This window comes from Lampetra planeri, chromosome 40 (genome assembly GCF_965212315.1).
Source record: "Lampetra planeri chromosome 40, kcLamPlan1.2.h2, whole genome shotgun sequence".
Taxonomy (NCBI): Eukaryota; Metazoa; Chordata; class Hyperoartia; order Petromyzontiformes; family Petromyzontidae; genus Lampetra; species Lampetra planeri.
The window spans coordinates 8,718,526-8,771,713 of record NC_136146.1 but is presented as its reverse complement, the minus strand read 5'-3'; the positions used below and the strand labels follow the sequence as shown (position 1 = coordinate 8,771,713).

The window sequence follows — 53,188 nt, the reverse complement described above, 5'->3', positions numbered from 1 at the left end:
GGCGAGGCCACATGGCTCTCTGACCTGCGCACACACAGAGACACGCACAGAGACACGCACAGAGACTCAGAGACACACACAGAGACACGCACAGAGACTCAGAGACACACACAGAGACACGCACAGAGACACGCACAGAGACACACAGAGACTCAGAGACATGCACAGAGACACACACAGCGACACGCACAGAGATACACACAGAGACTCATAGAGACACGCACAGAGACACGCACAGAGACACGCACAGAGACAGGCACAGACACATGCAGAGACTCATAGAGACACGCACAGAGACACACAGAGACTCATAGAGACACGCACAGAGACACGCACAGAGACACACAGAGACTCATAGAGACACGCACAGAGACACGCACAGAGACACGCACAGAGACTCATAGAGACACGCACAGAGACACACAGAGACTCATAGAGACACGCACAGAGACACGCACAGAGACTCATAGAGACACGCACAGAGACACACAGAGACACACAGAGACACGCACAGAGATATGCACAGAGACACGCACAGAGACATACACAGAGACTCATAGAGACACGCACAGAGACACGCACAGAGACACGCACAGAGACACACAGAGACACGCACAGAGACACGCACAGAGACACGCACAGAGACACGCACAGAGACACACAGAGACTCATAGAGACACGCACAGAGATACAAGCACAGAGACACGCACAGAGACACGCACAGAGACACGCACAAAGACACGCACAGAGACATGCACGGCACCACCACGGCCCATCCGCTGCTGGACGGAGACCCACGTGACGTCCCTACCCTGTGGGGTGCTCTCTGATCCACGTGCTCCGCTCTCTCTGCCGCTCAGTGTAAACCCATAGAGACTGATCCACAGAGACCCACAGAGACCCATACAGACTCACTGAGGTACACAGAGACTCGTGGAGATATAGAGACTCACAGAGATACACAGAGATGCATAGAGATACAGAAAGACTCAGAGATGTATATAGATGCATAGAGATACACAGACTCATAGATAACCACAGACTCATGGAGATAGAGATACTCGGAGAGATACACAGAGACGCACAGAGACCCACAGAGACACACATAGACACACATAGACGCACAGATACACACAGAGACTCATAGACACGCAAGAAACACACAGACACACAGAGACTCATAGAGACACACAGAGACACACGGAGACTCACAGAGACACATGAGAGACACACAGAGACACACGGATACTCATAGAGACATATGAGAGACAAGCCACAGCCGTGCGACTGGCCATGCCGGCCACACCGTGAACCCCCTGGGGTCGCCTGGGGTCGTTAGTCTATGGGCAGTGTTAGTCTATGGACAATGTTAGTCTATGGGCAGTGTTAGTCTATGGACAATGTGAGTCTATGGGCAGTGTTAGTCTATGGACAATGTTAGTCTATGGGCAGTGTTAGTCTATGGGCAGTGTTAGTCTATGGGCAGTGTTAGTCTATGGGCAGTGTTAGTCTATGGGCAGTGTTAGTCTATGGGGAGTGTTAGTCTATGGGGAGTGTTAGTCTATGGACAATGTGAGTCTATGGGCAGTGTTAGTCTATGGGCAGTGTTAGTCTATGGGCAGTGTTAGTCTATGGGCAGTGTTAGTCTATGGGGAGTGTTAGTCTATGGGGAGTGTTAGTCTATGGACAATGTGAGTCTATGGGCAGTGTTAGTCTATGGGCAGTGTTAGTCTATGGGCAGTGTTAGTCTATGGGCAGTGTTAGTCTATGGGCAGTGTTAGTCTATGGGCAGTGTTAGTCTATGGGCAGTGTTAGTCTATGGACAATGTGAGTCTATGGGCAATGTGAGTCTATGGGCAGTGTTAGTCTATGGGCAGTGTTAGTCTATGGACAATGTGAGTCTATGGGCAGTGTTAGTCTATGGACAATGTGAGTCTATGGGCAATGTGAGTCTATGGGCAGTGTTAGTCTATGGGCAAAGTTAGTCTACGGACAATGTTAGTCTATGGGCAGTGTTAGTCTATGGGTAGTGTTAGTCTATGGGTAGTGTTAGACTATGGGTAGTGTTAGTCTATGGGTAGTGTGAGTCTATGGGCAGTGTGAGTCTATGTGCAGTGTTAGTCTATGGGCAGTGTTAGTCTATGGGTAGTGTTAGTCTATGGGTAGTGTTAGTCTATGGGTTGTGTGAGTCTATGGGCAGCGTGAGTCTATGGGCAGTGTGAGTCTATGGGTAGTGTTAGTCTATGGGAAATGTGAGTCTATGGGCAGTGTGAGTCTATGGGCAGTGTGAGTCTATGGGTAGTGTTAGTCTATGGGAAATGTGAGTCTATGGGCAGTGTTAGTCTATGGGCAGTGTTAGTCTATGGGCAGTGTTAGTCTATGGGCAATGTGAGTCTATGGGCAGTGTTAGTCTATGGGCAAAGTTAGTCTACGGACAATGTTAGTCTATGGGCAGTGTTAGTCTATGGGCAGTGTTAGTCTATGGGTAGTGTTAGACTATGGGTAGTGTTAGTCTATGGGTAGTGTTAGTCTATGGGCAGTGTGAGTCTATGGGCAGTGTGAGTCTATGGGCAGGTGTGAGTCTATGGGCAGTGTTAGTACATGGGCAGTGTTAGTACATGGGCAGTGTTAGTACATGGGCAGTGTGAGTCTATGGGCAGTGTGAGTCTATGGGCAGTGTGAGTCTATGGGCAGTGTTAGTCTATGGGTAGTGTTAGTCTATGGGTAGTATTAGTCTATGGGTTGTGTGAGTCTATGGGCAGTGTAAGTCTATGGGTAGTGTTAGTCTATGGGTAGTGTTAGTCTATGGGCAGTGTGAGTCTATGGGCAGTGTGAGTCTATGGGTAGTGTTAGTCTATGGGCAATGTTAGTCTATGGGCAATGTTAGTCTATGGGTAGTGTTAGTATATGGGCAGTGTTAGTCTATGGGTAGTGTTAGTCTATGGGCAGTGTTAGTCTATGGGCAGTGTTAGTCTATGGGCAGTGTTAGTCTATGGGCAGTGTTAGTCTATGGGCAGTGTTAGTCTATGGGCAGTGTGAGTCTATGGGCAGTGTGAGTCTATGGGCAGTGTTAGTCTATGGGCAGTGTGAGTCTATGGGCAGTGTGAGTCTATGGGCAATGTTAGTCTATGGGCAGTGTTAGTCTATGGGCAGTGTTAGTCTATGGGCAGTGTTAGTCTATGGGCAGTGTTAGTCTATGGGCAGTGTTAGTCTATGGGCAGTGTTAGTCTGTGGGCAGTGTTAGTCTATGGGCAATGATAGTCTATGGGCAATGTTAGTCTATGGGCAGTGTTAGTCTATGGGTAGTGTTAGTCTATGGGAAATGTTAGTCTATGGGCAGTGTTAGTCTATGGGTAGTGTTAGTCTATGGACAGTGTTAGTCTATGGGCAGTGTTAGTCTATGGGCAGTGTGAGTCTATGGACAGTGTTAGTCTATGGGCAGTGATAGTCTATGGGTAGTGTTAGTCTATGGGTAGTGTTAGTCTATGGGCAGTGTTAGTCTATGGGCAGTGTGAGTCTATGGGCAGTGTGAGTCTATGGGCAGTGTTAGTCTATGGGCAGTGTTAGTCTATGGGCAGTGTTAGTCTATGGGCAGTGTTAGTCTATGGGCAGTGTTAGTCTATGGGCAGTGTTAGTCTATGGGCAGTGTTAGTCTATGGGCAGTGTTAGTCTATGGGCAGTGTTAGTCTATGGGCAGTGTTAGTCTATGGGCAGTGTTAGTCTGTGGGCAGTGTTAGTCTGTGGGTAGTGTTAGTCTATGGGCAGTGTTGTGGCTTGGCTCTCCAACACACGGTTAGCGCTGTCCGAGTGAGGAATTGGCCACGTTCTGTTCACGTGACAACCCTTACTAGTGGGCTGTGTCGGGTGGTGGCGGGTTTTAACGACACATTTATATATTTAAGAGATCTAACCCAACAAACCTCTATTATGGATGATAAAAATAAATGTACTAGTAAACGGCAGGTAGGATGGAAACAACCACAACCAGTTAAGGCTTTACCTGGTTAATAACATCCTTCCAATGATTGTTCGAAATTGTATCCATCTTCTCGGTTGAAGTTATGTCTGTTTATAGATCTGGATGGCTTCATGAACAAACCTTTGATAGTAGCCCGAAGGTTTGCAGAGTACCTTGGTCTCGGATAAAACAATATTACGCGAGCCCATAGCGTTATAGCAATGGCCAGCTACTACTACTACTACGGTGTTAAACTGGACGACAACAACATTGATGCTGCAGCTGCTACTGCCATCACCACAACCCCCGGGCCGACGGACGGCTGAGGCATCCGGCTGGATAAAATAGATACCTGCCAAACGATATTCGTTTTAGAGAGACACTCACGCATATATGTGGATGTGTGTGTGTGAAAGAATGGAGTGATGTGGTACAGGAGGATGTGGAGCTGAGTGGAATTGCCGATGACCGGTACCAGCGGGGTCAAGATCGGCCTCTGTGGAGGAGGCTCGTGAAGGACACTACTGGGCAGTTGGAAGCAGTCGCCCTCCAACAACAACGGAGGGCGGAGGAGCAACGCTCACAACAACGAGCGGAGCGCCGGATGGCTAAAGCGCAGCAAGTTGGCACAGTAGGGGGCACAGGTGGTGCATAAGCCAGTCATCTCGGTCATCTCAGTCAGTCGACCCGTGGCAACTGGGTCTGCCCCGTGACCTCCTGCCAGCGGGAGTTCGACACTTCACGTGGCCTCAAGGTGCACATGGCCTGGCACAAGCGCCGTGTTGACGTCACCGCCACTTAGTGGCGAATGGCGGTTGTTTTTGTGAAGCAGACGAAAGAGAAAAAAGACTCGCAATGACCCAAGTGGTGAAGTATGGTCAAATACCCCCCCCTCCTCCCTTTAAGGGCCTCATCCAGCAGTGGCTTGACGTGTTTACGAGACGCAGGGAGATTGCTTACCACCGAAGACCCCCCCCCCCCCAACCTCTCCCTCCCCACCGTTGCTAGGCACCCGGTCGCCATGACGACAGCATCCTCGGATACCCCCCCACCCGCCGCCCCCGCGGGGGTTGCCAGGTCACGTCGCCATGGCAACCAGCCGCCCACGTGCCTCTCTCTCCCATCCTTTTGGGTTTGCCCCCGCCCCCATCCACCACCTCACCCACCCCCCAGGACACAAACACACAACACACACATACAGACACACACATACAGATACACACACCACACACACACAGACACGCAACACGCACATACAGACACGCAACACACACACACAGACACACAACACACACACAAACACACACATACAGATACACACACCACACACACACACAGACACGCAACACGCACATACAGACACACAACACACACACACACTGTCATACACACAAACATACACATACAGATACACACACCACACACACACAGACAGACACGCAACACGCATATACAGACACGCAACACACACACACAGACACACAACACACACACAAACACACAGACACACACAGACACACACACATACAGATACACACACAGACACACAACACGCACATACAGACACACATAAACATACATACAGACAGACACACAGACACACAAAGATCCCCCATATAGCCTTAACAGAGTGTAGGGGCAAGTGCTGTTAGCGAGAACCTCTGAAGGCCGGCACGGCACACGAGGGGGTGGGTGGCCAGCACCACGCCCGACCGCCTTTGTCTCCCTAGTAGCAATGTTTACACACCGCACCAGGTACTCATTTGAGGCCGAGTCGACCTACACACACACAGACAGACACACAGGCACACACACAGACACACACACAGACACACACAGACACAAAGACACACACATACATACAGACAACACACACACGTACAGACACACACACACAAAAAGACAAAGATCCCCCATATAGCCTTAACAGACTGTAGGGGCAAGTGCTGTTAGCGAGCACCTATGAAGGCCGGCACGGCACACGAGGGGGTTGGTGGCCAGCACCACGCCCGGCCGCCTTTGTCTCCCTAGCGGCGATGTTTACACATCGCAGAAGGTACTCATTTTAGGCTGAGTCGACCTAGGGGAGGACCAGGACCGGTACAGATAATCGTCACTGGTGTTTGCCGTGAGCGGGAATCGAACTCGGGTCGCCAGGTTCATAGCGCAGCGCGCTAACCGCTACACTATCGCTCCCCACAGACACACACACACACACATATAGACACACACAGACACACACAACCACACACACACATATCCACATTGGGTGTAATTACTGTCATACAATCCTAAAATAGACACCGCAAGAGTGTGTACAACATCGTCGTCAGCAGCATCAGCAGCAACATCATCAGCAGCATCATCAGCAGCAGCAGCGGCATCAGCAGCATCATCAGCAGCAGCAGCATCAGCAGCAGCAGCATCATCAACAGCAACATCATCATCAGCAGCAATATCAGCAGCAGCATCAAAAACAGCATCATCATCATCAGCGTCATCAGCATCTTGACCATCGGCAGCAGTAATCACTATTAATAGAAGAATCATCATCAGCAGTAGCAGCAGCATTGTCATCAACATAAAAACAGCATCGCCATTGTTATTAGAAATAACAGCAGTATGATTACCAACATCATCATCAGTAGCAGTGACATCATTTTCACCATCGCCACCACCATCATTAATCAAACGATGTAGAATCCATTGTTGTTAACCTGACAATAACGTCAATTACTTACCCAGGGAATCATAACCGAGTCTCAAGACTCGCTCTCAAGAGGGTGCTGCCACGTTGAGATGGTTGGCCGTGAATTCCATTCGTGGGAGTTTGGCTGCGTGTGGGTCTATGGGTCTCTGTGCGAGTCGATGGGTCTCTGTGTGAGTCTATGAGTCTCTGTGCGAGTCGATGGGTCTCTGCGTGAGTCTATGGGTCTCTGTGTGAGTCTGTGGGTGTCTGTGTGAGTCTATGGGTATCTGTGTGAGTCTATGGGTCTCTGTGTGAGTCTATGAGTCTCTGTGCGAGTCGATGGGTCTCTGTGTGAGTCTATGGGTCTCTGTGCGAGTCGATGGGTCTCTGTGTGAGTCTATGGGTCTCTGCGTGAGTCTATGTGTCTCTGTGTGAGTCGATGGGTCTCTGTGTGAGTCTGTGGGTGTCTGTGTGAGTCTATGGGTGTCTGTGTGAGTCTATGGGTCTCTGTGCGAATCTATGGGTCTCTGCGTGAGTCTATGGGTCTCTTTGCGAGTCGATGGGTCTCTGTGTGAGTCTATGGGTCTCTGTGTGAGTCTATGGGTCTCTGTGTGAGTCTATGGGTCACTGTGTGAGTCTTTGGGTCTCTGTGTGAGTCTATGTGAGTGTATATGGGTCTCTGCGTGAGTCTATGGGTCTCTTTGCGAGTCGATGGGTCTCTGTGTGAGTCTATGAGTCTCTGTGTGAGTCTATGGGTCTCTGTGTGAGTCGATGGGTCTCTGTGTGAGTCGATGGGTCTCTGTGTGAGTCTATGGGTCTCTGTGTGAGTCTATGGGTGTCTGTGTGAGTATATGGGTCTCTGCGTGAGTCGATGGGTCTCTGCGTGAGTCGATGGGTCTCTGCGTGAGTCGATGGGTCTCTGCGTGAGTCGATGGGTCTCTGCGTGAGTCTATGGGTCTCTGCGTGAGTCTATGGGTCTCTGCGTGAGTCTGTGGGTCTCTGCGTGAGTCTATGGGTCACTGTGAGAGTCTATGGGTCACTGTGTGAGTCTATGGGTCACTGTGTGAGTCTATGGGTCTCTTTAGTAACGAAAGTTTGGCCTCACGTGGGAGCAAACTAGAAACCCCGTAGAAAACCCAGCACTCAAGAGGCCCGCACAGATGGATTCACGAACCCACTTTCTGTATTGCCACATTATGTAATGGCATCACCACCTGGCATGTAGTCTAGTGAGTAAGTATGTGGGTGAATGAATGAGTGGTTGAATCAGTCGGTGAGTTAGTGGGTGAGTGAGTGGGTGGGTGAATAGGTGGGTGAGTAGGTGAGTGGGTGAGTGAGTGGGTGGGTGAGTCAGTGAGTGGGTGGGTGGATGAGTGGGTAGGTGAGTGGGTGGGTGAGTGAGTGAGTGGGTAAGTGAGTGGGTGGGTGGGTGAGTGAGTGATTGGGTGAGTGAGTGGGTGTCTGGGTGAGTGGATGGGTGGGTTGGTGAGTGGGTTGGTGGGTGGGTGGATGAGTGGGTGGGTGGATGTGTGTGTTGTTGGGTGAGTGAGTCAGTGAGTGGGTGGGAGAGTGAGTCAGTGAGTGGGTGGGTGAGTGAGTCCGTGAGTGGGTGGGTGTGTGAATGAGTGTTGTTGTGACCTGCAGTGTGGTGGTGGTGGTGGATGAGACTACTCCGGCCGATAGAAGGCCGAGTCCTCGACGTGGGCGTGAGGAGTCGAGGAGAACACCGTGTGGTGCACAACAGCGGCCGCCTTAGTGGCGTCAGGAGGGTGACAAGTCGGTGAGCGGCCGGCCTGTGAGTGACGGAATTAATCAGCGAGCGCTGGATGATCAATCACGCGATGTGCGTGTGTTGGCTGGGTCATGTAGCCCGCATGCCCAGCCACCGCATGCCGAAACAACTTTTGTTCGGCCGGATCGAGGGGGCTAAACGGGCGTGGCACTGGCTAGAGAAGATATGGAGTGATGTGGTACAGGAGGACGTGGAGCTGAGTGGACTTGCCGATGACTGGTACCAGCGGTGTCAAGATCGGCCTCTGTGGAGGAGGCTCGTGAAGGACGCGACTGGGCAGTTGGAGGCAGTCGCCCTCCAACAACAACGGAGGACGGAGGAGCGACGCTCACAACAACGAGCGGAGCGCCGGGTAGCTAAAGCACAGCAAGTTGGTACAGTAGGGGGCACAGGTGGTGCATCAGCCAGTCGTCTCAGTCATCTCAGTCAGTCGACCCGTGGCACCTGCTGGGTCTGCCCCGTGACCTCCTGCCAGCGGGCGTTCGACACTTCACGTGGCCTCAAGGTGCACATGGCCTGGCACAAGCGTCGTGGTGACGTCACCGCCACTTAGTGGCGAATGGCGGTTGTGTAGGTGCGTGTGCGTGTGTTGGTGTGTGCGTGTGTAGGTGTGTGCGTGTGTAGGTGTGTGCGTGTGTTGGTGTGTGCGTGTGTTGGTGTGTGCGTGTGTTGGTGTGTGCGTGTGTTGGTGTGTGCGTGTGTGTGTATGGGGAGCGGTAGTGTAGTGGTTAGTGCTACGCTGCGCTATAAACCCGGCGACCCGGGTTCGATTCCCGCTCACGGCCAACAACACCACCAGTGACCTCAACCAGTCTTGGGCCTCCCCTAGGTCGACTCAACCTCAAATGAGTATTACGTGCGGTGTGTAAACATCGCCACTGGGGGAGACAAAGGCGGCCGAGCGTGGTGCTGGCCACCCACCCCCTCGTGTGCCGCAGTGCCGGCCTTCGTAGGTGCTGCTCGCTCACAGCACTTGCCCCAACGGTCTGTCAAGGCTATACGGGGGGGGATCTTTGTCTTTTGTGTGTATGTGCGTGTCACGGTTACAACGTTCCAGCACTTGCCCCAACAGCAGTTGCCCCAACAGCACTTGCCCCAACAGTCTGCCAAGGCTATACGGGGGGTCTCTGTATTGTGTGTGTCACAGTGACGACGCTCCCGCTCGTGGTTAAATAAAGGATTTCCGAGACGCGTGGGGAATTTCGCGAAGACGAGAGGAGGGGGGAGATGAGAGGGGGGGGGGGTTGAGAGGGGGGGGAGATGAGAGGAGGGGGGAGACGAGAGGGGGGGGGGGGTTGAGAGGGGGGGGGAAATGAGAAGGGGGGGGGGAGACGAGAAGGGGGGGGAGAGGGGGGCAGGGGGGGGAGACGAAAGGGGGGGGGAGACGGGGGCAGGGGGGGGAGACCAGAGAGGGGGGGGGAGACCAGAGAGGGGGGGGGGAGATGAGAGGGGGGGGGGAGACGGGGGCAGTGGAGGTGACGGGATGCGTGTGGGGAGGTTGTCAAGCGAACTGTTTAAAACAAATTGTAACTGCCGTGCCTTCAATTAACACCGCTCCACACTAAAAAAAAAAGCACGAGGTGGGTAAGGGAGGGGGGGGGGACGACGCGTCATCGTTGTCTTAAACGACGGTTCGGACAGCGGACCTAGTCACGTGCGTTGTCGAACTTCTTTCGCGCCGTACGTAGTCTCACCGCCGTGCTGAGCGGAAGGTGGCGGGTGGGCGGGGTTCGCGTGGTAACAAACTCAACACAAAGAGCAGTTCGGGAAAACGACGTGAATTTTAGTTGAGATCTCAAGTTTTCGTGAGTGCAATGTTCCATTCCCTTTGGTTCTTTCGGTAAAGTCACCTAGGTAGAATATAAAGTAAAAAATAATGATTTATTTTTAAAAATAATAATAAAATAAATTATTTGTTTATTTTTTATTTTACATTTTTAAAATTGTATTTTATACCTACGTGACTTTACCGAAAGAACCAAATAATATGGAACGTAAATTTCCCCCCAGGTTAAAGTGCTTACAGCTCCCGTGTGTGTGAAAGACTAAAACAAACGATAAGAATGGGTTTAACATCCTTTCTGGCGATAAAAAAAGCAGGCGTTGTTGTGTCAAGGTGTTCATACGCCAATGAGACGACACCTTTTAGCAAGGACTCAAGTTACTGCAGCATTAGGGGCCGTCCATAAATGACGTCACGCGATTTTGGACGATTTTTGACCCCCCCCCCCTCGTCACAAAAAGTCAGACCCTCCCCTCAAATATGACGTCACAAAGCTCTGCCCCCCCCCCCCCAAAAAAAAAAACATAAAACATGCTTCAAATCGCTTTAAACTATTGTCATTGTAGTGCGTATTTAATATGGCGCTGCACTCTGATGTTGTGGGAGAAAACATTTATGAAAAAGTCTTTAATTAAGTAGAACATGTTGTCTATATTCATTTAAAGTTGCGCATTTTGATGTGACGTCACATTTCTCAAACACCCCCCCCCCTCGTCACACATCGTCACAAATGTTTGACCCCCCCCCCAGGTGCGTGACGTCACTTATGGCCGGCCCCTTAGCCAAGCGCGGTACATGCGAACAAAAGATGCTCCGACCATGATGACGCGAGATGTGGACATTGTCTTTGAGACTCATCAGCCTCCACCAGAGGACACAGCGGCAGCCTCCTCCTTGATGGGCCGTTCTCACCACCACGAGTGACAGTGTCACCACCACGAGTGTCAGTGTCACCACCACGAGTGTCAGTGTCACCACCACGAGTGTCAGTGTCACCACCACGAGTGTCAGTGTCACCACCACGAGTGTCAGTGTCACCACCACGAGTGACAGTGTCACCACCACGAGTGACAGTGTCACCACCACGAGTGACAGTGTCACCACCACGAGTGACAGTGTCACCACCACGAGTGACAGTGTCACCACCACGAGTGTCAGTGTCACCACCACGAGTGACAGTGTCACCACCACGAGTGACAGTGTCACCACCACGAGTGACAGTGTCACCACCACGAGTGTCAGTGTCACCACCACGAGTGACAGTGTCACCACCACGAGTGACAGTGTCACCACCACGAGTGACAGTGTCACCACCACGAGTGTCAGTGTCACCACCACGAGTGACAGTGTCACCACCACGAGTGTCAGTGTCACCACCACGAGTGACAGTGTCACCACCACGAGTGTCAGTGTCACCACCACGAGTGACAGTGTCACCACCACGAGTGTCAGTGTCACCACCACGAGTGACAGTGTCACCACCACGAGTGTCAGTGTCACCACCACGAGTGTCAGTGTCACCGACACGAGTGTCAGTGTCACCGACACGAGTGACAGTGTCACCACCACGAGTGACAGTGTCACCACCACGAGTGACAGTGTCACCACCACGAGTGTCAGTGTCACCACCACGAGTGACAGTGTCACCACCACGAGTGTCAGTGTCACCACCACGAGTGACAGTGTCACCACCACGAGTGACAGTGTCACCACCACGAGTGACAGTGTCACCACCACGAGTGTCAGTGTCACCACCACGAGTGACAGTGTCACCACCACGAGTGTCAGTGTCACCACCACGAGTGTCAGTGTCACCACCACGAGTGACAGTGTCACCACCACGAGTGACAGTGTCACCACCACGAGTGACAGTGTCACCACCACGAGTGTCAGTGTCACCACCACGAGTGACAGTGTCACCACCACGAGTGTCAGTGTCACCGACACGAGTGACAGTGTCACCACCACGAGTGACAGTGTCACCACCACGAGTGTCAGTGTCACCACCACGAGTGACAGTGTCACCACCACGAGTGACAGTGTCACCACCACGAGTGACAGTGTCACCACCACGAGTGTCAGTGTCACCGACACGAGTGACAGTGTCACCACCACGAGTGTCAGTGTCACCACCACGAGTGTCAGTGTCACCACCACGAGTGACAGTGTCACCACCACGAGTGACAGTGTCACCACCACGAGTGACAGTGTCACCACCACGAGTGACAGTGTCACCACCACGAGTGACAGTGTCACCACCACGAGTGACAGTGTCACCACCACGAGTGACAGTGTCACCACCACGAGTGACAGTGTCACCACCACGAGTGTCAGTGTCACCGACACGAGTGACAGTGTCACCACCACGAGTGACAGTGTCACCACCACGAGTGTCAGTGTCACCACCACGAGTGACAGTGTCACCACCACGAGTGACAGTGTCACCACCACGAGTGACAGTGTCACCACCACGAGTGTCAGTGTCACCGACACGAGTGACAGTGTCACCACCACGAGTGTCAGTGTCACCACCACGAGTGTCAGTGTCACCACCACGAGTGACAGTGTCACCACCACGAGTGACAGTGTCACCACCACGAGTGACAGTGTCACCACCACGAGTGACAGTGTCACCACCACGAGTGACAGTGTCACCACCACGAGTGACAGTGTCACCACCACGAGTGTCAGGCCGATCTGACCACCAGTGTCAGGCCGGAGAAGGACGCCGAAAGGCGACCGGCACAAGGGCAATGCCACACGTGTCAGCGCACTTATAGGTCGGCGTGAGCAGCAGCTACATCATGGGATACACTTTTTTATTTGGCAGTTTCAAAGTATGAAAAATACGAATACGTTTGATCCTTTCTGGCAATAAGTAATATTTTAAAATACTTATTTTTGCCAGTATCAAAGTATGATTTTTTTTCAAAATGCGTGTTTAAAAAAAAAGTTTGAATGAAATGTACTGTACGAGTAATGGCAAAACTCCACGACTCCAGGAAGTGGCCCCGAGGCTTGCCATAACGTAAGGGGCCGTGGTGATTTACAGCCAACGTCAGTTGAGCGTGGACAATTAGACCCAAGCCGAAACATAAGATAGAAAAAAAGATTGCTTAAATATATTTTTTAATTTTCAACGATATAATATAGTATTGTCATCAGTATGACATACCTATACCAAGTTTGCAGTCGATACCACATTGGGAAATGGCTTAAAATTGAGTTACAAGATTTGAGGATACGACAACAATAGAGTTGAGGATACAATAGACGGAGCGAGTTAAATAAAAGCGAGTAAATAATAAAACAGGAGGTGTTAAAGATGTCCAAACACCAAATAGAAACCTTTAGCAAGGAATCGAAGTCTGCATTAGCCACAGGCGGTACGTGTGGTGGACATGCAAAGACAAACACGCTCAGTTCAACACGCAGTGGAGGCTTTCGCGATCCAACATTATCCACAGGAGAGGTTTGTGAGAGTTGTGTTCAACGTGTCCAGACAGCAAATCGATACCTTTTTTTGCCAAGGGCTCCAGCATTGTTTTTGCACTTTGATACTAACAACAACAGCAGCAGCAAACAAAAATGTTTTCCCATTTCGTATCTGCCGCGTGACCTTCCGAATCGTCGAATCAAGGGAAGGAGCGTTCCAGACGGCCCCTCGGAAGCGCGTCCCGCGACGCCGCCTGTTCGACGGTTCAGAGCTCCCCAACGAGACGGGCACGGGCAAGGACCTTTGCCCGAAACGTCGCCTATTGCTTATTATCAGCAGCAGCAGCAGCCGTGGTCAATGCACTGCTTGATGATGGTATCACCCCCTCCTCCTACTCCCCACCAAGCTCTGTCGGTTCTAAAGGGGCCGTTTGACCATACTTCATCACGCCGGTGAGTGCAGGCTGTGGTGGGGGTTGGCTGGGTGGGGGGGCTCCCTCCCCCGCCCAGGTCCGGTTGAGACGTCGCCCGGCACTGACGCGAACCGCGGTGCACGAGGGAGTCGAACCCAGCCAGGCTGGGCCCCGAGCGGGGTTCAAAGGCGCCACGCCATCACCGTGGGGTCATCATCACCATCACCACCATCACCATCACGACCATCACCATCACCACCATCACCACCATCACCATGGGGTCATCACCACCATCACCGTGGCGTCATCACCACCATCACCACCATCACCGCCATCACCGTGGGGTCATCACCACCATCACCGTGGTACCATCACCACCATCACCACCATCACCGTGGTACCATCACCACCACCATCACCACCATCACCGTGGTACCATCACCACCATCACCGTGGTACCATCGCCGTCTCGCCATCACCGGGGCGTCATCACCATCACCGTGGTGCCATCACCACCACCATCACCACCATCATCACCCTGGTACCACCACCACCACCATCACCGGAGCGTCATCACCATCACCGTGTGCCATCGCACCCACGTGTCCCATCTCTCAGCTGCCCGAGAGCTCATTAATGAACGGGGGGGGGTGATCGTGGGGGAGAGGGGAGGGGTGATTGTGGGGGGGGGGGGGGGTGACGTCACGTGGTCCGACTCTTGCCACTCACCCGATGCTCACCCAACACTCGCTCACCAACCCCACCACACTCACCACACTCACCACCCACACTCACCACCCCACCACACTCACCACCCACACTCACCACCCCACCACACTCACCGCACTCACCACCCACACTCACCACCCCACCACACTCACCACCCACACTCACCACCCCACCCACACTCACCACACTCACCACCCACACTCACCACCCCACCCACACTCACCACCCCACCACACTCATCACCCACACTCACCACCCCACCACACTCACCACCCACACCACACTCACCACCCACACCACACTCACCACCACACTCCCCACCCACACCACACTCACCAACCCCACCACACTCACCACCCACACTCCACTTACCACACCACACTCACCACCCACACTCCACTTACCACACCACACTCACCACCCACACTCCACTTACCACACCACACTCACCACCCACACTCCACACTACAGACACACACTACAGACACTACACACACACACACTACACACCACACACACTACACACACACACTACACACTACAGACACACATTACACACCACACACACACACTACACACACTACATACACACACTACACACACCACACTACACACACTACAGACACACACTACACACACCACTCTACACACACACACTACACACACACTACAGACACACACACTACAGATATACACACACCACAGACACACTACACACACACCACAGACACACTACACACCCACACTACAGACACACACTAGACACACACCACAGACACACACTACAGACACACAGACACACACACTACAGACACTACACACACACGCCACAGACACACAGACACACACGCCACAGACACACAGACACACACGCTACAGACACACTACACACGCTACAGACACACGCTAAACACGACACACACACACCACAGGCACACACTACACACGACACAAACTACAGACACACACACCACAGACACACACACCACAGACACTACACACACACCACACACACACCACAGACACACGCTACAGTCACACACGCCACAGACGTAGATGGAGTGCCATAGACGCATATCCCCAGAGAGAGAGAGAGACGCATGCTAAGAGAGAGAGGTGATGTATCTGGTGCTGCTGCTGCATTGGCCACTGGTGCAGAAACAGTCAACAACACCGATCAAGATCCGTCTCAATTACGACACCGTGGTCTTGAAGGTAAAAAAGGAACATGTGTATAATAGGCGACGTTTCGGACAACGACCCTTCCTTCATATAACATGAAGGTGATATCGGCAGGCGCGTGCTGCAGACATATGGTATGACACGCGGCATCGAGACATTTGGCTTAGACGACACGCGCAGACACACTGGTGGTGGTGTAGAGAGACACGTGGTGTAGACAGAGAGACACGTGGTGTAGACAGAGAGACACGTGGTGTAGACAGAGAGACACGTGGTGTAGACAGAGAGACACGTGGTGTAGACAGAGAGACACGTGGTGTAGACAGAGACACGTGGTGTAGAGAGACACGTGGTGCTCTAGACAGAGACACGTGGTGCAGAGAGACACGTGGTGTAGACAGAGAGACACGTGGTGGTGTAGAGAGACACGTGGTGTAGACAGACCGGCCCCACCAGCTGTCCTTGCTGCCGAAGAGACGCGATCTGCGGCCCGCGAACAGCAGCCGGTGCAGAGCCATCGCCCCGTGTGTGTGTGAGAGAGACGAAATCGTGCGGCCGGGGACACGGGGGGGCACGGGGGGGGGCTGGGATGGGGGATAAAGGAATGGGGGAGAGGGGGGTGAGGTGGGGGGGAGGAGGGTGGGGGGCTTGACATACGAGAGGCGGGGCTTAATAGTGAGGGGCGGGTCTTGATTGTGAGAGGGCGGGTCCTGATAGCAAGAGGCTTGATAGCAAGAGGCGGGGCTTAATAGAGGGATGGTGCTTGATGGTCAGGGGGCGGGGCTTGATATGCTAGAGGCGGGGCTTGATAGTAAGAAGGCGGGACTTGATTGGCTTGATGGCGAGGGGCGGGGCTTGTATGTAGATGGGCGGGGCTTGGACTGGGGGAGGGGCGGGGCTTGTATGTAGATGGGCGGGGCTTGGACTGGGGGAGGGGCGGGGCCATGACCTGCCGAGTGCCGAGTCGTCACGTGACGAGTCGCTGCTGAGTGCTGCTGCATTTGCGGTTCGAACCGCGCCGCTGCCGCAGCTGCGAAATCGACCTCGGGCGCCGCGGTGGCGGCGAGATGTTAACAACCTCGCCAGGTCTACAGGAGGTCGTGGGTTCCATCCCGACCCTGACGCCTGCTGCTGCTGTATATGTGGAGTTTGTGTCTCTCTCTGTAGAGATGTTAACTACCTCGCCTGGTCTACAGGAGGTCGTGGGTTCTATCCCTGACGACGCCTGCTACTGTGTATGTGGAGTTTGTGTCTCTCTCTGTAGAGATGTTAACAACCTCGCCTGGTCTACAGGAGGTCGTGGGTTCCATCCCTGACGACGCCTGCTGCTGCTGCTGTATGTGGAGTTTACGTGTCTCTCTCTCTCCCCGTGGTCGCGTGGATTTTTTATTGTCTCCGGGTCCTCCGCATTTAGAATCGACATCACCGCGTTTTAGAGCGGACTTCGTCTGCTGCTCGACATTTACATACGACGATGACGACGACGACGACGACGATGATGATGGTATTAGCCAACTTCACCGAGCTATCATTTGCCAACGTTGGCTCAACGTTCAACCAACGTTGGTCCAACCACTTGCCAATGTTGGTCCAACCGCTTGCCAACGTTGGCTCAACGTTCGCCCAACGTCCAGTAGGATGGCCATGAAACCCGGCGCATTTGCGAAACGCGAAAGGTTGCAACGACACAGCACTCGCCAGTGGCTCAATAGGGGATTGCACGTTACTGAATAATCATTACAACGATCATCATCATTATAGTGGTGGCGACTCAGAGAGAGAGGACGACTCGGAGAGAGAGGACGACTCAGAGAGGGCGACTCAGAGAGATAGGACGACTCAGAGAGAGGACGACTCAGAGAGAGAGGACGACTCAGAGAGAAAGAGAGGGGACGACTCAGAGATAAAGAGAGGGGACGACTCAGAGAGAGAGGACGACTCAGAGAGAGAGAGAGGACGACTCAGAGAGAGAGAGGACGACTCAGAGAGAGAGAGGACGACTCAGAGAGAGAGAGGACGACTCAGAGGCGCCAGGGGAAGGAGGAGGAGCGACAGACGAGGAGCGGGAAGGCAGCAGCAGCCACGCAGTGACGAGCAGCCGTCGCTACCCAACGATTGCCCTCCAAGCTCTGCGGTTCTATATATATACACGTGAAGATGTTTTCAGACAACGGAGTTTTTTTCTACTTTTTACACGCGGGGGTGGGGGGGGGGAAACCAGCGCACCCAGAGAGAGCACACGCCGTGCGAGCGAGGGGGCAACACTCGATCCCCGTACAGAGGGAACACATCGAGTCCACACTGTTGCTGCACCGCCTTCTCCTGCCACAGCCGGGGCCACGGGCTCCTCCCAGAGGTCGCAACCGGGTACCCAATTCCGTACCCTACCCGATATCCGGCTACCCGTACCCAGCCGGGTACGGGTAGCCGTTTGCGACCCTGGTGCGGCCGGGTACGGGTAGGCCGTGAGTCACCGGTGAGTAACCGTTTGTCACTCATTTCGGGTAGGGTACGGGTAGGGTACGGGTACCCATACCCAGCCGGGTACGGGTACTGGTACCCGTTTGCGACCTTGGTGCGGCCGGGTACGGGTACGGGTAAGGAATCAAAACCCGTTTGCGACCTCTGGCTCCTCCCCGACACCCGCGGGCAGGAGGGAGTCTCACAGGCGATCTGCGCGGTGACCCACCAACCCTCGCCGCTGCCTGCACAGGCGCCGGGCTGCTGCCTGCCGTGGCGGCAAGCACCGGCCCCCTCTACTGGCAGCCGACTGTCACCCGCCCGCCTGCTGGCAGGCCGGCTGTGCTCAGCCACCGTGTGCCGCACAGGGACAGCTGCCACTGGGGGGCGCTACGGTGGCGAGGAGACGTTAACGGCCTCGCCTCGTATGGAGGAGGCCCTGGGTGCGATACCGACCCGGACTGCCAATTTGTAGGATGGTGAGATGTTAACTACCTCGCCTGGTATACAAGAAGTCGTGGGTTCGATCCCGACCCTGACGCCTGCTGTATATTTGGAGTTTGCGTGTCTCTCTCCCCGTAGAGATGTTAACTACCTCGCCTGGTCTACAGGAGGTCGTGGGTTCGATCCCGACCCTGACGCCTGCTGCTGTGTATTTGGAGTTTGCGGTGTCTCTCTCTCTCCCCCAGTGGTCGCGTTGATTTTTCTCCGGGTCCTCCGGTTTTTCCCCCTTCACATTTAGAATCGACGTCACCCGTTTAAGAGAATTTCGCTGCGAAACATTTCCACGTGGTGATGATGATGAGACTCAGATGTGACCAGGTCGCTTCTGAGTGGGACCCCCTACCTGGTACAATAAAAACTAAATTGTTTAGTTTGAAATGAGATGCGACGAGTTGATGAGGCGTGTAAGCGCCACATAAATACAAAGATGATGATTATTCTAAAATAATAAAAATATAAAACAATAACATTCTCACGACGTTTCGACTGCAACACAAGCAATCATCATCAGGTGTGAAATCCACAGCAAGAATTTGTTATTGTTTTATATTTATATTATTTTATTGTTTCCCTTCTACGTGACTTTACCGAAAGAACCAAGAATATGAATCCCTGTAGTCACGAAAGCTTTAGATCAAAATGATGATTATTATTGGCATGCAATAATTCACGTCGCAAGGCCTTCATTCAGCAGTGGATTGAATCATGGCTGCTGCTGCTGCTATCGATAGCTTCAGACCGGCATGGCAGCCTTGGATTCACATCACTCGGATGTGACCCCGTGACCCCGTGCTGACCGTGACCCCTCTGTGACCCCGCGTCACCTGCGAGGCCCTCCGCGTCCCAGCTTCCTCAGTCGCTGCTGCAGGCGAGACAGCGACTCCAGGATCCACATGGCGGCTGCACAGCGATCCGCTCCGGGTCTTGCAGCAGCAGCAGCAGCAGCCCAGAGCGCAGATCCCGGAGCCGAGCCTGATCCCATACGAGGAGATCCATGCCGGGATTCCAACCACAACCCTGAGACCCAGAGCTAACCCCAGACGTTGGTACATCCCCGACGCGTCGTAACTTAACCCCGAGAAGACTCCGAAGAGCGAAACGACGACTCCGGCACTAACCCTGAACCTTCAGCTGTCCCCTAAACCGGCTTTATCGCGGACTTTAGACCCCGACCCTGACGCAAACACGAGACCCCCTGGCCAGACCTTAACCCGGGCTGCGACCTCAATGTCCTACTCTGATTCTGAACCCTGACCCTTAAAACTAGACCCTGAGACTTTTAAACTCTGACGCCAACGCCGATTTAAATCCTTAAACCAGACCCAAACTTTAATCCAAACTCAAGAGCCCATATTTAGACCCGACCTCTCAACTTTTGACTCTTACCCAGACTTCAGACCCAGACCTCGACCCCCCCACCCCCAACCCTGACCCTACGATTAACCCCTGACCCCAACACGAACGTTTCCCGGATCGAAACGTCGCAGTTTTTTGCTATTTTCTGTGAACCATCGACTTGGCTTTACCGCCGGAGCGGCAGATGTGGCAGCCTTGCCCCCCAGGGGACTCTAACCAGGGCCCCCCCCCCGCCCCCCCCCCGCCCCCCCCAACTTGAAACCCACTTTCGCCAGACGCCGCCCGCTCCTCGCGAAGAGCCCAGAGCCGAAACGGCGGACTCCGTCAGGATTCTCCGCGGCCGCGCGAAGTCACCGCTGCCGAGCGAGCCGCTTTCTCTGCCACGCTCGCAGCGTCTCAAATACAAATCTAAAAATACAGAGGACGCGCTGAGACGGTGGTGCGTGTCTCACGGTGACATGGGGGAGGGGGGGGGCTACCTCCCTGCCCCCCCCCACTCTGACCCTCCGCACCGCCCAGCCAGCGATAGACACGAAGACTCCTCCCCGGTGGAGCCTTTAATAGCCGGCTGGGCGAGTGTTGGTGGCGAGTGTTGGACTGGTGCCAGGCAACTAGCCTGGCACCAGTCCGGATCTCTCATAAAGACAGGCACCAGCCTGGCACCAGCCCGGGTCTCTCATTAAGACAGGCACCTAGCCTGGCACCAGCAGGCACCTAGTCAGCGGTGCTGCCGGAGGCCGTGAGCGGGAATCCAAGACGGGTCTCTTGCCAGGTTCGTCAGCGCTGCGCTAATCGCTGCGCCACCGCTCCCACCGGCACCGTCACAGCTGAGCCGTCGCCTCGGCTGTGGCTCGGTTCTGGCTCAGCCGCGATCCACACAGCTCGAGGTCGTGAGACTCTGAGCCGGAACCACGCAGAGACTCACAGTCTCAAGTCTTGAGACTTAGAGCTGGGACCATGCGCATAGCCGTCTCAAGCGAGCCACAGCAGGCACCTAGCTTGACCCGTGGCTCACTTGCAGAGCCAGAGCCGAGCCGAGCCAGAGCCGGCTCTGGTAATCGCCCTCACCACCCACCCACCACAATCCCACTAATCGCCCTCACCACCCACCACTCACCTGGATCCCAACCACTTTTCCCCCAGGGTCTCCCTTCCCAAGAACCAACACCCCCCCTCCCCCTGTGGGGGGAGCCCCGCCTCTCGGGACCTCCCAAGACGTCTCCACCCCCACCCCGCCCCGCCCCCACCCCCGCCTCCACCCCGCCTCGCCCCCACCCCGCCCCCTCCCCCACCCCGCCCCCACCCCGCCTCGCCCCCACCCCGCCCCCTCCCCGCCCCCACCGCGCCCCGCCCCCACCGCGCCCAGGGTGAGTGGCACCGGCAGATGCCCGCTGAGACCCTCCGGGCCGAGTGGTCCCACGCACCTAGCCTGGCACCTAGCCCGGGTCTGTCATCACAACAGGCACCTAGCCTGGCACCAGCCTGGGTCTCTCATCACAGCAGGCACCTAGCCTGGCACCAGCCTGGGTCTCTCATCACAGCAGGCACCTAGCCTGGCACCAGCCTGGGTCTCTCATCACAGCAGGTACCTAGCCTGGCACCAGCCTGGGTCTCTCATCACAGCAGGCACCTAGCCTGGCACCAGCCCGGGTCTCTCATCACAGCAGGCACCTAGCCTGGCACCAGCCCGGGTCTCTCATCACAGCAGGTACCTAGCCTGGCACCAGCCCGGGTCTCTCATCATAACAGGCACCTAGCCTGGCACCAGCCCAGGTCTCTCATCACAGCAGGCACCTAGCCTGGCACCAGCCTGGGTCTCTCATCATAACAGGTACCTAGCCTGGCACCAGCCCGGGTCTCTCATCACAACAGGCACCTAGCCTGGCACCAGCCCGGGTCTCTCATCACAGCAGGCACCTAGCCTGGCACCTAGCCTGGGTCTGACAGGCACCTAGCCTGACACCGGAAGAGGAACGTGTCAAGGGAGGCACTCTGGCGATGTGAGAGAAGTTTAATTGAAAAGGGGCTCTCCGAGCAGAGCGGGGAACGTAACATTCAACGTACGAGCGCACACATACATACATACACACACGCACATACACACAACTACACACACACACGCACGCAACCACACACACACGCACATACACACACGCACATACACACACGCACGCACACATTCATACGCACGCAACCACACACGCGTGTGCGCGTGCTCGCTAACCAACAGTCTGTTAAAGCTATACGGGGGATCTTTGTCTCTGTGTGTGCATGTGTGTGTGTGGGGAGCGGTGGCGCAGCGGTTAGCGTGTTACGCCGCAAACCCCAGCGACCCGGGTTTGATTCCCGCTCACGGGCCACCAACACCACCAGTGACCTCAACCAGTCCTGGGCCTCCCCTAGGTCGACTCAGCCTCAAATGAGTTCCGGTGTGCTGTGCGTAAACGCCACCGCTGGGGAGACAAAGGCGGCCGGGCGTGGTGCTGGCCCCCCGCCCCCTCGTGCGCCGCAGTGCCGGTAGCCTTCACAGGTGCTGCTGCTACTCGCTAACAGCACTTGCCCCTGCAGCGTCACCCTCTCTGCTTGGTGGTGGTGGTGGTGTCACTGTGGTGGTGGTGGCGGTGTCGGTGTCTTTGGTGGTGTTGCTGGTGGTGGTGGCTATGTCCATGGTGGTGGTGGTGTTTGTGGAGGGGGGGGTGGTGGTGTCCATGGTGGTGTCCGTGGTGGTGTCTGTGGTGGTGGCGGCCGTGGTGGTGGTGTCTGTGGTGGTGTTTGTGGAGGTGGTGATGGAGGTGTCCGTGGAGGGGGTGGTGGTGGCTATGTCCATGGTGGTGGTGGTGTCCGTGGTGGTGGTGGTGTCCGTGGTGGCGGTGGTGGCCGTGGAGGTGGCCGTGGAGGGGGTGGTGGTGGTGGTGTCCATGGTGGTGGTGGTGTCTATGGTGGTGATGTCCGTGGTGGTGGTGTCTGTGGTGTCTGTGGTGTTTGTGGTGGTCGTGCTCCTGGCTGTCTCTCTGGCCGTGTCCCTGCCGCTGCCGCTGCTGCTGGTGTTGAGGGCGCTCTGGCTGCGGATGCTCGTGTCCATCTTGAGCACCTCGCGCACCGCCATGGTCGCGTAGCTCGACGGGGGCAGCGCAAACTCCATCTTGAGCGCACGGTACCGCCCCTCTGCTCACGCACACCGCCACAGACGAGATGTTGACTACCTCGCCCGGTACGCACGAGGTCGTGGTACCGCCCCTCTGCTCACCACAGCGACAAAGACGAGATGTTAACTACCTCGCCCGGTACGCAGGAGGTCGTGGGTTCGATCCCGACGCCTGTCGATCTGGAGTCTGCGCGTCTCTCTCTCTCTCTCCCTGGCCGCGTGGATCGTCCTCCGGCTCCTCCCCCCGCGTTGACCAGAATCGACATTGCGCGCTTAGAACCAGAAACCGGAGGAATCCGATGAGCAATGAAGCTCTTTTCCCCCCCCCACAGATGTCCTTAAGAGTATTTGGCTGCTACAAATGTCCACGCGACAAGCCACTTCTAAACAGCTGAGCAGAGCCTTGCAGCGATTAAAATAAAACACAGCTTAGTTTCAGCCGTTTACCACACACACCGTTTACCACGCACACCGTTTACCACGCACACCGTCTACCACGCACACCGTCTACCACGCACACCGTCTACCACGCACACCGTTCACCACGCACACCGTTCACCACGCACGCCGTCTACCACGCACACCGTTTACCACGCACACCGTCTACCACGCACACCGTTCACCACGCACGCCGTCTACCACGCACGCCGTCTACCACGCACACCGTTTACCACGCACGCCGTCTACCACGCACACCGTCTACCACGCACGCCGTTCACCACGCACGCCGTTCACCACGCACACCGTTCACCACGCACGCCGTCTACCACGCACACCGTCTACCACGCACACCGTTCACCACGCACACCGTTCACCACGCACGCCGTTCACCACGCACACCGTTCACCACGCACGCCGTTCACCACGCACGCCGTTTACCACGCACACCGTCTACCACGCACGCCGTCTACCACGCACACCGTTCACCACGCACGCCGTCTACCACGCACACCGTCTACCACGCACACCGTTCACCACGCACGCCGTCTACCACGCACGCCGTCTACCACGCACGCCGTCTACCACGCACACCGTCTACCACGCACACCGTTCACCACGCACGCCGTCTACCACGCACGCCGTCTACCACGCACGCCGTTTACCACGCACGCCGTTTACCACGCACACCGTCTACCACGCACGCCTTCTACCACGCACGCCTTCTACCACGCACACCGTCTACCACGCACGCCGTCTACCACGCACACCGTCTACCACGCACGCCGTCTACCACGCACACCGTCTACCACGCACGCCGTCTACCACGCACACCGTCTACCACGCACGCCGTCTACCACGCACACCGTCTACCACGCACGCCGTCTACCACGCACGCCGTTTACCACGCACGCCGTCTACCACGCACGCCGTCTACCACGCACACCGTCTACCACGCACGCCGTCTACCACGCACGCCGTCTACCACGCACGCCGTTCACCACGCACGCCGTCTACCACGCACGCCGTCTACCACGCACGCCGTCTACCACGCACGCCGTTCACCACGCACGCCGTTCACCACGCACGCCGTCTACCACGCACGCCGTCTACCACGCACGCCGTCTACCACGCACACCGTTCACCACGCACGCCGTCTACCACGCACGCCGTCTACCACGCACGCCGTCTACCACGCACGCCGTCTACCACGCACACCGTTCACCACGCACGCCGTCTACCACGCACGCCGTCTACCACGCACGCCGTTCACCACGCACGCCGTCTACCACGCACGCCGTTCACCACGCACGCCGTTCACCACGCACGCCGTCTACCACGCACGCCGTCTACCACGCACGCCGTCTACCACGCACGCCGTTCACCACGCACGCCGTCTACCACGCACGCCGTTCACCACGCACGCCGTCTACCACGCACACCGTCTACCACGCACACCGTTTACCACGCACGCCGTCTACCACGCACGCCGTCTACCACGCACACCGTTTACCACGCACGCCGTTTACCACGCACACCGTCTACCACGCACACCGTTTACCACGCACGCCGTTTACCACGCACACCGTCTACCACGCACGCCGTCTACCACGCACGCCGTTCACCACGCACGCCGTCTACCACGCACGCCGTTTACCACGCACGCCGTTTACCACGCACACCGTCTACCACGCACACCGTTTACCACGCACGCCGTTTACCACGCACACCGTCTACCACGCACACCGTTCACCACGCACGCCGTCTACCACGCACACCGTCTACCACGCACACCGTTTACCACGCACGCCGTTTACCACGCACGCCGTCTACCACGCACGCCGTCTACCACGCACGCCGTTCACCACGCACGCCGTCTACCACGCACACCGTCTACCACGCACACCGTTTACCACGCACGCCGTTTACCACGCACACCGTCTACCACGCACGCCGTTCACCACGCACGCCGTCTACCACGCACACCGTCTACCACGCACACCGTTTACCACGCACGCCGTCTACCACGCACGCCGTCTACCACGCACACCGTCTACCACGCACACCGTCTACCACGCACGCCGTTTACCACGCACGCCGTCTACCACGCACGCCGTTCACCACGCACGCCGTTCACCACGCACGCCGTCTACCACGCACACCGTCTACCACGCACACCGTCTACCACGCACGCCGTTTACCACGCACACCGTCTACCACGCACGCCGTTCACCACGCACGCCGTCTACCACGCACGCCGTCTACCACGCACACCGTTTACCACGCACGCCGTCTACCACGCACGCCGTCTACCACGCACACCGTCTACCACGCACGCCGTTTACCACGCACGCCGTCTACCACGCACACCGTCTACCACGCACACCGTCTACCACGCACGCCGTCTACCACGCACGCCGTCTACCACGCACGCCGTTCACCACGCACGCCGTTCACCACGCACACCGTCTACCACGCACGCCGTCTACCACGCACGCCGTCTACCACGCACGCCGTCTACCACGCACACCGTCTACCACGCACACCGTTTACCACGCACACCGTCTACCACGCACGCCGTCTACCACGCACGCCGTCTACCACGCACGCCGTCTACCACGCACACCGTTCACCACGCACGCCGTCTACCACGCACACCGTCTACCACGCACACCGTCTACCACGCACACCGTCTACCACGCACACCGTCTACCACGCACGCCGTCTACCACGCACACCGTCTACCACGCACGCCGTTTACCACGCACGCCGTTCACCACGCACGCCGTTTACCACGCACACCGTTCACCACGCACACCGTTCACCACGCACACCGTTCACCACGCACGCCGTTTACCACGCACACCGTTTACCACGCACACCGTTCACCACGCACACCATTTACCACGCACACCGTCTACCACGCACACCGTCTACCACACACACCGTCTACCACGCACACCGTCTACCACGCACGCCGTTTACCACGCACACCGTTTACCACACACACCGTCTACCACACACACCGTCTACCACACACACCGTCTACCACGCACACCGTCTACCACGCACACCGTTTACCACACACACCGGCACTGGGTACTCATTTGAGGCCGAGTCACCCTAAGGGAGGGCCCAGCACCGCTTCAGATAAATCTTCGCCGGCGCTTCCACGCGGCGCCGACCCCTGACCGTAACCCCCGCGACCCCCGCGACCCGTGACCCCCGCGACCCCCGCGACCCCCCGCGACCCCTTGACGCACCGGGCTGGGCCGGGGCGGGTGACCTCCCCTCCAGGAGGTCGAGGTCGGTGGCGATGAGAGGCACCGTGGAGTCGTCATAGCGACACAGCTCCCTGCGTCGCCACGGCAACCGGGGGGTGGGGGGGGAGAGGGGGAGTCGAGGGTTAAACTCCCGCGCCGACGCACGGTGCAGACAGGAGTTCAACGTGCACACAACTCTAGCCAGCGTCACGTGACCCTTTGTTGTTGTCGTGGTTGTTGTGGTTGTCGTGGTTGTTGTGGTCACTGTTGTTGTTGTGGTTGTTGTGGTTACTGTGGTTACTGTGGTTGTGTCTCACTAGGTCATGTCACGCGGCCTTTGTTGTTGTTGTGGTTGTTGTGGTTGTTGTGGTGACTGTGGTGGTTGTTGTTGTGATGGTTGTTGTTGTTGTAGTGACTGTGGTGGTTGTTGTTGTTGTTGTGGTGGTTTGTTGTGGTGGTTGTTGTGGTGGTTGTTGTGGTGGTTGTTGTTGTGGTTGTTGTTGTGGTTGTTGCGGTGCCTGTGGTGGTCTCACCAGGTGATGCCGCGTGGCCTCACGACGGCCCTGCGGTAGGCCCCGGACAGCGCGTACTCGCGCACACGGTGCCTCAGCTTGTCCCCGTCCAGACCATCCGCGGACAGCATCTCGCGGTACAAGTCTCCCACTGCGGAGACACGGCGGAGACACGGCGGGGACATCACGGAGACACAATGAAGACACAGCGGAGACACAATGGAGACACAGCGGAGACACGAGACACAGCGGAGACACGGCGGAGACACGGCGGGGACATCACGGAGACACAACGAGACACAGCGGAGACACAACGGGGACACAACGGGGACACAGCAGAGACACCGTAGGGACATCACGGGGACAGCCTACCATCCCCCCCCCCCCACCACCCCCCGATCCCCCCCCCACCCCCCCCCACCACCCCCCCCACCACCCACTCCCCGCCCCCTCACCCTTGTGTGTGGGGTAGACGACGTCGAAGCCCGGCAGAGGCAGCACCACGTCCAGCATGGAGGCCGCCGGCGCCGACGCCGCATCCAGCAGCAGCGGCGAGCCTGGGGCGGCACAGCGGCCTCGTCATCATCAACTTCATCGTCATCATCGTCGTCATCATCAACATCGTCATCATCATCAATGTCGTCATCATGAACATCGTCATCATCAACATCGTCATCATCGTCTACGTCATCGTCATCGTCAACATCGTCATCATTATCATCGTCATCATCAACATCATCATCGTCAACATCATCATCAACATCATCATCATCGTCATCATCGTCATCATCGTCGTCATCATCGTCGTCATCACCATCAACATTGTCATCATCATCTACATCATCATCATCTACATCGTCATCACCCCTCACCTCACCATGGTGAGCAAGTGTGGTGAGCGAGCGTGGTGAGGGAGCGAGCGTGGCGAGCGTGGTGAGCGAGCGTGGTGAGGGAGCGTGGCGAGCGTGGTGAGGGAGCGTGGTGAGCGAGCGAGCGTGGTGAGGGAGCGAGCGAGCGTGGTGAGCGAGCGAGCGTGATGAGCGTGGTGAGCGTGGTGAGGGAGCGAGCGTGGTGAGCGTGGTGAGGGAGCGAGCGTGATGAGCGTGGTGAGTGTGGTGAGCGAGCGAGCGTGATGAGCGTGGTGAGCGTGGTGAGGGAGCGAGCGTGGTGAGCGTGGTGAGGGAGCGTGGTGTGCGTGGCGAGCGTGGTGAGCGAGCGAGCGTGGTGAGGGAGCGAGCGTGGTGAGCGAGCGAGCTAGGTGAGCGTGGTGAGCGTGGTGAGCGTGGTGAGCGAGCGAGCGTGGTGAGGGAGCGAGCGTGGTGAGCGAGCGAGCGTGGTGAGCGTGGTGAGCGTGGTGAGTGAGCGTGGTGAGCGAGCGAGCGTGGTGAGGGAGCGAGCGTGGTGAGCGAGCGAGCGTGGTGAGGGAGCGAGCGTGGTGAGCGAGCGAGCGTGGTGAGCGTGGTGAGCGAGCGAGCGTGGTGAGGGAGTGAGTGAGCGTGGTGAGCGAGCGAGCGTGGTGAGCGTGGTGAGGGAGTGAGTGAGCGTGGTGAGCGAGCGAGCGTGGTGAGCGTGGTGAGCGATCGAGCGTGGTGAGCGAGCGAGCGTGGTGAGGGAGCGAGCGTGGTGAGCGAGCGAGCGTGGTGAGGGAGCGAGCGTGGTGAGCGAGCGAGCGTGGTGAGCGTGGTGAGCGAGCGAGCGTGGTGAGGGAGTGAGTGAGCGTGGTGAGCGAGCGAGCGTGGTGAGAGTGGTGAGCGTGGTGAGCGTGGTGAGCGAGCGAGCGTGGTGAGCGTGGTGAGGGAGTGAGTGAGCGTGGTGAGCGAGCGAGCGTGGTGAGCGTGGTGAGGGAGTGAGTGAGCGTGGTGAGCGAGCGAGCGTGGTGAGCGTGGTGAGCGATCGAGCGTGGTGAGGGAGTGAGCGAGCGTGGTGAGCGAGCGTGGTGAGCGTGGTGAGCGAGCGAGCGTGGTGAGGGAGGTGAGCGAGCGTGGTGAGCGTGGTGAGCGTGGTGAGGGAGCGAGCGTGGTGAGCGTGGTGAGGGAGCGTGGTGAGGGAGCGTGGTGTGCGTGGCGAGCGTGGTGAGCGAGCGAGCGTGGTAAGGGAGCGAGCGTGGTGAGCATGGTGTGCGTGGTGAGCGTGGTGAGCGAGCGAGCGTGGTAAGGGAGCGAGCGTGGTGAGCATGGTGAGCGTGGTGAGCGTGGTGAGCGAGCGAGCGTGGTAAGGGAGCGAGCGTGGTGAGCGAGCGAGCGAGGTGAGCGTGGTGAGCGTGGTGAGGGAGCGAGCGTGGTGAGCGAGCGAGCGTGGTGAGCATGGTGAGCGTGGTGAGCGTGGTGAGCGAGCGAGCGTGGTAAGGGAGCGAGCGTGGTGAGCATGGTGTGCGTGGCGAGCGTGGTGAGCGAGCGAGCGTGGTGAGCGAGCGAGCGTGGTGAGCATGGTGAGCGTGGTGAGCGAGCGAGCGTGGTAAGGGAGCGAGCGTGGTGAGCGAGCGAGCGAGGTGAGCGTGGTGAGCGTGGTGAGCGTGGTGAGCGAGCGAGCGTGGTGAGGGAGCGAGCGTGGTGAGCGAGCGAGCGTGGTAAGGGAGCGAGCGTGGTGAGCGAGCGAGGTGAGCGTGGTGAGCGTGGTGAGCGTGGTGAGCGAGCGAGCGTGGTGAGGGAGCGAGCGTGGTGAGCGAGCGAGCGTGGTGAGCGAGCGAGCGTGGTGAGGGAGCGAGCGTGGTGAGCGAGCGAGCGTGGTGAGCGAGCGAGCGTGGTGAGCGAGCGAGCGTGGTGAGCGTGGTGAGCGTGGTGAGCGTGGTGAGCGAGCGAGCGTGGTGAGGGAGCGAGCGTGGTGAGCGAGCGTGGTGAGCGTGGTGAGCGAGCGTGGTGAGGGAGTGAGTGAGCGTGGTGAGCGAGCGAGCGTGGTGAGCGTGGTGAGAGTGGTGAGCGTGGTGAGCGTGGTGAGCGAGCGAGCGTGGTGAGCGAGTGAGTGAGCGTGGTGAGCGAGCGAGCGTGGTGAGCGTGGTGAGCGTGGTGAGCGATCGAGCGTGGTGAGCGTGGTGAGGGAGTGAGTGAGCGTGGTGAGCGAGCGAGCGTGGTGAGCGTGGTGAGCGATCGAGCGTGGTGAGGGAGTGAGTGAGCGTGGTGAGCGTGGTGAGCGAGCGAGCGTGGTGAGTGTGGTGAGTGAGCGAGCGTGGTGAGGGAGTGAGCGAGCGTGGTGAGCGTGGTGAGCGTGGTGAGCGAGCGAGCGTGGTGAGGGAGTGAGTGAGCGTGGTGAGCGAGCGAGCGTGGTGAACGTGGTGAGAGTGGTGAGCGTGGTGAGCATGGTGAGCGAGCGAGCGTGGTGAGCGTGGTGAGGGAGTGAGTGAGCGTGGTGAGCGAGCGAGCGTGGTGAGCGATCGAGCGTGGTGAGCGTGGTGAGGGAGTGAGTGAGCAAGGTGAGCGAGCGAGCGTGGTGAGCGTGGTGAGCGAGCGAGCGTGGTGAGGGAGTGAGCGAGCGTGGTGAGCGTGGTGAGCGTGGTGAGCGTGGTGAGGGAGCGAGTGAGCGTGGTGAGCGAGCGAGCGTGGTGAGCGTGGTGAGCGTGGTGAGAGCGGCCTCACCGTCATGGTCCAGCACGAGGTCCCCCGGTGCAGGCTGGAGGCCCAGCAGGCGGACGCGAGCAGACGCCGCGGCGTTCCACATCGCACTCTGGTAGCTGTGCAGGTACATGAGCCGCGTGTTCCGTGGGATCTGTCAACAACAACAACAACAACACAGGTACATGAGACGCGTGTTCCGTGGGATCTGTCAACAACAACAACAACACAGGTACATGAGCTGCGTGTTCCGCGGGATCTGTCAACAACAACAACAACACAGGTACATGAGCCTCGTGTTCCGTGGGATCTGTCAACAACAACACAGGTACATGAGACGCGTGTTCCGTGGGATCTGTCAACAACAACAACAACACAGGTACATGAGCCTCGTGTTCCGTGGGATCTGTCAACAACAACAACAACACAGGTACATGAGCCTCGTGTTCCGTGGGATCTGTCAACAACAACACAGATACATGAGCCTCGTGTTCCGTGGGATCTGTCAACAACAACACAGGTACATGAGCCTCGTGTTCCGTGGGATCTGTCAACAACAACAACAACACAGGTACATGAGCCTCTTGTTCCGTGGGATCTGTCAACAACAACAACAACACAGGTACATGAGCCTCGTGTTCCGTGGGATCTGTCAACAACAACCCGAGTGTGAGTGAGTGCGAGTGAGCAAGTGCAAGTGAGTGTTGGAGCGAGTGAACGAGTGTGAGCGAGCGTGAGCCCGGGTGAGTGAGCGTGCGAGTGTTAGCGCGAGTGAGTGAGTGTGTGAGCGTGCGAGTGTGAGCGAGCGTGCGAGTGTGAGCGAGCGTGCGAGTGTGAGTGATCGCGTGTGAGTGAGTGTGTGAGCGAGCGTGTGAGTGAGTGTGTGAGCGAGCGTGCGAGTGTGAGCGAGCGTGTGAGCGAGCGTGTGAGCGAGTGTGAGTGATCGCGTGTGAGCGAGTGTGAGTGATCGCGTGTGAGTGTGTGAGCGAGCGTGTGAGCGAGCATGTGTGAGCGAGCGTGTGAGTGAGTGAGCGTGTGAGCGAGTGTGAGTGATCGCGTGTGAGCGAGTGTGAGTGATCGCGTGTGAGTGTGTGAGCGAGCGTGCGAGCGAGTGTGAGCCCGGGTGAGTGAGTGAGAGCGTGAACGAGTGTGGGAGTGAGTGAGTGAGTGAGTGAGCGAGCGTGCGAGTGTGTGAGCGAGCGTGCGAGTGTGAGCGAGCGTGTGAGTGTGAGTGATCGTGTGAGTGAGCGAGTGAGTGAGTGAGTGTGTGAGTGAGTGTGTGAGTGAGTGTGTGAGTGAGTGTGTGAGTGAGTGAGCGAGCGTGTGAGTGAGTGTGTGAGTGAGCGTGCGAGTGTGTGAGCGTGTGAGTGAGTGTGTGAGCGAGTGTGTGTGTGAGCGTGTGAGTGAGTGTGTGAGCGAGCGTGTGAGTGAGTGAGTGTGCGAGCGAGCGTGAGCGTGAGCCTCACGCAGGAGAAGGCCCCGGTGATGTCCCCCGGTGCGTGCCGCGTCAGCCCCTGCAGGAGCCGCCCCTCCACGCCGCCGCGGCAGCGCGCCGGCAGCAGCGCCAGCGCGCGCGCCGCGTCGCGCGAGCGCCCCCACTCCTCGCGGCAGCGCACCAGCTCCGGGCGCTCCGCTACGCACACGCACACACACGGGCAAAGGGGCCCCGCGTAGCCTCAGCAGACCGTCGGGGCAAGTGCTGCTAGCGAGCGGTGCTTACGAAGGCCGGCACGGCGCGCCCGGCCGCCTTTGTCTCCCCGGTGGCGACGTTTACCACACGCCGCACCAGGTACTCGTTTGAGGCCGAGTCGACCTAGGGGAGGCCCAGGATCGGGTGAGATAATCGTCACTGATGGTGGTGTTGGCCATGAGCGGGAATCGAACTCGGGTCGCCGGGTTCGTAGCGCAGCGCTAACCGCTACACTACCGCTGCCCACACACACAGACAGAGGCAGTGTGGGTGAGTGTGGGTGAGTGTGGGTGAGCGTGGGTGAGCGTGGGTGAGTACGGGTAAGCGTGGGTGAGCGTGTGTGAGCGTGGGTGAGCGTGGGTGAGCGTGGGTGAGTACGGGGTGAGCGTGGGTTAGTGTGTGTGAGTGTGTGCGAGTGTGAGTGAGCGTGGGGTGAGCGAGATTCGTCCTCACCTCCAGGCCGAGGCTTCAGCACCAGGTCCAGCACCTCCGGCCAGTTTCCCTGCAGCATGGCCCTGTGGGTCACGGGGTCACGGGGTCAGGGGATCAGCGGGTTAGGGGGTCAGGGGATAGCACCCATGTGGCACCCCAGTGGGGGAGTAGCGCACCACTCATCACCCCACGTGGTAAGCGTGTGGGTGAGCTGCCCACGTGGTAAGCGTGCGGGTGAGCGGGGTGAGCTGCCCTCTCTGCCCACGTGGTGAGCGTGTGGGTGAGTGTGTGGGTGAGCGGGGTGAGCTGCCCTCTCTGCCCACGTGGTGAGCGTGTGGGTGAGTGTGTGGGTGAGCGTGTGGGTGAGCGTGTGGGTGAGCGTGTGGGTGAGCGTGTGGGTGAGCTGCCCTCCTCACCTGCCCACGTGGTGAGCGTGTGGGTGAGTGTGTGGGTGAGCGTGTGGGTGAGCGTGTGGGTGAGCTGCCCTCACCTGCCCACATGGTGAGCGTGTGGGTGAGCTCCTGCCCACGTGGTGAGTGTGTGGGTGAGTGTGTGGGTGAGCGTGTGGGTGAGCGTGTGGGTGAGCGTGTGGGTGAGCGTGTGGGTGAGCGTGTGGGTGAGCGTGTGGGTGAGCTGCCCTCACCTGCCCACGTGGTGAGCGTGTGGGTGAGTGTGTGGGTGAGTGTGTGGGTGAGTGTGTGGGTGAGCGTGTGGGTGAGCGTGTGGGTGAGTGTGTGGGTGAGTGTGTGGGTGAGCTGCCCTCACCTGCCCACGTGGTGAGTGGGCACCGCTGTGGTGCCGAAGCGCTGCATGCCGTAGTAGTTGATGAAGCCGGAGTCTCGGAGCGACATCATCGCCGCGGCAACCTGCTCCTCCGTACCACTCACATTGCTGGTGGTGGGGGGGGGCGGGGGGGTTGAGTTGATTTGGTTTAACCAGCTGAGCACTCTCCAGACCAGGATAAGTCTCATGTGCAAGGGTGAGTGAGTGGGTGTATGAGTGGGTGGGTGAGTGGGTGAATGATTGATTAAGTGGGTCAGTGGGTGGGTGAGTGGATGGGTGAGTAGGTGAGTGGGTGTATGAGTGGGTGAATGATTACGTAGGTTGGTCAGTGGATGGGTGAGCGGGTAGGTGAGTAGGTGAGTGGGTGTATGAGTGGGTGAATGATTGAGTAGGTGGATGAGTGGAAGGGTGGGTGAGTGGGTGAGTAGGTGAGGGAGTGAGCGGGTGAGAGATGATGAGTGAGTGGATGGGTGGGTGGGTGAGTGGGTGTATGAGTGGGCGAGTGGGTGAGTGAGTGAGCGAGTGAGCAAGTGAGTGAGTGGATGGGTGCGTGAGTGAGTGGGCATGTGAGTGAGTGGGTATGTGAGTGAGTGGGTGAGCGAGTGGGTGAGCGAGTGATTGAGTGGGTGCCTGAGTGAGTGAGCGGGTGAGCGAGTGGGTGAGCGAGTGAGTGGGTGGGTGCGTGCGTGAGTGGGCAAGCGAGCGAGCGGGTGAGCGAGTGGGGTGAGCGAGCGAGTGGGCGAGCGAGTGAGCGAGCGAGTGAGCTTGCGAGGGTCTGTGTGCAGGGGGCGGGGGGTCCTTGCGCACCGCAGCACGACGCTGAAGTGGTTGCCCTGCAGCGCCCCCAGGCGGAGGCCGCTGCGTGCGTACGAGAAGTTCCCCAGGCGCACCCCACGCAGACAGCGGTTCAGCTGCGCCAGCCGCTCCGCACTCACCCTGCACCGGGGGGGGGTATAGATCGGTGAGCACGTGAGTGTGCGTGTGAGTGTGCCTGAGCGTGTGCACATTTGAGCACGCGTGTGAGTGAGCGCGTGAGTCCGTGTACGTGTGTGTGTGTGCGCACGTGAGCCTGTGATTATCTGTGCACACGAGTGTGCGAGTGTTAGCGTGCGTGCGTGTGTGTGCGAGTGTTAGTGTGCGTGTATGTGCACATGTGAATGTGTGTGTGTGCACGTGAGCCTGTGTGAGCCTGTGATTATCTGTGCACACGAGTGTGCTCGTGTGAGTGCATAGTGTGTGTTTGTGTGCGACTATGTTAGTGCGCGAGTGTTAGTGTGCGCGTGGGAGTGCGTGTGTGAGTGTGTGTGAGTGTGTGCAAGTGCGTGTGTGTGCGTGTGCGTACGCGTGTGAGTGCGTGCGTGTGTGAGTGTGTGTGTGCGTGTGTGAGTGTGCGCGTGTGTGAGTGTGCGCGTGTGTGAGTGTGTGTACGCGTCAACACACTGCCCTACGAATGCGGCAGGGATCTAAGTTCGATTCCCACTCGTGGCCATGACGATAATTTGAACCGGTCCCAAGCCTCCCCTAGGTCAACTCAACCTCAAATTATCACCTGGTGCAGTGAGCGTATTAATCATCAGCACTGGGAAGACAAAGGTGGCCGGGGCATGGTGCCGGCCAGCCCACCCCCTGGGCACGTTCTGTTACGTTTATTCTGTCTCGGGCAAAACCCGCTGGGCATTCGTAGGTGCTGCTCACCTCGAACAGCACTTGCCCCGACAGCGCGCGCAGGCTACGCGGGGGAGCTTTGTCTGTGTCTGTGTGTGAGGTCACCGTAGCGCCGCCACCTCCTGCACGGTGACCGCCCGTTTGTCCTTGGTGCCCACGTACGAGAAGGTGGCCGGCCGCACCCTGCACGCACACACACACACGCACGCACACACGCACGCACACACGCACGCGCACACGCACGCGCACACGCACGCAACAACACATGCACGCACACAACACGCACGCAACACGCACACGCAACACACACACGCGAACACACACGCACGCACGCACGCGCACACACGCACACAACACGCACGCACACGCGCACACACGCACACGCAACACGCACACCCACAACACACACATCCACGCACACGTGCACACACACGCATTCACCACACACACGCCCACACGCCCATGCACATACGCACACACACGCCGACGCACACATAAATACGTCAGCCGCGTGCCAGGCTAGGTGCACGGAGAAGGCAGGTGGTTATCCAGAGGTGCTGTGGGCATGGGTGTGTATGGGTGGAGCCAGAGGTGGGACAAAGTCATTGTTATGCAAGTCCAAGTCGAGTCGCAAGTCATCAAATTCATGACTCGAGTCTGACTCGAGTCCAAGTCACATGACTCGAGTCCACATCTCATAGGTGGGACAAAGTCATTGTTATGCAAGTCCAAGTCGAGTCGCAAGTCATCAAATTCATGACTCGAGTCTGACTCGAGTCCAAGTCACATGACTCGAGTCCACACCTCTGGGTGGAGCTATGGTTGCTATGAGCTATGGGTGGATTTTGGAGGGTTGGTGTGGGTGGGTGAATGGGTGGCTGTGGGAGGGTGGGTGTGGGTGGGTGTGGATGGGTGTGGGTGGGTGTGTGTGTGTGGGTAAGTGTGTGTGGGTGTGGGTGGGTGGATGGGTGGGTGTGTGTGGGTGGCTGTGGGTGGGTGGGTGGATGGATGGATGGGTGTGGGTGGATGGGTGTGGGTGGATGGGTGAGTATTGGAGGGTGGGTGTGGGTGGGTGTGGGTGAGTGTGTGTGGGTGGGTGTGGGTGGGTGTGGGTGGGTGGGTGTGGGTGGATGGGTGTGGGTGGGTGGATGGATGGGTGTGGGAGGATGGGTAGGTGTGGGTGGATGGGTAGGTGTGGGTGGGTGTGGGTTGGGGTAGGTGGGTGTGGGTGGATGGGTGTGAGTGGATGGGTGGGGGTGGGTGGATGGGTAGGTGTGGGTGGGTAGGTGTGGGTGGATGGGTATGGGTGCGTGTGGGTGGATGGGTGTGGATGGGTAGGTGTGGGTGGGTGGATGTAGGTGGATCGGTATGGGTGCGTGTGGGGTGCGTGTGGGTGGGTATTGGTGTGTGGCTATGGGTGGCACACGGACACAGACGACCGGGGTGCCCCCCCCCCCGCCTCACCGCACGAGGCTGGCCAGGGAGCTCACGGCGTCCATGGTGTCGCGGTTCTCCTTGTAGAGCAGGAAGCGGCAGTAGCTGCCCCGCGCCTTGGGCCACGAGTTCACGCGCGAGTCTACACACACACACGCGCACACGCGCACACACACACACACGAGTTAACGCGCGAGTCTACACATACATGCACACACGCGCACACACGCACGAGTTCACAAATGAGTCTACACACACGCACACACGCACACACACACACATGAGTTCACACGCGAGTCTATACACACACGCACACACACACACACGCACGAGTTCACAAATGAGTCTACACACACGCACACACGCACACACACACGAGTTCACACGCGAGTCTATACACACACGCACACACACACACGCGCACGAGTTCACAAATGAGACTACACACACGCACACACACACACGAGTTCATGCACGAGTCTACACACACGAGTTCGCGTAAGAGTCTACACACACACACACACGAGTTCACGCACGAGTTCACGCACGAGTCTACACACACACACACGAGTTCGCGTAAGAGTCTACACACGCACACGAATTCACGCACGAGTTCACGCACGAGTCTATACACAATCACACACACACGAGTTCACACGCGAGTCTACGCACACACACACGCGCGAGTTCACAAGTGAGTCTACACACACACACACGAGTTCACGCGTGAGTCTACACACACACGCACCAGTCTACACAGACTTCACGTTGGCTCAAGGTGCCGTGGTAACGAATGGCGGCGGTTGTTGTTGTTGTCGAGTGTTTACCGAGTGTGGTGAGAGAGTGGCGAGCGGCGAGCAAACACTCCCCGAGTTATCAAGCTGCGCCGGTGTGTGTTGAGTGGCGAGTGTGGCGAGTGGTGAGTGTGGCGAGTGGTGAGTGTGGCGAGTGGTGAGTGTGGCGAGTGGTGAGTGTGGCGAGTGTGGCGAGTGGTGAGTGTGGCGAGTGGTGGGTGTGGCGAGTGTGGCGAGTGGTGAGTGTGGTGAGTGTGGCGAGTGGGGAGTGGGGCGAGTGTGGCGAGTGTGGCGAGTGGTGAGTGTGGCGAGTGTGGCGAGTGGGGAGTGGGGCGAGTGTGGCGAGTGTGGCGAGTGGTGAGTGTGGCGAGTGTGGCGAGTGGGGAGTGGGGCGAGTGTGGCGAGTGTGGCGAGTGGTGAGTGTGGCGAGTGTGGCGAGTGGTGAGTGTGGCGAGTGGTGAGCGCGCACCTCAAACTATAAACTTGTACTATTTGTTTTCACCAAGTAAGGCCCCACTGAGCTACGTAGCTTTTTTTCACAAACGATAGCTCTACGAAGTGGCTCATCATTATCACGTTGACATTTATAGCAGCCAAACACTCTAAACGTATCATGTTGATTCTAAATGCGGAGCGGAAAAAGCGGAGGACCCGGAGAAATATCCACGTTACCACGGTGAGAGAGAGAGACACGCAAACTACAAATATACAGGAGCAGGCGTCAGGGCAGGGATCGAACCCACGACCTCCTGCGTACCAGGCGAGGTAGTCAACATCTCCCAGCCACCGTGATGAGAGAGAGACACGCAAACTACAAATATACAGCAGCAGGCGTCAGGGCAGGGATCGAACCCACGACCTCCTGTACACCAGGCGAGGTAGTTAACATCTCCTCGCCACCGTGATGATGATGAGAGGAGACACGTAAACTCCAAATCTACAGCAGGCGTCAGGGCCGGGATCGAACCCACGACCTCCTGCGTACCAGGCAAGGGAGTCAACATTTCCCGGCCACGGTGGCGCCCGACTCACCGCGCCCGGTGAGCGTGGCGGTGCGGTACGCCACGATGACGCGGCGACCGTCCCTCTGCTCGGTCCGCGTCTCCAGGCCCGGGAATCGAGCGCGCACGGCGCGGTGCAGCACGGTGCGGGAGTCCTTACTCAGCTGCTCCACCTGCAGCCTCGCACGCCAGAGACAGAGAGCCCCCGCGGAGCCTGAACACACTGCCGGGGCAGGTGCTGTCGATGAAGGCCGGCACGGCGCACGAGGGGGTGGGTGGCCAGTACCGCGCCCGGCCGCCTTTGTCTCCCCAGTGGCGATGTTTACACATCGCACTCATTTGAGGCCGAGTCGACGTAGGGGACGCCCATGACAGCTTCACACACACCGAGACACACACACACATTCACAGAGACACACACACATTCACAGAGACACACACACACCCACATTCACAGAGACACACACACATACACACATTCACAGAGACACATACACACATTCACAGAGACACATACACACAGAGACACACACACAGAGACACACACACATTCACAAAGACACACACACATATTCACAGAGACACACACCAAGACACACACACATTCACAGAGACATACACACATTCACAAAGACACACACACATTCACAGAGACACACACACATACACACATTCACAGAGACACACACACATTCACCGAGACACACACACATTCACAGAGACACACACACACATACACACACGGCCGTGGCGTGCGTGGTGTCCGCACAATGCCCCCCCCCCGTCGCCCCCCAGTGCGTGGTGAGCAGCGAGCGTCGGGCTGGTGCCCGTGGTAACCTTTGACCTCCTAGTCGTCGTCGCCGCTCACCTCCATGAGGAGTTCGTGACCTTTGCCGGCCTGGAGGTCGGTCAGGAGAGCGAGCTGCTCGTCCGTGAGCGGCCCCGTGTCCACGTCCACACGCACCTACGCAGACAAAGATCCCCCGGGTAGCCTCCACAGACTTTTTGGGGCAAGTACTGTGAGCGAGCAGCACCGATGAAGGCCGGCACGGCACACGAGGGGGTGGGGGTGGCCAGCATCACACCCGGCCGCCTTTGTCTCCCCAGTGGCGATGTTTACTACACGCCGCCACCAGGTACTCATTTGAGGCTGAGTCGACCTTGGGGAGGCCCAGGACCTGTTCAGATAATCGTCACTGGCTGTGTTGGCCGTGAGCGAGAATTGAGCTAGGGTCGCCGGGTTCGTAGCGTAGCGCTAACCGCTGCTCCACCACTCCCCACACAAACACACCAACACAAGCACTATCACAGATTCAAAGATCCCCCGTGTAGCCTTAACAGACTGTTGGGGAAAGTGCTGTTGGCCAGAAGCACCAATGAAGACGGGCACGGCACACGAGGGGGTGGGTGGCCAGCACCAATCCCGGCCGCCTTTGTCTCCCTAGTGGCGATGTTCACACACCGCACCGGGTACTCGAACACAAACAGACACACGGACAAAGACGCGCACACACACACACCCATCTTTCATGAACCACACATCGAGTGAATGAAGCTGTAGCCACGATGATGACGCTTCGTGCTGCGATGATGTTGCTGTACGATGTGTGGTGGATGTTGCCGCGTGGTGACCATGAGATGCTGGCGAGGTGCAATGAGTGTCACCTCTTCCGGCGCGGCGGGGGGGTTGAGGTCGTCGAGATGCAAGACCTTCCCTTCCTCGTTGATCTCATGCACCACAAAGTCAGAATACCTGCCCACATCATCACCACCACCATCATCATCACCACCATCAATAACAACATCATCATCACCACCACGATCATCACCACCATCAATAACAACATCAACATCACTGCCACCATCAATAACATCAACATCACCACCATCATCACCATCAATAACAACATCACCACCATCATCATCATCACCACCACCATCAATAACAACATCACCACCACCATCATCATCACCATCAATAACAACATCACCACCACCATCATCATCACCATCAATAACAACATCATCACCACCATCAATAACAACATCAACATCACCACCACCACCACCATCATCACCACCATCAATAACAACATCATCATCACCACCATCATCATCAATAACATTAACATCACCACCACCATCATCACTACCATCAATAACAACATCATCATCACCACCATCATCACCATCATCACCACCATCAATAACAACATCAACATCACTGCCACCATCAATAAAATTAACATCACCACCATCATCATCACCACCACCACCACCATCAATAACATCAACATCACCACCATCATCACCACCACCATCAATAACAACATCACCACCACCATCATCACCACCATCAATAAAAGCATCACCACCACCACCATCAATAACAACATCAACATCACCACCATGAATAACAACATCAACATCACTGCCACCATCAATAACATTAACATCACCACCATCATCATCACCACCACCATCATCAATAACAACATCAACATCACCACCATTACCACCAACAACCGCCATTCATCACTATATGGCGGTGACGTCACCACGGCGCTTGTGCCAGGCTAAGTGCACTTTAAGGCCACGTGAAGAGTCTAACGCCCGCTGGCAGGAGGTCACGGGGCAGACCCAGTAGGTGCCACGGGTCGACTGATTGAGATGAGTAGCCGATGCACCACCTGTGCTCCCTGCTGTGCCAACTTGCTGTGCTTTAGCTGCCCGACGCTCCGCTCGTTGTTGTGAGCGTCACTCCTCTGCCCTCCGTTATTGCTGGAGGGCGACTGCCTCCACAGAGGCTGATCTTGACATCGCTGGTACCAGTCATCGGCAAATCCACTCATCTCCACATCCTCCTGTACCACATCACTCCATCTCTTCTCTAGCCCATGCCGTGCCCATTTCGCCCACTCTATCCAACCTGAAGCTTCGTGTGGAGCGACAGACCAGGTAGCTTCCACGTAGCATTATGCAACCGATGAAAAGATAATGCTGCTCGACCGATTCGGAGTGAGACCTCTGCTGTCAAACCGGAGCCGGTCATGAGCACACTGCCCAGGCATGGGAAACTCCACAACTGCCCCATGGTACAAAATACCCAGGCAGGTGCTTAGTTTTGGTGGGGTTGATGGTAAGGCACCACCTCTTAATCGCAAGCTCCAATTACCAGATCATCGGCATACGTAACATGGTTGACCGATAGGGAGCCATCCCTTGACCGCACCCGGGCATCGATCAGCCTCCCATTGTATCTGTACCAGATGGAAATTCCTCTGGTACAACCACCGAAAGTTACACGAACTACATGGTCGAAATAGATGTTAAATAATGTAGGAGCCATAGGACATCCCTGTCGAACACCAAGGTCAACAGGGAATGGCTCCGACTCCCGGCCACGTAGTTTTACCCGGGCCCGCTCACCATCATGAAGGTCCTTAATGACCGTGAGCAGAGTCAGGGACTCCAAAAGCACTAAGAACCCAGGCCTACCTGATGGTATCATAGGCCTTGACCAGGTCAATAAAGCAGAGATGTAGGTCTTGTTGGAATTCCCTACACCTCTGCTGTAGCGGACGAACAGTAAATATGGCATCTGTGCAGAACCGCCCTTTCCTGAAACCACACAGGGGCTCCGCAAGCCTCTCCTCAGCGTGCCTAGCAAGGCGATGTTGGATAATCCTTGCCAGGACCTTTCCCGGCACACTGAGGAGTGAGATGCCCCTGTAGTTGTTACAGTCTGTGCAGTCCCCCTTCTTAAAGAGGGGGACCACCAGGGCATCCTTCTAGTCCTGCGGAACCCGTCCAGTGGTCCAGACTGTTGTTATGATGTCATATAGGGCAGTCTGTGCACAAACGCCACCCTCCCTCAGCATTTCGCTTGGGAGATCATCTCTGCCCAGTGCCTTTCCTAGTCTCGGACTCTGGATCACCTTCAGTTCTTCCTCAACAGATGGCACCTCAGCCAGCCACTCACAGGGGGTGACTTCTTCCAATAGCAGCCTCAGCAGGGTCATCCCCACTTTTTCCCACGACGTTTTTCAGGCTGAGGGATTTCCCCACCCCCAGGACTTCACAGAAATGCTCAGCAAATCTGCTCTTGGGGGTCGGAGATTGGATCACCATTCTTTCCCCTAATGATGGTAATAGGTATGGCGCTGCAGGTTACTTTTTTGATGAAGTTAAATAGTGATTTGTGATCGCGGACCACTGAGGCAGACTCCATCTCCTCAGCAACCCGCGACCACCATCCATCCTTGCAGCGCCTCACGGCTCTCTGAACCTCTGAGCAAAGGCTGCGGTAAGCCTCCTCATTCTCTGACGTGGGATGCTGTAGACGATGAGTGGGCCTGTCGCTTTTTCTCAACCAGCCTGAACACCTCCTGTCAGCCAGGGTCTCTGCGGAGGTCTGGACCGCGTACCCAACTCAGCCATTGCAGCTGCATGAGCCACAGCCCTAAACCTCGCCCATTTACCCTCAACATCAGGAGGAGTGGGGAACAATGGCAACCCCAGCCGCAAGCGATAATTAAATTCTCGCTTGCAACTTTCATCAGCTAGCTGAGACCATGCCACTGTGGGTTTGAATGGGGTCCTGGATGTACACCCACCACCAGAGTGAAAGAATGGCAGGCGCATCCTACAGATGACAAGTCGATGGTCAGTGGGCAGATCAGCTCCACGGTAGGTCCTGGTGTCAAGGACAAGGGCCCGCATCCGCTGTTCCGTCACTGCGTAGTCCAGCAGATGTTCTTTGCTTGGACCTGGCATGCATCCATGATGATGTGTGGATGTGCCGATGCCGGAACAGCGTGTTGGTAATTACAAGCCCATGGGCTGCACAAAAATCTAGCAGCCTCCTACCGTTGTTATTGAGCTGATCAGGCCCATGCCCTCCAATCACTCCAGACCAGGTGCCAGCATCATGACCAACTCGGGCATTAAAGTCACCCAACAAGATGACTCTGTCCCGAGTGGCCACTTTAGCCAGCACCTGTGACAGGTCATAGAAGGCATCCGACTCATCGGCCTTGCCTGCATCCCTCCACGGATGTTCGTCTTCGGTGGGGGCATAAGTAACCACGACCACCGCTCCTCGCCTCTGGTTGATAGGAAGGCGAGCCCAAAGTAGCCTGGGGCTTACAGCTATCACCATCACCACCCCATCACCGCTATCACCACCACCGTCATCACCGACACATCACCGCTATCACCACCACCACACCACCGTAATCACCACCACACCACCGTCATCACCACCACACCACCGTCATCACCGACACATCACCGCTATCAGCGACACATCACCGCTATCACCACCACACCACCACCACCACACCACCACTATCACCACCACACCACCACCGTCGCGCTCACCGCTCCTTGAGGATGCCTGAGAACCCCGCGAGGTCGCTCACGAACTCGGCGATGCCCACGTCGACCTCCACGAGGCAGTGTTTCATCCGCTCCGCGAACTCCTCGCCTCCCTGATCCCGCACCACCGCGTCTCCCCCATCACCACCACCACCAGCAGCAGCAGCAGCATCACGATGGCCGTCGGCATCACCATCAGCAGCAGCAGCATCATCGCCGTTGACGGCATCGTCATCAGCACCATCTTCAGCCGTGACCACCTCGGCGGATAGAGCAAAATCGCCGGGGCGAGCGTCCGCTTCCTGGGCCTTCCCCGCGACTCCATCAACCCGCGCCTCGCCTCCATCTCCCCCGGCCTCCCCTCCACCTCCCCCGGCCTCCCCCCGAGTCTCCCTCTCGTCTCCCGCGTCGCCTTCCCTCCTCGGCCTCTTCCCGGACCGCGTCTCCTCGGCCTCGCCGCTCTCTCGCGCTCGCTTCGCGGCCTCCATGACACGTTCTGGAGGGGTGTGGTGGCTTAATTAGTGACGTCACCCCTCGTTAATTGGCGACGTTTCCCGCGTTTAATTGCCAGCGAGCGTTGGCCACCCTCCTCCTCACCCACGTGGTCGCTCCAAGACGCACGTGGCTCGACCTCCCAGCAAGCGGCCACGCGATTGGTCAGCCGGCGTGGGCGTGACCGAGCTTCTGACCAATCGCGTGCGAGCACCGGGTGAGTGGGGGAGGCGGAAGTGGTGCTCGCGAAGATTTCTCCCCCCACCACAACCAACATCGCATTTTTAGTTCCGGGTGGATACACGGTGTTGGTTCCGGCACCTACCAACAGCAGCAGCAGAGCGTTGTCGCAGCGCCCCGTGCCTCCACTCCACTGCTGGATGAGGCCTCGTGTCCAGCAGCTGCTGTTGTTGTTGTTGTTGTCACCGAGGTTGTGTCACTGCACTGCTGGATGAGGCCTCGTGTCCAGCAGCTGCTGTTGTTGTTGTTGTTGTCACCGAGGTTGTGTCACTGCACTGCTGGATGAGGCCTCGTGTCCAGCAGCTGCTGTTGTTGTTGTTGTTGTCACCGAGGTTGTGTCACTGCACTGCTGGATGAGGCCTCGTGTCCAGCAGCTGCTGTTGTTGTTGTTGTCACCGAGGTTGTGTCACTCCACTGCTGGATGAGGCCTTGTGTCCAGCAGCTGTTGTTGTTGTCACCGATGTTGTGTCACTCCACTGCTGGATGAGGCCTCGTGTCCAGCAGCTGCTGTTGTTGTCACCGAGGTTGTGTCACTCCACTGCTGGATGAGGCCTCGTGTCCAGCAGCTGTTGTTGTTGTTGTCACCGAGGTTGTGTCACGGGCCACACGTCGTCCACACTTGGTCGGTGCGGAGTTGAAGGGAAACGCCACAGAACCCGCAGCTATGATCTTTGGTTGTTTCGTAGGTATTTAAAAATAAAAGCGTGAAATAAAATAAATCTCGACGACGTTTCGATCGCAACACAAGCGGCCGTCCTCAGGGGGAAAAAAATATCCAGCAGTGAAAGCAGATCCAGTGGCAGCAATTCAACTGCTGGATGATATTTGTTCCGCACGAGGACGACCGCTGGTGTTGCGATCAAAACGTCATCATTTATTTTATTTTTCGACCTCCGTGACTTTACCGACAGAACCAAAGGGGGGTTGTGGATTCCCGCAATCACGAGAACCCACCAGCCGCCAGCCCCTGAGCAAGTTGCAGACCAACTGAGACCTCATGGCTCACCCCGTGCCCCTCTAAATCTCAACGTGCCCCTCTAAATCTCCCCGTGCCCCTCTAAATCTCAACGTGCCCCTCTAAATCTCAACGTGCCCCTCTAAATCTCCCCGTGCCCCTCTAAATCTCAACGTGCCCCTCTAAATCTCAACTTGCCTCTCTAAATCTCCCCGTGCCCCTCTAAATCTCAACGTGCCCCTCTGAATCTCAACGTGCCCCTCTAAATCTCAACTTGCCTCTCTAAATCTCCCCGTGCCCCTCTAAATCTCAACGTGCCCCTCTAAATCTCAACGTGCCCCTCTAAATCTCAACGTGCCCCTCTAAATCTCAACGTGCCCCTCTAAATCTCAACGTGCCCCTCTAAATCTCAACTTGCCTCTCTAAATCTCCCCGTGCCCCTCTAAATCTCAACTTGCCCCTCTAAATCTCAACGTGCCCCTCTAAATCTCAACGTGCCCCTCTAAATCTCAACGTGCCCCTCTAAATCTCCCCGTGCCCCTCTAAATCTCCCCGTGCCCCTCTAAATCTCAACGTGCCCCTCTAAATCTCAACGTGCCCATCTAAATCTCCCCGTGCCCCTCTAAATCTCAACGTGCCCCTCTAAATCTCAACGTGCCCCTCTAAATCTCAACGTGTCCCTCTAAATCTCCCCGTGCCCCTCTAAATCTCCCCGTGCCCTTCTAAATCTCAACGTGCCCTTCTAAATCTCAACGTGCCCCTCTAAATCTCCCCGTGCCCCTCTAAATCTCAACGTGCCCCTCTAAATCTCAACGTGCCCCTCTAAATCTCAACGTGCCCCTCTAAATCTCAACGTGCCCCTCTAAATCTCAACTTGCCCCTCTAAATCTCAACGTGCCCCTCTAAATCTCAACGTGCCCCTCTAAATCTCAACGTGCCCCTCTAAATCTCAACGTGCCCCTCTAAATCTCCCCGTGCCCCTCTAAATCTCAACGTGCCCCTCTAAATCTCAACGTGCCCCTCTAAATCTCAACGTGCCCCTCTAAATCTCAACGTGCCCCTCTAAATCTCAACGTGCTCCTCTAAATCTCCCCGTGCCCCTCTAAATTTCAACGTGCCCCTCTAAATCTCAACGTGCCCCTCTAAATCTCAACGTGCCCCTCTAAATCTCAACGTGCCCCTCTAAATCTCAACGTGCCCCTCTAAATCTCAACGTGCCCCTCTAAATCTCAACGTGCCCCTCTAAATCTCAACGTGCCCCTCTAAATCTCAACGTGCCCCTCTAAATCTCAACGTGCCCCTCTAAATCTCCCCGTGCCCCTCTAAATCTCCCCGTGCCCCTCTAAATCTCCCCGTGCCCTTCTAAATCTCCCCGTGCCCCTCTAAATCTCAACGTGCCCCTCTAAATCTCAACGTGCCCTTCTAAATCTCCCCGTGCCCTTCTAAATCTCCCCGTGCCCCTCTAAATCTCCCCGTGCCCTTCTAAATCTCCCCGTGCCCCTCTAAATCTCCCCGAGCCCCTCTAAATCTCAACGTGCCCCTCTAAATCTCAACGTGCCCCTCTAAATCTCAACGTGCCCCTCTAAATCTCAACGTGCCCCTCTAAATCTCAACGTGCCCCTCTAAATCTCAACGTGCCCCTCTAAATCTCAACGTGCCCCTCTAAATCTCAACTTGCCTCTCTAAATCTCCCCGTGCCCCTCTAAATCTCAACTTGCCCCTCTAAATCTCAACGTGCCCCTCTAAATCTCAACGTGCCCCTCTAAATCTCAACGTGCCCCTCTAAATCTCCCCGTGCCCCTCTAAATCTCCCCGTGCCCTTCTAAATCTCAACGTGCCCCTCTAAATCTCAACGTGCCCCTCTAAATCTCCCCGTGCCCCTCTAAATCTCAACGTGCCCCTCTAAATCTCAACGTGCCCCTCTAAATCTCAACGTGTCCCTCTAAATCTCCCCGTGCCCCTCTAAATCTCCCCGTGCCCTTCTAAATCTCAACGTGCCCTTCTAAATCTCAACGTGCCCCTCTAAATCTCCCCGTGCCCCTCTAAATCTCAACGTGCCCCTCTAAATCTCAACGTGCCCCTCTAAATCTCAACGTGCCCCTCTAAATCTCAACGTGCCCCTCTAAATCTCAACGTGCCCCTCTAAATCTCAACTTGCCCCTCTAAATCTCAACGTGCCCCTCTAAATCTCAACGTGCCCCTCTAAATCTCAACGTGCCCCTCTAAATCTCCCCGTGCCCCTCTAAATCTCAACGTGCCCCTCTAAATCTCAACGTGCCCCTCTAAATCTCAACGTGCCCCTCTAAATCTCAACGTGCCCCTCTAAATCTCAACGTGCTCCTCTAAATCTCCCCGTGCCCCTCTAAATTTCAACGTGCCCCTCTAAATCTCAACGTGCCCCTCTAAATCTCAACGTGCCCCTCTAAATCTCAACGTGCCCCTCTAAATCTCAACGTGCCCCTCTAAATCTCAACGTGCCCCTCTAAATCTCAACGTGCCCCTCTAAATCTCAACGTGCCCCTCAAAATCTCAACGTGCCCCTCTAAATCTCCCCGTGCCCCTCTAAATCTCAACGTGCCCCTCTAAATCTCAACGTGCCCCTCTAAATCTCAACGTGCCCCTCTAAATCTCCCCGTGCCCCTCTAAATCTCCCCGTGCCCCTCTAAATCTCCCCGTGCCCTTCTAAATCTCCCCGTGCCCCTCTAAATCTCAACGTGCCCCTCTAAATCTCAACGTGCCCTTCTAAATCTCCCCGTGCCCTTCTAAATCTCCCCGTGCCCCTCTAAATCTCCCCGTGCCCTTCTAAATCTCCCTGTGCCCCTCTAAATCTCCCCGAGCCCCTCTAAATCTCAACGTGCCCCTCTAAATCTCCCCGTGCCCCTCTAAATCTCAACGTGCCCCTCTAAATCTCAACGTGCCCCTCTAAATCTCAACGTGCCCCTCTAAATCTCAACGTGCACCTCTAAATCTCCCCGTACCCATCTAAATCTCAACGTACCCCTCTAAATGTCAACGTGCCCCTCTAAATCTCAACGTGCCCTTCTAAATCTCCCCGTGCGCCTCTAAATCTCCCCGTACCCCTCTAAATCTCAACGTGCCCCTCTAAATCTCAACGTGCCCCTCTAAATCTCAACGTGCCCCTCTAAATCTCCCCGTGCCCCTCTAAATCTCCCCGTGCCCCTCTAAATGTCAACGTGCCCCTCTAAATCTCAACATGTCCCTCTAAATCCCAACGTGCCCCTCTAAATCTCAACGTGCCCCTCTAAATCTCCCCGTGCCCCTCTAAATCTCCCCGTGCCCCTCTAAATCTCCCCGTGCCCTTCTAAATCTCCCCGTGCCCCTCTAAATCTCAACGTGCCCCTCTAAATCTCAACGTGCCCTTCTAAATCTCCCCGTGCCCTTCTAAATCTCCCCGTGCCCCTCTAAATCTCCCCGTGCCCTTCTAAATCTCCCTGTGCCCCTCTAAATCTCCCCGAGCCCCTCTAAATCTCAACGTGCCCCTCTAAATCTCCCCGTGCCCCTCTAAATCTCAACGTGCCCCTCTAAATCTCAACGTGCCCCTCTAAATCTCAACGTGCCCCTCTAAATCTCAACGTGCACCTCTAAATCTCCCCGTACCCCTCTAAATCTCAACGTACCCCTCTAAATGTCAACGTGCCCCTCTAAATCTCAACGTGCCCTTCTAAATCTCCCCGTGCGCCTCTAAATCTCCCCGTACCCCTCTAAATCTCAACGTGCCCCTCTAAATCTCAACGTGCCCCTCTAAATCTCAACGTGCCCCTCTAAATCTCCCCGTGCCCCTCTAAATCTCCCCGTGCCCCTCTAAATGTCAACGTGCCCCTCTAAATCTCAACGTGTCCCTCTAAATCCCAACGTGCCCCTCTAAATCTCAACGTGCCCCTCTAAATCTCAACGTGCCGCTCTAAATCTCAACGTGCCCCTCTAAATCTCCCCGTGCCCCTCTAAATCTCAACGTGCCGCTCTAAATCTCAACGTGCCCCTCTAAATCTCAACGTGCCCCTCTAAATGTCAACGTGCCCCTCTAAATCTCAACGTGCCCTTCTAAATCTCCCCGTGCCCCTCTAAATCTCCCCGTGCCCCTCTAAATCTCCCCGTGCCCCTCTAAATCTCAACTTGCCTCTCTAAATCTCAACATGCCCCTCTAAATCTCAACTTGCCTCTCTAAATCTCAACGTGCCCCTCTAAATCTCCCCGTGCCCCTCTAAATCCCAACGTGCCCCTCTAAATCTCAACGTGCCCCTCTAAATCTCAACTTGCCTCTCTTAATCTCAACGTGCCCCTCTAAATCTCAACATGCCCCTCTAAATCTCCCCGTGCCCCTCTAAATCCCAACGTGCCCCTCTAAATCTCAACGTGTCCCTCTAAATCCCAACTTGCCCCTCTAAATTTCAACGTGCCCCTCTAAATGTCAACGTGCCCCTCTAAATCTCCCCGTGCCCCTCTAAATGTCAACGTGCCCCTCTAAATGTCAACGTGCCCCTCTAAATCTCAACGTGCCCCTCTAAATCCCAACGTGCCCCTCTAAATCTCAACGTGCCCCTCTAAATCTCCCCGTGCCCCTCTAAATCTCAACGTGCCACTCTAAATCTCCCCGTGCTCCTCTAAATCTCAACGTGCCCCTCTAAATCTCCCCGTGCCCCTCTAAATCCCAACGTGCCCCTCTAAATCTCAACGTGCCCCTCTAAATCTCCCCGTGCCCCTCTAAATCTCAACGTGCCCCTCTAAATCTCCCCGTGCCCCTCTAAATCTCAACGTGCCCCTCTAAATCTCCCCGTGCCCCTCTAAATCTCAACGTGCCCCTCTAAATCTCAACGTGCCCCTCTAAAACTCCCCGTGCCCCTCTAAATCTCCCCGTGCTCCTCTAAATCTCCCCGTGCCCCTCTAAATCTCAACGTGCCCCTCTAAATCTCAACGTGCCCCTCTAAATCTCAACGTGCCCCTCTAAATCTCCCCGTGCCCCTCTAAATCTCCCCGTGCTCCTCTAAATCTCAACGTGCCCCTCTAAATCTCAACGTTCCCCTCTAAATCTCCCTGTGCCCCTCTAAATCTCAACGTGCCCCTCTAAATCTCCCCGTGCCCCTCTAAATCTCCCCGTGCCCCTCTAAATCTCCCCGTGCCCCTCTAAATGTCAACGTGCGCCTCTAAATGTCAACGTGCCCCTCTAAATCTCAACGTGCCCCTCTAAATCTCCCCGTGCCCTTCTAAATCTCCCCGTGCCCCTCTAAATCTCAACGTGCCCCTCTAAATCTCAACGTGCCCTTCTAAATCTCCCCGTGCCCTTCTAAATCTCCCCGTGCCCCTCTAAATCTCCCCGTGCCCTTCTAAATCTCCCTGTGCCCCTCTAAATCTCCCCGAGCCCCTCTAAATCTCAACGTGCCCCTCTAAATCTCCCCGTGCCCCTCTAAATCTCAACGTGCCCCTCTAAATCTCAACGTGCCCCTCTAAATCTCAACGTGCCCCTCTAAATCTCAACGTGCACCTCTAAATCTCCCCGTACCCCTCTAAATCTCAACGTACCCCTCTAAATGTCAACGTGCCCCTCTAAATCTCAACGTGCCCTTCTAAATCTCCCCGTGCGCCTCTAAATCTCCCCGTACCCCTCTAAATCTCAACGTGCCCCTCTAAATCTCAACGTGCCCCTCTAAATCTCAACGTGCCCCTCTAAATCTCCCCGTGCCCCTCTAAATCTCCCCGTGCCCCTCTAAATGTCAACGTGCCCCTCTAAATCTCAACGTGTCCCTCTAAATCCCAACGTGCCCCTCTAAATCTCAACGTGCCCCTCTAAATCTCAACGTGCCGCTCTAAATCTCAACGTGCCCCTCTAAATCTCCCCGTGCCCCTCTAAATCTCAACGTGCCGCTCTAAATCTCAACGTGCCCCTCTAAATCTCCCCGTGCCCCTCTAAATCTCAACTTGCCTCTCTAAATCTCAACATGCCCCTCTAAATCTCAACTTGCCTCTCTAAATCTCAACGTGCCCCTCTAAATCTCCCCGTGCCCCTCTAAATCCCAACGTGCCCCTCTAAATCTCAACGTGCCCCTCTAAATCTCAACTTGCCTCTCTTAATCTCAACGTGCCCCTCTAAATCTCAACTTGCCTCTCTAAATCTCAACATGCCCCTCTAAATCTCCCCGTGCCCCTCTAAATCCCAACGTGCCCCTCTAAATCTCAACGTGTCCCTCTAAATCCCAACGTGCCCCTCTAAATCTCAACGTGCCCCTCTAAATGTCAACGTGCCCTTCTAAATCTCCCCATGCCCCTCTAAATGTCAACGTGCCCCTCTAAATGTCAACGTGCCCCTCTAAATCTCAACGTGCCCCTCTAAATCTCAACGTGCCCCTCTAAATCCCAACGTGCCCCTCTAAATCCCAACGTGCCCCTCTAAATCTCAACGTGCCCCTCTAAATCTCCCCGTGCCACTCTAAATCTCCCCGTGCCCCTCTAAATCCCAATGTGCCCCTCTAAATCTCAACGTGCCCCTCTAAATCTCCCCGTGCCCCTCTAAATCTCAACGTGCCCCTCTAAATCTCTCCGTGCCCCTCTAAATCTCAACGTGCCCCTCTAAATCTCCCCGTGCCCCTCTAAATCTCAACGTGCCCCTCTAAATCTCAACGTGCCCCTCTAAAACTCCCCGTGCCCCTCTAAATTTCCCCGTGCTCCTCTAAATCTCCCAGTGCCCCTCTAAATCTCAACGTGCCCCTCTAAATCTCAACGTGCCCCTCTAAATCTCAACGTGCCCCTCTAAATCTCCCCGTGCCCCTCTAAATCTCCCCGTGCTCCTCTAAATCTCAACGTGCCCCTCTAAATCTCAACGTTCCCCTCTAAATCTCAACGTGCCCCTCTAAAGCTCCCCGTGCCCCTCTAAATCTCCCCGTGCCCCTCTAAATCTCCCCGTGCCCCTCTAAATCTCCCCGTGCCCCTCTAAATGTCAACGTGCGCCTCTAAATGTCAACGTGCCCCTCTAAATCTCAACGTGCCCCTCTAAATCTCAACGTGCCCCTCTAAATCTCAACGTGCCCCTCTAAATCTCAACGTGCCCCTCTAAATCTCAACGTGCCCCTCTAAATCTCAACGTGCCCCTCTAAATCTCCCCGTGCC

At 56.5% G+C, this 53,188-nt stretch overlaps 1 protein-coding gene across 1 annotated transcript; it reads right to left on the bottom strand.

The window, feature by feature from the left end:
* Positions 1 to 22,294: 22,294 nt before the first annotated feature.
* On the bottom strand, positions 22,295 to 45,039 carry PUS7 (pseudouridine synthase 7). Its single transcript, XM_078613141.1, has 15 exons — positions 44,386 to 45,039; positions 40,669 to 40,756; positions 39,872 to 39,967; positions 39,035 to 39,176; positions 37,239 to 37,350; positions 35,880 to 35,957; positions 34,917 to 35,045; positions 34,092 to 34,217; positions 33,348 to 33,409; positions 32,671 to 32,837; positions 31,229 to 31,358; positions 28,115 to 28,216; positions 27,681 to 27,810; positions 27,148 to 27,239; positions 22,295 to 23,466 (listed from the first exon to the last, which is right to left on the bottom strand). Exons 1-15 carry the CDS (start codon positions 44,868 to 44,870, stop codon positions 22,841 to 22,843), a joined length of 2,565 nt encoding a protein of 854 aa, XP_078469267.1. The 5' UTR covers positions 44,871 to 45,039; the 3' UTR covers positions 22,295 to 22,840.
* Positions 45,040 to 53,188: the final 8,149 nt, after the last annotated feature.

Bases quoted from the DNA above. Each gene is read 5' to 3' on its own strand.
- PUS7 (XM_078613141.1), bottom strand. From the start codon at position 44,870: ATGGAGGCCGCGAAGCGAGCGCGAGAGAGCGGCGAGGCCGAGGAGACG. The intron at 32,838-33,347 runs GTGAGGACGAAT...GCGTGTGCGTAG, and splicing joins GCTGAAGCCTCGGCCTGGAG to CGGAGCGCCCGGAGCTGGTG. The intron at 27,811-28,114 runs GTGAGGGGGCGG...GTGTCTCCGCAG, and splicing joins CGTCTACCCCACACACAAGG to TGGGAGACTTGTACCGCGAG.